We start from the raw sequence: 71,728 nt of genomic DNA on the forward strand, positions 1-71,728 counted from the left end.
TTGGAATGAGCTGGTGACCTTTAGCTACAGCTGTAGTCAGCAGATTGTAGTTCCATGCTGTGGCCTACTGCATAAACGACGGGGATAGGTGGCATTTCCCCCTTGTTGTTGTGCGGTAGGCACCAGGACAGAGATGTAACTTATTGAGTCCTGTGTTTAGATTTTAACGGTATCATTTGTGATCATACTTTTAATTTTTTTGTACATCATGTACACCGGGACAAAGAATTCAAACATAGGAAGGACCAAACTAGATATAATATCCCACTTCCCTCCCACAAGACCACCAACATCACATAATGAATCTGAGGTTTTAAAACATGGTTATAACAATGTTATAACTGTCTTATGTGCTCAGCACATTGAGAATTTATACAAACCTGAAAATGTACAATTTATAGCCTACATTACACTGTTACAACAGGCCATTAGCATTCAGGTAGAACATACAATGCAAAGAAGGAACAGAAACACGCTTGACTTGACTTCCCTTGTGATACTTCCTCCTTTCATCCCACACAACAGAGAAGGTATGAAATCAAGCAGGGTTAAAAGCCTTTTGTTCCAGCCTAATTTGCCTGCTAGTAATTACCAGGTGGAGAGAAGCATTGTTTGTAAATGGAGATGTGTGGAGTCTTTCCTGATGAGGTCCGCTGGGAGGTAGAATTCTTTCAGATGAAGCACTCACAACTCAATTATCAAGGAAATTGCCTTGACTGGAAGGCCCTGTTTGTGTATCTGAGGTCCAAACATATTGTTTTGTTCATGTGAAATGGATAAATGCATAGACCTAGTTGTTCCTGACAATTAAGTTCATTTGCCAGTCTAGTATTTTGGCAGCACCCAGATGTTGATGCTCATTGCTCACAGATAAACAGATGTTGATGCTCATTGCTCACAGATAAACAGATGTTGATGCTCATTGCTCACAGATAAACAGATGTTGATGCTCATTGCTCACAGATAAACAGATGTTGACAATGACATCATCAGATTGGAAAATGTTATAATAAACCCAAAAGTCTCTCATCACCTGAACTTTATTCTGGAAAGTTAGCATTATGGTTTATTTGTTTACAGCAAACCTCTGTCCTCTCTAAGTAGTTATCCAGGAGGTGAAGCTTTGAACAAGTTTATAGAGGTGTGTGAGTTATACTAACGTGCCTCCTGGTTGTTATGCAGGTATTCTGTAGTGAAGTCTGTAGCAGCAGGGGGCTGCATGGGGAAGTGTTGACTAAATACAGACATTGGCCCACAATCACACGCAGTCACACACACCTCCCTGTGTCTCAAAGCCCTGGCTATCAGACAAGCCTGATGTGTTACACATCTAAAACAGTCCCAAGAATTAGAAATGGTCTCCAAGAGTGCCAAGGAACAAAAAGTAGCATTTAGATCATTGACAAGCTATGGAATGGGTGTGTAAGTTTGCTAGAGAGGAGGAAAATATTGTGTCATGATACAGGATATAGTTAGAATAATAGTAGAGAGAATGATTTATTTCAGCTTTTATTTATTTCATCACATTCCCAGTGGGTCAGAATTTTACGTACACTCAATTAGTATTTGGTAGCATTGCCTTTAAATTGTTTAACTTGGGTCAAACGTTTTGGGTAGCCTTCCACAAGCTTCCCACAATAAGTTGGGTGAATTTTGGCCCATTCCTCTTGACAGAGCTGGTGTAACTGAGTCAGGTTTGTAGCTTCCTTGTTCGCACACGCTTTTTCAGGTCTGCCCACAAATTTTCTATAGGATTGAGGTCAGGGCTTTGTGATGGCCACTCCAATACCTTGACTTTGTTGTCCTTAAGCCATTTTGCCACAACTTTGGAAGTATGCTTGGGGTCATTGTCCATTTGGAAGACCCATTTGCAACCAAGCTTTAACTTCCTGACTGATGTCTTGAGATGTTGCTCCAATATATCCACATCATTTTCCTTCCTCATTATGCCACAATATGATGCTGCCACCCCCGTACTTCACGATTTGGATGGTGTTCTTCAGCTTGCAAGCATCCCATATTGATGGTCATTATGGCCAAACAGTTCTATTTTTGTTCTATTTTTGATCAGACCAGAGGACCAAAAAGTACGATCTTTGTCCCCACGTGCAGTTGCAAACCATAGTCTGTCTTTTTTTATGGCGGTTTTGGAGCAGTGGCTTCTTCCTTGCTGAGAGGCCTTTTAAGTTATGTCGATATAGGACTCGTTTTACTGTGGATATAGATACTTTTGTACCTGTTTCCTCCAGCATCTTCATAAGGTCCTTTGCTGTTGTTCTGGGATTGATTTGCACTTTTCGCACCAAAGTACGTTCATCTCTAGGAGACAGAACGCGTCTCCTTCCTGAGCGGTATGACGGCTGCGTGGTCCCATGGTGTTTATACTTGCGTACTATTGTTTGTACAGATGAACGTGGTACCTTCAGGCGTTTGGAAATTGCTCCCAAGGATGAACCAGACTTGTGGAGGTCTACAAGATTTTTGGTGAGGTCTTGGCTGATTTCTTTTGATTTTCCCATGATGTCAAGCAAAGAGGCAGTGAGTTTGAAGGTAGGCCTTGAAATACATCCACATTGACTCAAATGATGTCAATTAGCCTATCAGAAGCTTCTAAAGCCATGACATTATTTTCTGGAATTTTCCAAGCTGTTTAAAGGCACAGTCAACTTAGTGTATGTAAACTTCTGACCCACTGGAATTATGATACAGTGAATTATAAGTGAAATAATCTGTCTGTAAACAATTGTTGGAAAAATTACAATTGTTGAAACAATTGTTGGAAAAATTAACCGACTTGCCAAACTATAGTTTGTTAACAAGAAATTTGTGGAGTGGTTTAAAAAATGAGTTTTAATGACTCCAACCCTAAACATATGTAAACTTCCGACTTCAACTGTATCTAAACTAATGAAAGGGTTTATCTTCAAAACAAACCAGCTAAAGTTAAAAAAACACCATTGATGGGAAGTTTTCCACTCAGATCTCTGTCCGGTACTATAACATGATCTGTATGATCTCATGATCTCTCCTATAACATGATCTCTGTACTTAACATGATCTGTATGATCTCATGATCTCTCCTATAACATGATCTCTGTACTATAACATGAGCTGTATCAGGGTTGTTCATATATCATTAGTCTTCCATTCATTTGTGATTCTGGTCATTGGGAAGCAAACTGGACCACTATAATGAATGAGGAAACATGACACATTAGTTTGGTTTAGTAATGATTAATTATATACATTAGGATGCCGTGTCCATAGCCATGGCATAACAGCTGTGGTCAACATTACATACATTTACAGTAGGCCAAAGTGTGTCTCGACATCACAGGTGGCTGGTGGCACCTTAATTAGGGAGGATGTTCTTATAGTAATGGCTGGAACTGAATAAATGGAATATAGAATACATCAAACAGATGCTTTCTGTGTTTGATAACATTCCATTCACTCCATTTAAGCCATTATTATGAGCCGTCCTCCCCTCAGGAGCCTCCTGTGCTTTACATACTGAACACCGAATGGCAAATCACTAAATTGCTATTACTAAGCCTCAGTGCTGGCATCTAAGGACAAAGTTCCAATCCTTGCCAGCATACTCACATCAAGGGCAGTATACTATGTCCTTAAACCTTTAAGGGATGCTCATCATATTGGTCCATACTCATTCTCTCCCTCCCCTCCCCTCTTTAGTGATGTACAGTATGTTCTTGTTTCAGAGCCATAATGGGGTATTTGTTAGTCTCAGCAGGACTGGACCGATCTGTCCAATTACTAAATTCATCTCCATCCATCTCTCTAATCCAATAGATAAAAAATGGTTGTGCCAAGGCCACTGTTCCTCTCTCTGCTATTTCTCCAGCCTTAGTTCCTCTCTCCTCTAACCTCTCTTTCTCCATCCTCTGTTCTTCTCTCCTCTAACCTCTCTTTCTCCATCCTCTGTTCCTCTCTCCGCTCGGTCCCGATCCTCTGTTCCTCTCTCCGCTCCGTCCCGAGCCTCTGTTCCTCTCTCCGCTCCGTCCCGAGCCTCTGTTCCTCTCTCCGCTCCGTCCCGATCCTCTGTTCCTCTCTCCGCTCCGCTCCGTCCCGAGCCTCTGTTCCTCTCCGTCCCGATCCTCTGTACCTTTCTCCGCTCAGTCCCGAGCCTCTGTTCCTCTCTCCGCTCCGTCCCGAGCCTCTGTTCCTCTCTCCGCTCCGTCCCGAGCCTCTGTTCCTCTCTCCGCTCCGCTCCGTCCCGAGCCTCTGGTCCTCTCTCCGCTCCATCCCGATCCTCTGTTCCTCTCTCCGCTCCGTCCCGAGCCTCTGTTCCTCTCTCCGCTCCGTCCCGATCCTCTGTTCCTCTCTCCGACTCCGTCCCGAGCCTCTGTTCCTCGCTCCGCTCCGTCCCGAGCCTCTGTTCCTCTCTCCGCTCCGTCCCGAGCCTCTGTTCCTCTCTCCGCTCCGTCCCGATCCTCTGTTCCTCTCTCCGCTCCGTCCCGAGCCTCTGTTCCTCTCTCCGCTCCGTCCCGAGCCTCTGTTCCTCTCTCCGCTCCGTCCCGAGCCTCTGTTCCTCTCTCCGCTCCGTCCCGAGCCTCTGTTCCTCTCTCCGCTCCGTCCCGAGCCTCTGTTCCTCTCTCCCCTCTGTCCCGAGCCTCTGTTCCTCTCTCCACTCCGTCCCGAGCCTCTGTTCCTCTCTCCGCTCCGTCCCGAGCCTCTGTTCCTCTCTCCGCTCCGTCCCGATCCTCTGTTCCTCTCTCCGCTCCGTCCCGAGCCTCTGTTCCTCTCTCCGCTCCGTCCCGATCCTCTGTTCCTCTCTCCGCTCCGCTCCGCTCCGTCCCGAGCCTCTGTTCCTCTCTCCGCTCCGTCCCGAGCCTCTGTTCCTCTCTCCGCTCCGTCCCGAGCCTCTGTTCCTCTCTCCGCTCCGTCCCGATCCTCTGTTCCTCTCTCCGCTCCGTCCCGATCCTCTGTTCCTCTCTCCGCTCCGTCCCGAGCCTCTGTTCTCGTCTCCGCTCTGTCCCGAGCCTCTGTTCCTCTCTCCGCTCCGTCCCTAGCCTCTGTTCCTCTCTCCGCTCCGTCCCGATCCTCTGTTCCTCTCTCCGCTCCGTCCCGAGCCTCTGTTCCTCTCTCCGCTCCGTCCCGAGCCTCTGTTCCTCTCTCCGCTCCGTCCCGAGCCTCTGTTCCTCTCTCCGCTCTGTCCCGAGCCTCTGTTCCTCTCTCCGCTCCGTCCCGAGCCTCTGTTCCTCTCTCCGCTCCGTCCCGATCCTCTGTTCCTCTCTCCGCTCCATCCCGATCCTCTGTTCCTCTCTCCGCTCCGTCCCGAGCCTCTGTTCTTGTCTCCGCTCTGTCCCGAGCCTCTGTTTCTCACACCGCTCCGTCCCGAGCCTCTGTTCCTCTCTCCGCTCCGTCCCGATCCTCTGTTCCTCTCTCCGCTCCGTACCGAGCCTCTGTTCCTCTCTCCGCTCCGTCCCGAGCCTCTGTTCCTCTCTCCGCTCCGTCCCGAGCCTCTGTTCCTCTCTCCGCTCCGTCCCGAGCCTCTGTTCCTCTCTCCGCTCCGTCCGAGCCTCTGTTCCTCTCTCCGCTCCGTCCCGAGCCTCTGTGCCTCTCTCCGCTCCGTCCCGAGCCTCTGTTCCTCTCTCCGCTCTGCCCGAGTCTCTGTTCCTCTCTCCGCTCCGTCCCGAGCCTCTGTTCCTCTCTCCGCTCCGTCCCGAGCCTCTGTTCCTCTCTCCGCTCCGTCCCGAGCCTCTGTTCCTCTCTCCGCTCCGTCCCGAGCCTCTGGAAGTCACAAGGTGCTGGCAAACTGCTCGCTTCATGAGAGACTTAGAGCGAGAAAAAATTATTTCATTTTACATTTCTCTCATAAAAATCTATACTGGTGAATTGTCCTTAATCGCTGACGAGGGGGTTGAGTGTTGCTGAGTTGACATACAGTGGCAAGAAAAAGTATGTGAACCATTTGTAATTACCTGGATTTCTGCATAAATTGGTCAATAAATTTGATCTGATCTTTAAGTCACAACAATAGATTAACACAGTTTGCTTAAACTAATAACACACAATCAATCATACGTTTTCATGTCTTTATAGAACACACCGTGTAAACATTCACAGTGCAGGGTGGAAAAAGTATGTGAACCCTTGGATTGATTAACTGGTTGACCCTCCTTTGGCAGCAATAAACTCAACCAAACGTTTTCTGTAGTTGCGGATCAGACCTGTACAACGGTCAGGTGGAATTTTGGACCGTTCATCTTTACAAAACTGTTTCAGTTCAGCAATATTCTTAGGATGTCTGGTGTGAACCGCTCTCGAGGTCATGCCAGAGCATTATAAATCGGGTTGAGGTCAGGACTCTGACTGGGCCACTCCAGAAGGCGTATTTTCTTCTGTTGAAGCCGTTCTGTTGTTGATTTTACTTTTACTTACTGTGTTTTGCGTCGTTGCCCTGTTGCATCACCTAACTTCTGTTGAGCGTAAATTGGCGGACAGATAGCCTTACATTCTCCTGCAAAATGAATTTCATTCATTTTTCCGTCGATGATAGCAAGCTGTCCAGGCCCTGAGGCAGCAAAGCAGCCCCAAACCATGATGCTCACTCCACCATACTTTACAGTTGGGATGAGGTTTTGATGGCAGTGTGCTGTGCCATTTTATCCCAACACATAGTGATGTGTGCTCCTTCCAAACAACTCAAGTTGTTTCATCTGTCCACAGAATATTTTTGCCAGAAGCGCTGTGGAACATCCAGGTGCTCTTTTGCAAAATTCAGACGTGCAGCAATGTTTTTTTTGGACAGCAGTGGCTTCTTCCGTGGCGTCCTCCCATGAACACCATTCTTGTTTAGTGTTTTAGGTATCGTAGTCTCGTCAACAGAGATGCTAGCATGTTTTATAGATTTCTGTAAGTCTTTAGGATTCTTCTTAACCTCATTGAGCATTATGCGCTATGCTCTTGCAGTCATCTTTGCAGGACGGTCACTCCTAGGGAGAGTAGCAACAGTGGACAGATGAACATCCAGGCTTTTAGAGATACTTTTGTAACCCTTTCCAGCTTTATGCAAGCCAACAATTCTTCTTAATCTTAGGTCTTCTGAGATCTCTTTTGTTCGAGGCATGGTTCACATCAGGCAATGCTTCTTGTGAATAGCAAACTCACATTTTGTAAGTGTTTTGTATAGGGCAGGACAGCTCTAACCAACGTCTCCAATCTCGCCTCATTGATTGGACTCCAGATCAGCTGACTCCTGACTCCAATTAGCTTTTGGAGAAGTCATTAGCCTAGAGGTTCACATACTTTTTCTAACCTACACTGTGAATGTTTAAATGATGTATTCAATATAGACACGAAAAATCCAATAATATGTGTGTTATTAGTTTAACACACTGTGTTTGTCTATTTTGGGGACTAAGATGAAGATCAGATCAAATTTTATGACCAATTTATTCAGAAATCCAGGTAATTCCAAAGGGTTCACATACTTTTTCTTGACACTGTATTCTGTGTTGGGTCAGGGACAGACAGGAAGGGTGGAGTTCGTATATGATCATGTTGTTGTCGAAAGCGTTATGTCTTCAGCAGGCCTAACTAACTGACATAATTGGACCCACCAGGCTTTGGGGCAGGAGAGGAGAGGCAGTTTGGCAGTGAGTTACTTTCTGATGTAAGGCCTCTCTTCACTCTCTCTTTTCTCTCTCTCCTTTATCTCATCTCTCTCTGTGGTGTCAGGGGCTCTGGTCCTGAGCCATCTGAGTCTTAGGCCATTGATTGATTCCTCAGGGACCCCTGGCATTGGTTCAGGGCCTAGGAGTCCCACTCTTCAGCCTTGTTATTATACCAACCCTCCTTGAGCTGTACTTTGTGTGGTCACAGGGGACTGGAAGTGGAAACCGGTGTCACCAGGGAGGTCATTAGTCCAGACGTGATGTAATGCCGTCATGCCTCATACAGATCTTAGCTTATCTAATGGGGACACCATCACCAGATGAGGGATATTTCATAACTGATGCAATCTGCTGCTATGGGTTATGCTTCTTCTAATAAAACAATGTGTACATCTTGTGGTGGGACAGCACAGTTGACCAGCGAGAGTATGCTCTGTGTGTGATGAAAGATACTCTCCCTCTGTGTGTCTATGTGATTAAGCACTCTCTCTGTAGGTGCTCTGACAGCGGGACTGCTGGTCATGTGTGATCTAACCCTGACTGATCTGTCTCTCTCTCTCTCTCTCTCTCTCTCTCTGTCTCTGTCTCTAGGTTCCCTGACGGTAGGCCTGGTGCGGCAGTGCCAGACCATCCACGGACGTGACCGGACCTGTATCCCCCCGCGGCTGCCCCCAGAGTGGGTCACCACCCTCTTCTTCATCATCCTGGGCATCATCTCCCTCACGGTGACCTGCGGCCTGCTAGTGTTATCACACTGGTACCGTGAAGCCACTCGTTACGCCCGCTGGATTGCCTTCACTGGGAGTATGTTTCATTTTGACTTATTTAACGGTTATTCAACCAGGCAGGTCAATGGAGAACCAGTTCTTGTTTACAGTGACGGCAAAGAGACAAAAACCACAATATGATAAATACAGAAACATAGCCAACACTAAGTCACCCTTTCATTCATGAGTGGGGCCAGACATAATCCCCCATTATCCCCTATGTGGGCTCTGGTTAAAGTCGTACAGACTAGGGAATAGGCCAGGGTCATTTGAGGCATAACCATTAGTTGGCCTACAGCTTCAAAGCACCTTAAGATTGTTGTTATATCACTAATGGATGTTAGCGAATTGATTTGAGATGAATGTCACTTGGGTTTCATTTTAGGAAAAGCTTTTGTGTGGAAACTGTGGCTGTGCTGAGTGGCTCCTTGAACACGTAGGCTACAGTAAATGGGTCTGGTGCTATTTTAAGAGGGAAAGAGACCATGGGGCTGCTATTAGCAGACCTAAAACCAGTAGGAGGGATTTTAGTGGTCCAAGGGATATGACGAAATAACATTCTTTGTTATTATTATACTTCGAGAGGTTATTTTAGCTGAATCATTATTGGGCAAAAATAACCTTGAGGTATAATAATTAAGTAATGACAATGTAATATGACAATGTAAATTGATTTTGTTGAGCGCTCAGGTGTAAAGATATATATATATATATATATTTAAAATCTATGGTCTATTTTGATATAAGAGTTGTGAGTTATGTCTGAATTAGTTTATTCTGGGAGTTATTGATCATAATGACTAGACATAACTGTGTGATTTTAGGTATTCAGACTAGTCACACTACATGATAAGCTGATATACAGTATGTCACTTAGATCAGGCTTCAGTGCCCATGAAAACGCAATGTAGAATTTAGCCTGACGTTGTTTACACTGATGCTGCCTATTTTTTCAATGTTGTAAGAGATATTGCTCCCTAAATTCTATGCAGTGTGAATAGTGTTTTTAAGACGACTGTGTTTGTAAAATGTTTTCTCTCTCCTCCACAGTGATCCTGTTTTGTATGGCGGCTCTGATATTTCCTATAGGATTTTACATCGATGAGGTCGGGGGTCAACCTTATAAACTACCCAACAACACTGTGGTGGGGTCCTCATATGTACTCTTTGTTCTATCTATATTTTTCACTATAGTGGGACTGCTGTTTGCAGGAAAGGTCTGCCTGCCTGGGTGACATATTGGACACTTAAGTGTCCCGCTTGCGTCGCCTCATTAGCTAGCTTTTGAGGTGGCGCGATCGGTTAAGACGCTTGAGGAGGGCGCTACATGTGTTTGTAAGGCAGACGTCCTGAGTTCACGCCAGGCACGGGCCGAATCGGGAGGAAGTGGTACTGGCTAAGCAAGCAGCGTGACATCCTTTACACTAAGAGAAACGCCTTCGGAGGTATTTGCTAGACCTGACGTTTGAAAATGGATGCCTGGAAGGGAAAAAGAGGAACTGTGAGAAACACTTTCTCTGTGTTTGTGGAACTCTCTAATGCACCTTTGGATGACAGGTGTTCTCTACAGCCCCTAGCCCTGGTCCTATAGGACAGGTAGTAGGCACTAGTCTGTCTGTGGTCATAGAAATGGACACAGATCAGTGAACACAGAAGTTTTGTTCCACGAATAGAGTGCCTTTTCGGGTAGTGTTAACTTTTTATTTCACCTAATTTTAACATTTTGTCATAAAAAGCACGTTTTAACATCATAACAAACATGTTTTTCCAACTCCTTTTGAAAAAAAAATATTTTAAAAAGGAATCATTTCACCATATTTAAACGAGAGTTCAGTTGACGTAACAGGGTTGACCTTAAACCTGAGGGACATGAATCACTAATCAAATGAAATAAATAATACATCTTCAGAAATCACTTTGTCAAAGCAACAAATGTTATTAGGGCTTTACATTGGTTGTGAACACTTGGGGAAAGTTGGGGATGTTAAGTGGGTTAAAATCTTTAAGTCGGACCAACATGACATTGGACATGCCACAATTATCACAACTCAGGATAAGACCCAGATGCACAGTTCGAATCACAGATGTTTATTAACAAAACCTGGCAGGCAGACGACAGGTCAAGGGCAGGCAGAGGTCAGTAATCCAGGGCAGAGCCGGTAAGGTACAGAACGGCAGGCAGGGTCAGGGCAGGCAGAGAGGTCAAAACTGGAAAAACAAGAAAAACGGGGTAGAGAGAGAGAAACAGGAGTATGGGAAAAACACGTTGGTAGGCTTGACGAGACAAGACGCACTGGCAACAGACAAACAGAAAACACAGGTATAAATGCACAGGGGATAATGGGGAAGATGGGCGACACCTGGAGGGGCTGGATACAAGCACAAGACAGGTGAAACAGATCAGGATGTGACAAAAATTGGGATTTTCTGAGAAAACCAATGTATTTTAATTTAAAACACACTACAAATATTTTTTTTTAAATGTTTAGTTAGAGCGTAGATGTATGCCTTCAGAAAGTATTCATACCCCTTGATTTATTCCATATTTTGTTGTTGCATACAGCCTGAATTCAAAATGTATACACACAATAGCCCATAATGACGAAGTGAAAACATGTTTTTAGATTTTTTTTCAAATTCATAGAAAATGTCATACAGAAATACATATTTTACAGAAGTATTCACACACCTGAGTCAATACTTTCTGGAAGCACCTTTGGCAGCTGTGACTCTTTCTGGGTAAGTCTCTAAGAGCTTGCCACACCTGGATCGTGCAACATTTTCCCATTATTCTTTCGAAAATTCTTTAAGCTCAGTCAAATTGGTTCTTGACACATCATACTAAAATGAGTGTCTCGGATTTACGTAAAGAACAATACAAAATGTTCTGAGACCAGGTTGGTTATAGAGCAGCAAAGCACAGCTCAGAGCCAGCGACTGGCAAGCATGGACACGGTTGGGCTGCTGAGAAGGTTACCTCTCTCTCCCACTGGCCCATTGTTGATAAAGGTCAAGCAGCAGTCATTCAAAAGCCTTTCTGCTCTGACCTTCCCTCCACGCACAGCGCACCACAACCACTGCTATTATCAGCCCTGCGGAACACTTAAATCTTGGATTATTATTTTTGTTGTGTTCTGTATGTAGGCTGCTGTGTCCTTGCCTGGGATTAATTCCATTTGCGTTTTGCCAGCTATGCACCTTTTAAAAGCTTATTTATTTCAGCGTCCACAGAGATCACATTCACAGTAAGCACGGCATAGGTCTGCTCAATCAGAAATGACCTTTAAAATATAAAGCGTGCTATAACGCAGATAAACTGCTGATTGGATTGAATCCAGGCCCTTGTCTTTTTCTTTGCTTGTGGCAGGGCCACTTCTGATTTGAGCCCCACTTGTTTAACAACCATTTTTGCTGTTGCCTGTTTTGCATGTTATTTTGGCATTAATACGTGTCACATATCAGTTTGCAATGTAAAAAAAAAAAAAAAAATGGAGTTAATAACGCCACATACACACATGGTCTCTTTATTGTTTTCTTGAGTAAGGTAGCTCCAAATGCAGGTGTTTCAGCCTAGCTCAGTGTTTCCTGTGGTGGTAGTGCAGCCAGCGGAAAATAAAGAGAGTAGGGGTTTGTAATGTTTGCTAGTTGCGCCGTGATTGGCTCAGTGTTCTGTCACTCATGGGAACACTACGTCGCCGCAAAATCTGAATAGGAGAGCTCGAAAATTCAAGTCCCTTGGGTGCTGGGAATCCGTGGCTAACTGCAAGTGTTGCAAAGCAATCACTAGCCTGCTATTCAGTGGAGAGGGTATGTGGTCCATGTCTGGGTTTAAGGGTCTCTTTTACAAGCTTAAAATGATAAACATGCAACACCATGGGCCAGAAAAGGTTGAATACATTGGCCATGCTGTTAATCCAGCATGACTTCTGCCACATTCAAAACAACTGGGAAGATGCGTTTTGAACGGTCATCCAACTCGGAATTCCAAGTCAGGAACTCTGGCTTCTTTCTAGAGCTCCAACCTGAAGATCACTGATGTTATGATTCAACCTTGTTTTTTTTCTCCGAGTTCCCAGTTGTCTTGAAAACCCCATAAATCCAGAGAATGACAGGTTTTGATGACAAAATTTGCCCACAAGAAAGACCGCCAAGGCCACCTTCCTGTTCAAGTAAGCACAGCACAACAAAGTGAGTCCAAAAATGTATTGTATGCTGCTGAATAAATTATGTAAGATGCCAGGAAGATATATATGTACACTGTAGCAAAGAAAGTAATACTAAGTGTATGTTGTGTAGTAAACTGTTAGTAGCCCATGTGCCTCACCCTAATAATTTGGTCCCTTTCCCCCTCATAACTTAGCCTACTGTTCTGACTTGGTGGTGCACATGTAGCCTATAGCCTGTTCTAGAGAAATTCCATCATCGAATATTGTAAGAGTTTTCAGTTTCTGCTTATATGCCCCCTTTATTCCATTTATTTATCCTACAGTTCTGACTTGGTGTACAGGGAGAATACTGTAAGAACGGCCCATGTTCTGAATTCTGTCACTGTACATTTCAAAAGTGCTGAACAAATTGTTATATTGACTACGTCCGTTTTAGCATGCTCATTTGGTATTTTATTATGATCCCCATTAGCTGTTGCAAAAGCAACTGCTACTCTTCCTGGGGTCCACACAAAACATGACATAATACAGAACATTAATAGACAAGAACAGCTCAAAGACAGAACTACAGTTGAAGTCGGAAGTTTACATACGCCTTAGCCAACTACATTTAAACTTAGTTTTTCACAATTCCTGACATTTAATCCTAGTAAAAATTCTGTCTTAGGTCAGTTAGGATCACCACTTTATTTTAAGAATGTGAAATGTCAGAATAGTAGAGAGAATTATTTATTTCAGCTTTTATTTCTTTCATCACATTCAAAGTGGGTCAGAAGTTTACATACACTCAATTAGTACATTTACATTTACGTCATTAGTATTTGGTAGCATTGCCTTTAAATTGTTTAACTTGGGTCAAACGTTGCCGGTAGCCTTCCACAAGCTTCCCACAATAAGTTGGGTGAATTTTGGCCCATTCCTCCTGACAGAGCTGGTGTAACTGAGTCAGGTTTGTAGGCCTCCTTGCTCGCGCATGCTTTTTCAGTTCTGCCCACAAATTTTCTATAGGATTGAGGTCAGGGCTATGTGATGGCCACTCCAATACCTTGACTTTGTTGTCCTTAAGCCATTTTGCCACAACTTTGGAAGTATGCTTGGGGTCATTCTCCATTTGGAAGACCCATTTGCGACCAAGCTTTAACTGACTGATGTCTTGAGATATTGCTTCAATATATCCACATAATTTTCCTTGCTCATGATGCCATCTATTTTGTTTAGTGCACCAGTCCCTCCTGCAACAAAGCACACCCACAACATGATGCTGCCACCCCTGTGCTTCACGGTTGGGATGGTATTCTTCGGTTTGCAAGCCTCCTCCTTTTTCCTCCAAATATAACAATGGTCATTATGGCCAAACAGTTCTATTTTTGTTTTATCAGACCAGAGGACATTTCTCCAAAAAGTACAATCTTTGTCCCCATGTGCAGTTGCAAACCATAGTATGGCTTTTTTATGCCGGTTTCGGAGCAGTGGCTTCTTCCTTGCTGAGCGGCCTTTTAGGTTATGTCGATATAGGACTCGTTTTACTGTGGATATAGATACTTTTGTACCTGTTTCCTCCAGCATCTTCACAAGATCCTTTGCTGTTGTTCTGGGATTGATTTGCACTTTTCACACCAAAGTACGTTCATCTCTAGGAGACAGAACGCGTCTCCTTCCTGAGCGGTATGACGGCTGCGTGGTCCCATGGTGTTTATACTTGCATACTATTGTTTGTACAGGTGAACGTGGTACCTTCAGGCATTTGGAAATTGCTCCCAAGGATGAACCAGACTTGTGGTCTACAATTATTTTCTGAGGTCTTGGCTAATTTCTTTTGATTTTCCCATGATGTCAAGCAAAGAGGCACTGAGTTTGAAGGTAGGCCTTGAAATACATCCACAGGGACACCTCCAATTGACTCAAATTATGTCAATTAGCCTATCAGAAGCTTCTAAAGCCATGACATCATTTTCTGGAATTTTCCAAGCTGTTTAAAGGCACAGTCAACTTAGTGTATGTAAACTTCTGACCCACTGGAATTGTGATACAGTGAATTTTGAGTGGAATAATCTCTCTGTCTGTAAACAATTGTTGGTAAAAATGACTTGTGTCATGCACAAAGTAGATGTCCTAACCGACTTGCCAAAACTATAGTTTGTTAACAAGAAATTTGTGTAGTGGTTGAAAAACAAGTTTTAATGACTCCAACCTAAGTGTACGTAAACTTGACTTCAACTGTACATACATTTCTTAAAAAGGTACACGTAGCCTACATATCAATGCATACACACAAACTATCTAGGTCAAATAGGGGAGAGGCGTTGTGTTGTGAGGTGTTGCTTTATCTGTTTTAAAAAAAAAAAAACAGGTTTGCTGTTTATTTAAGCAATATGAGATGGAACGGAGTTCCATGCAATAATGGCTCTATATAATACTGTACGCTTTCTTGAATTTGTTCTGGATTTGGGGACTGTGAAAAGACCCCTGGTGGCATGTCTGGTGGGGTAAGTGTGTGTCAGAGCTGTGTGTATGTTGACTATGCAAACAATTGGGGATTTTCAACACATTAATGTTTCTTATTAAAAGAAGTGATGCAGTCAGTCTCTCCTCAACTCTTAGCTAAGAGAGACTGACATGCATAGTATTTATATCAGGCCTCTGATTACAAGGAAGAGGAGGTCTTTCCTTGCAGCACTGGACCACACGACTGGACAATAATCAAGATTAGACTAAACTAGAGCCTGCAGAACTTGCTTTTTGGAGTGTGGTGTCAAAAAAGCAGAGCATCTCTTTATTACAGACAGACCTCTCCCCATCTTTACAACCATTGAATCTATATGTTTTGACCATGACAGCTTACAATCTAAGGTAACGCCAAGTAATTTAGTCTCCTAATTTCTTAATCAAAATTACAGATGGCCTCTTATCCACTCATCACTTTTTAATGCCATAGTTTGTACATCTCAATTGACAGTAGAAATCACATTTGTTGAGGCAAGTCAGCCATATCAGCTATGTTTTTTAAAACAGGCAGTAAATGAGGCTGAATTAACTGTTTTGCTGCCAGACAAGGCTCCGCTGATAGCCAGGTGTAGCAGTGGTAAGGATTCACTTGAGATGCACCCTGAGTCTGCTCTGAGTATTTCTACTATGGCTTTTGCTTTGAGTACATCCACTCATGATACATACTTCTTTCCTATTACCCTTCACTTGTCAATGTTCTAAAATGACACCCCTTGACCGCTAACAGCCATTCAGAGTGACTTGTGGTTGAGGCCCGTAGTTCTAGTACATTTCATTTCTCATCCTATAGGACCACAATAATACAATTTGGTATTTGGGGGCATTTGTCAATTGAAATGTAGTGACTTATCACACCAAAAGATGGCACTAAATCTCAACTGTTTTGCCCATAGACTAAACCACATATGGCATTTTGGATGAAAAAAAAAAAATACTTAAAGAACAATTTTTCCAGAGGGAACTTAATTTGTGGTGCCAGATAGGCACATATACAAATAATTAGAAAATTCAAGGTACAGTTCTGGGCCAGTTGGTTATCCAGTTCTTGTGACATCTGCCTCTTGGGTTAGGTTACAACATGGAGAGGCCAGCCGTGGCCTTGTGGTCCGTGCTGCAGGGTGGCTAGGCGTGCAGCTAGCAGCAGCAGCAGGCCAGTGATGACCTCCAGGCAGAAGGAGAGCCAGGCCAGGGCGAGGGACCAGCCGAAAGAGGTGCTGACCACCTGGGCCAAACGCTCAGCCCCCACCAGCCTCTCAGTCTCAGCCAGCGCCTGTTGGGAGTAACTGATGTACAGGCTGACACCAGAGAGGGTCAGAACACCTGAGAAAACACACACACACACGCGTAATTGATGTAGCTGGGGCTCACTTTGAAGCGTGTCAGCAAACCTGGGGAGACAATAACAGGAAGTCATTGCTAATATACCAAATGCACACACAAGCAGTTGGAGAGGGAGAATAAACATTATTTTCACGTAAGCACAAGTATGTACAAGTGCTTACACAGTACACTTGGCTTGGAGAGAAGGATCACCTGAAAGGCGGTAGCAATGGAGGACAAAGACACCACAGTCACTTCGACAGCTTCTTACACATAAAAGCGTAGGATCAAAAGGACAGTCAGCGAAAGAGAGGAACACTTGAATGTTGTATTTTGTTTTATCTTTACAACCCACATATCACAATGAGAGAAACAAGAAGTAGACTGAAGCATGCACCATCTGATGATATCGGAGTTTAAGAGCCATCAGAGTCCTGTTATGTTGCCATGGAGGAAAATCCTGTCTTTGGTTCCGGCGGATTAGGAAAAGTCAATAAACTATAACGTCTTTGTATCCAGCTCCCTGCACCCAGCAGCCCAAATCACCACATATTGCTGGCAGGAGGGCTAGGTGGGCATAATTTTAATTTATCCCTATGTCACCCAAGGGTGTCAAGAGCTGAGAGGGAGGAAGGAGTGTGAGTGAGTGAGTTATTATTGAGTTGACCTACAATCCTCAAATGGACCATCAGAGACCCTTACTTTTCCCTCAGACTCCATCTACACTGGACTGACTGGCGACTAATACAAAGATACTCATAAAATTCCAGAAAACCATAGAGCCATCATGCCAGGAACATTAGAAAGAACATCAGAGGCAATTACAGAGGGCTTATTCACACAGGACTGAAATATTAAAAGTGATCCGAATGACTTACAATGAGAAAACCAGAGACAGCACCACAGGGAGTATAATCAACTACCTATCAGCCTGCTCAATGATTGGTGGATATGATTGCTGGCTACGACAGAGACAACGTTTGTTAGCAAAAATGAACAGGAAGTTGAAATAAACAAGTTCTGGAAATTCCCTATTGACACTGAACTCAGATGACAGAGGCTCACCTCGTAAGAGACTGCTCCTGATTACTTCCGAGCTGTGGTAGCCTTGTGGTTCGTACGAGGCTAGAGCTGTGGTAGCCTTGTGGTTCATACGAGGCTAGAGTTGTGGTAGCCTTGTGGTTCGTACGAGGGTAGAGGTGTGGTAGCCTTGTGGTTCGTACGAGGCTAGAGGTGTGGTAGTCTTGTGGTTCGTACGAGGCTAGAGGTATGGGTCTCTCAGACACTTATAGCTTCCAAGCATCACCCAGGTGGATTCTACACTTTCACTGGTGGATGTTCCAGCCTACCTACAGAGGATGAGTAGCTGTGAACTTCAGAGACAGAGATGCCTGATAAAGAGCTCCAGCCCTGCTTGTCTTACTGATGTTTCTCCCTACTTGGCTGTACCAGCGACGCCATCTCCACTCAAGCTATTCCTTTATTTAACTGCATTCTCATCTAGCCATAGTTATAACAGGTAATATCTGCTCTGCTCCATTCAGAATCACTAGAAGCAGCAGACAAGGAAATCCAATTTCACCTTTGCAATTCTTACTCATGGAACCCCTGGCCCAGGCAATTCATCAATCGAAGGAAATAACACAAATTTCACTAAAATCTACTGATCACTTAATCTCATTACACGCTCGATTATATTTTACCATATCTAGACAAAGTATCTCTATTGCTCCCAAACACTGAATTTATCTATGATATTCAATGCTTCATCTCAAGCTATAAAAGGTATCTAACCAAATCAGCCCTACTGCCTCAAGACGCCGATGGTAGACTCCATCTCTACTTATGGAATACCAATTGTTTCCCAATTTAAATAATTGGGAGTAAATATAGTTCTTTCCTTAGATTAAACCCTTGCCAGAAACTTTAACAGAACGCTCAAATCAATTCAATCCGACCTCGGTAAATGAAAACATATTTTCAGTTGTTTTAACTGGCAGAATATCTATTGTCAAAATGAATATATTGACACGGCTGAATTTCTGTAGTTCAATACTTCCCATTGCCCTGGAAGAGGTGGTCTTCACTGAGATATCCCTTAAACAATGTAAACTAGAGAAGATTAGTTCTGCAAAATGGCAACCATCTCACTCTCTCCCATTTAACCAGTGTGGGGGGGGGGGGATGTTGTCGGGTGTATGGGTACTAACGGGGGGGAATGAGTTGGGGTTATCCTTGTATGCATTTCATTGATCGTTTTTTTTTTTTTTTTTTTACACCTGTAATTATCCCCCCGCTGTCTAATTACAGGTGTAATAAATAAATAAATAAAAAACAACTTGTACATCAATCTGCCTCAAGCTACAGAAAAAAACAGACTCCTGCCCTATGAGCTGTTCTGGCTCGGACAAGCCAATGCTCGTGCAAGGCTACTTACTGCTGCAGAAGCACTTTGGCTCAGTCTGACCCTGAGTCCCTCTTCCTGAGGGGATTGAAAGGACCTTTGTGTTGTGAGGCTTTAGGGCCTCCTTAGCCCTAAAGCTCACTGATGGTTGTGTTTATTTAACAGTTTTATTAAGCCCAAGGAATTTGTTAAATTGAGCATTTGGCAGATGATACAAGACCCTCACATAAACACAGAGACACGTTTTCCAGTAAATTGGAGACGTTTACAAGAAAACATGCTTGATGGAGGAATTGAAGAAGATAAAATCAAAGACGAGAATGACAGGGAGAAGACAGAAGAGCGATTGAAGGATGGAGAGAAGGCACAAACAATAGCGCCACACGTAGAGTGACCACAACAGAGAGAGGAAGACACAAGGCACACATACACAGACCAAATTCACAAGGAGTCAGTAGAGTGTTGTTCAGTCAAATCACTGAACAAAAATATAAACGCAACATGTAAAGTGTTGGTCTCATGTTTCATGAGCTGAAATAAAAGATCCAAGAAATGTTCCATATGCACAAAAAGCTAATTTCACTAAAATTTTGTTTAACATACCTGTCAGTGAGCACTTCTCCTTTGCCAAGATAATCCATCCACCTGACAGGTGGCATATCAAGAAGCTGATTAAACATCCTGATCATTACACAGGTGCACCTTGTGCCAGGGACAATAAAAGGCCACTAAAATGTGAAGTTTTGTCACAACATAACACCACAGATGTGAAGTTTGAGGCAGCGTGCAATTGACATGCTGACTGCAGGCATGTTAATTTCTCTACTATAAGCTACCTCCAACTTCGTTTTAGAGAATTTGTCAGTACGCCCAACAGGCCTCAAAACCGCAGACCACATGTATGGCGTCGTGCAGGCAAGCGGTTTTCTGATGTCACCCATGGTGGCGGTGGGGTTAAGGTATGGACAGGCATAAGCTATGGACAATGAACACAAATGCATTTTATTGATGGCAGTTTGAATGCACAGAGACACCGTGAAGAGATCCTGAGGCCCATTGTCGTGCTATTCATCCCCACCATCACCTCATGTTTCAGCATGATAATGCATGCCCCCATGTCGCAAGGATCTTTACACAATTCCTGGAAGCTGAAAATGTCCCAGTTCTGACATGTCTCACCAGACATGTCACCCATAGAGCGTGTTTGGGATGCTCTGGATCAACAGCGTGTTCCAGTTCTCACCAATATCCAGCAACTTCACACAGCCTTTGAAGAGGAGTGGGACCACATTCCACAATCAACAGCCGGATCACCTCTATATCATCATTCATTGAATCAGATGGTTCATTCATCACAAAACCCACTGATATTGCCAACTCCTTTAATCATTTTTCTAATTGGCAGATTAGCAAATTTAGGCATGACATGCCAGCAACAAATGCTGACACTACACATCCAAGTATATCTGACCAAATTATGAAAAGACAAGCATTGTAATTTTGAATTCCGTAAAGTAAAATATATTGTTTATCATCAATGACAAGCCACCGGGGTCTGACAACTTGGATGGAATATTACTGAGGATAATAGCAGATGAAATTGCCACTCTTATTTGCCATATATTAAATGTAAGCCTACTAGAAAGTGTGTGCCCTCCTACCTGGAGGGAACACAAGTTATTCCCCTACCTAAGAATAGTAAAACCCCCTTAACTTTTTCAGGATAGGGGGCAGCATTTGGAATTTTGCATGTAAAGCGTGCCCAAAGTAAACTGCCTGCTACTCAGGCCCAGAAGCTAGGATATGCACACTCTAAAGTTTCAAAAACTGTTAAAATAATGTCTGTGAGTATAACAGAACTGATATGGCAGGCGAAAACCTGAGGAAAATCCATCCAGGAAGTGCCATTATTTTGAAATGGGTGTTTTTCCATTGAAAGCCTATCGACCATATAAATGGTTATGACCCAGATTGCGTTCCCTATGGCTTCCACTAGTTGTGAACAGTTTTTAGACATTGTTTCAGGCTTTTATTCTGAAAAATTAGGGAGAATGACCACATTGGGGACATCCCAGGGTCCACTCACTCAGAGCTGGTTGCTGTGTGCGACCGAGAGCGCACCTTTCTTGTTTTTCTTTTATATTGATGAAGCTATTGTCTGGTTGAAATATTGTCCGGTTGAAATATTATCGATTATTTAGGCTAAAAACAACCTGAGGATTGATTATAAACATCGTTTGACATGTTTCTACGAACTTTACGGATACTATTTGGAATTTTCGTCTGCTCGTTGTGACCGCATTTGAGCTATTGGATTACTAAACAAAACGCGCCAACAAAATTGAGGTTTTTGGATATAAAGAGGGACTTTATCAAACAAAACGAACATTTATTGTGTAACCGGGAGTCTTGTGAGTGTAACCATACAGAGATCAAAGGTAAGTGATTAATTTTATTGCCATTTCTGACTTTCGTGACTAATCTACTTGGCCGCTAACTGTTTGTAATGTTTTGTGTGCTGAGCGCTGTCCTCAGATAATCGTATTGTTTGCTTTCGCCGTAAAGCCTTCTTGAAATCTGACACGGCGGCAGGATTAACAACAAGTTAACGTTTATTTTGATGTATTGCACTTGTGATTTTATGAAAATATAATATTTAGAGTAATTTAATTTCAATTTGGAGCTCTGCAATTTCACCGGAAGCTGTCGAGGTGGGACGCCCACTGATCCATAAGCAGTTAACTGGCTCAAATAGCCGACCAATCAGCCTGTTACCAAGCCTTAATAAACTTTTTGGGGAAAAAAAATGTTTGACCAGATACAATGCTATTTTACAGTAAACAAATTGACAAGACTTTCAGCACGCTTATAGGGAAGGCCATTCAACAAGCACAGCACTTACACAAATGACTGACGACTGGCTGAGAGAAATTGATGGGGGGAGCTGTTTTGTTAGACTTCAGTGCGGCTTTTGACATTATCAATCAAAGTCTGTTGCTGTAAAAACGTATGTGTTATGGCTTTACACCCAATGATGTATGGTGGATAAAGAGTGACCTGTCTAACAGACTACAGAGGGTGTTCTTTAATGGAAGCCTCTCCAACAAAATCCAGGTAGAATCAGGAATTCCCCAGGGCAGCTGTCTAGGCCCCTTACTTTTTAAAATCTTTACTAACAGCATGCCACTGGCTTTCAGTGAAGCCAGTGTGTTTATGTATGCTGATGACGCAACACTATACACGTCAGCAAGTTGAGGAGACCAAACTGCTTGGAGTAACCCTGGATTGTAAACTGCTATGGTCAAAACAAATGTATACAACAGTAGCTAGGATGGGGAGAAGTTGGTCTATAATAAAGCGCTGCCCTGCTTTCTTAACAGCACTATCCACAAGGCAAGTCCTACAGGCCCTAGTTTTCTTGCACCTGGACTACTGTTCAGTCGTGTGTTCAGGTGCCACAAAGAGGGACTTGCAATTGTCTCAGAACAGGGCAGCACGGCTAACAATAATATGCATGTCAATCTCGCCTGGCTCAAAGTGGAGGAGAGATTGACTTCATCACTACTTGTATTTGTGAGAGGTATTGACATGTTGAATGCACCGAGTGGTCTGTTTGAACTACTGGCACACAGCTCGGACACCCATGCATACCCCACAAGACATGCCACCAGAGGTCTCTTTACAGTCCCCAAGTCCAGAACTGTGACGATCGTCGTAGAGAGGAGACCAAGGTGCAGCGTGGTAAGTGCTCATGATCAAGATTTATTATAACTCAGAACACTAAATCAAAACAACAAACAAAGGAAAACGAATGTCACATTCTGCAGGCTTTACTGAGCTGTACAAAAACATGATCCCACAACTGAAGGAGGGAAAAAGGGCTGCCTAAGTATGATTCCCAATCAGAGACAACAATAGACAGCTGCCTCTGATTAGGAACCATACTCGGCTAAACACAAAAGAAATAGAAAACATAGAATGCCCACCTCATGTCACACCCTGACCTAACCAAACAGAGAATAAAGGCTCTCTCAGGTCAGGGCGTGACAAACAGACTATGGGAGGCTCACAGTACTACATAGAGCCATGACTACATGGAATTCTATTCCACACCAAGTAACTCATTGCTAGCAGTAAAATTAGATTTACAAAACAGATAAAAATACACCTTACAGAACAGCAGGGACTGTGAAGCAACACAAACGTTGACAGATGCACACAAACTATACACACACATGTATGTACACATGGATTTTGTGTTATAGATGTGGTAGTAGAGGCCTGAGGGCACACATTTAAAATGCTGTATAATCTGTTATGACTGTATTGTAATGTATTACTGCCTTAATTTTGCTGGACCCCAGGAAGAGTAGCTTCTGCCAAGGCAGTAGCTAATGGGGATCCATAATAAATACGAAGGAGATGTGTCATACTGCATGAGGCAAATGGTGGTCACACCAGATACTCACCAGTTTTCTGATCCACACCCCTACTTAAAAAAAGGTATATGACCAATAGATGAAAATCAGTATTCCCAGTCAAGTGAAATCCATAGATTAGTGTCTAATGAAGGTATTTCAATCGACTGATTTCCTTATGTGAACTGTAATCAGTTGAAATTGTTGCATACTGCGTTTATATTTTTGTTCAGTGTAATTCCAGCCTTGATTCCATTTCACACATTACCATGTGCTGTTGATTAGGTCTGGAGGCATGAAGAGTCTTGTTCGTTAACTCAGTTCTCCTGCATCACAAGGCTTTCTTTATCAGGGTTATTCTAGGCCTAACTGGCAGTGTCACGGGGAGAGAAAGGGCACCAGTTGAGTTAGAATTAGTAGAATCTAGAATGTCCGTTCCACTCATTCAAATTGTGTGGGGACGCCCATCGGTCAAGAGCTGAGCGTTGGCTGAAGCTGCTGCATTGGTCACTCTTGATTAAGTAAAACAGTAAACAACGCTCTACCCTCAAGTTCCTATTCTATTAGGCCCCTTTTCCGACCAGAGTTAAGCGCATGTAAAACTTACGTAATTCCCATTTTATGCACTTCTCGCTATGCGTGTTCTGACCTTGAACTTAAGCAGGATAGCAGCATGCTATTCTATTTGTTCGGGGTGGAGATCTAAGAAATGAAGGTGTAGCAGAGTTGTGTCTACAGATAAACCTTATTCTGACCTTGGTTTAGTCGCCTCATAATTCCACTTTTACGCCGAGGACTCCATGAATAAGGTCGAGCGAACCTGCCTGTTCCAAGAGGAAAAAGCATATACTTTATTTTTTGCTTGGAGACGAATGTGAAACCAGCTATATGGAAGCAAACTGAAAATCAACATGACATGAATTGCGGCCCCTTTTCCACAGTGAAAGAGGCTACAAATAGCTGTGCCGTTGTTACAAATTTTAATTGTGTGCCCTCAAGTTGCGTGGATGAAATTTGGACCCCCTAACTATAGGCTTCTGTAGGGCTGAACCTGCCGAGTTAATGCATGCGCATTAGAATGTCTTAATTATAGCCTATGCCCGGGCTTTTCTCAGGTTTTATTTTACAATTTGTGTAATGTTAAATATTAGCACTATCGGGAGCCACCATCAGTAATACCCACATACATTTATAGCTTATATTTTGCGTCATTCCATTTCCCTTTCTTTCCTCTGTCACGTTCGTGTAAATTGTGCCTGATGGTCGCTAGCATTTGTGGCTCATATTAGGCTAACGTTGTGCAATAATTTGGGTCATGTAGCCTTTTTGAATCATTGAGGAAATCAGACCACACGTAGCAGGTTAAACCTGGAACCTTGCGCACGGTTCACGACAAGTGGACCGTTATCATACAGTTTCATGATTAGTGAGAATTAGGGTAAATTCATAGGACTATTGTTCAAATCCTATTGTACACTTTTTTCCACCTTAGAATATTTCATAGATTATACTTGAATATGACAACTTTCAGGATGAATCAAATCACTTTTTTATTCATCAAGATATGTAGTGCGTAAAGGCTCTCTAAACCTGTTTTTTTTAATGATTCATAGATACTTTCCTAACCCTAAAATATACCTTATTAATCTACAAGATCAGAGTAGTTTTGTATCTACCAGTTGGTGCTGAAACGGAGACGCATAGATGGCATTTTTTCATTGATCCCTCTTTTCTGAACCCGTTCTCTCGATGTATTCTAGTCTTTCGATAAAATCATAATAAAAAATGTATACAATATTTAAGGGGATGGCTTAAGATACATGTAGTGAAAAGTTGTTTTACATTTATTCAGCGCGCGCAAGGGAACCACGCCTGCAAATCTTGTTATGCACCTTCATAAGGGAAGTCTGAATACCAACTACTGAGAAGTGCGTAGGAAAGGCGTGTGCAAGAGTAATTTCCTAAGTCAGAATCGGGCCCCTAAAGAATAAGGTGCTAAATCCTGGTAATGTTGTCCATCAATGAAAAGGAAAACACTTTCCAGTGTGCTGTCCAATTAATTTATGTTCTTCTCAGAGGACATACAGTACTGTGTACTTGCACTTTCCATAGAGAAGGTCGTTACAACTCTAGCACCAAGTGACTCTCCATAAAGATAATAAAGGATATACTGTACAGTTGAGAAGGTAATCCTCATAACTGGATTGGTAATCAACAGGCTAGGCAGGGGTGCCATCAAGCCATCTGTGGTCTGTTCCTTCCCAGTGATATGGCCTTGTAATGGGGGATCTGTGTACAGTGTAAGTCCATCATCATCCATCTCTCTCAACCTAGTTCTCTCTCTACAAACCTTTATATTTACAATCTCTCCATACCCTAATTTCTCTTGTTTAAATCCCAAACACTAATCTCTTCATCTCCCTCAAATGTAAAGCCCATAACCCCACCTCTCTCCATCCTTAAGTCCAATAACCTCCACCTCTTTCTCCTCCTCTAAAGCTGGCTTAAGTCATTCCCATCCATATTTTGCTCTCCAGTACCTCCCCTCTTCTATTCTCTCCACCCCCCCCCCCCCCCCCCCTCACTCTATTACACAAATGACTTATTTCAGTGGATATAACCAAATCATTGCTCTCCTCAGCAGTCCCCTTTCATCAAAATGAAATTAGGCAGTGAAAGTGTTTGAAACCAGAGGGATATTGCAGTGTTGGCCATCCCCAAAGATCAGTAACAGATATACTAATACCGGTAATCCATCTACTATCTGGGAGGCAAGCAAACCAACATTTCCACTAAGTACAGGAGAGAGATGGACTGGCGGGCAGTGGAGAGAACATCAATCTTAAAATATTCTCCCTTCCTCGGTGGTCAAATCAAACCCATTATTATCAGCCTAGCTCCAACCACATGGAGATAGTTTAGTGTGTGTGGAGACTGACATTGTGGTAAATAACATTACCGACAATAAGACCTTTCCAAGTCGTTCTGTGATGCAGAGCCAGATGGTGTGAGAGCGTCTGTATCTGTGCTCCAATTAACCACACCACCACCCTCTCACTTCAACTGTGAAACTAGAGGGGTGAATCTCAATTATCTAAAATGACCTTGATGCCTCTTGTACGATTGAGATGCACACAACTCTAAGTGAATGGGCTGGCTCTAAAGCAATGTTTCCCAACTCCAGTACCAAGTAACCCCAACAGCACATATTTCTGTTGTAGCCTGAGACAAACTCACCTAAATCAACTCATTGAGGGCTTGATGATTAATTGACAAGTTGAATCAGGTGTGCTTGTTCAGGGCTCCATCAAACATGTGTGCTGTTGGGGTTACTTGGTACTGGAGTTGGGAAACATTGCTCTAAAGCAGGGGTGGGCAACTCCAGTCCTCGGGGGCCTGATTGGTGTCACTTTTTCTCCATCTCTAGCAAACACAGCTGATTAATCAAATTGCATTCTAAACTGAAGATCATGATTAGGTGATTAGGTGTGTTAGCTGGGGCAAAACTGTGACACCGATCAGGCCCTCAAGGAATTGCCCACCCCTGTTCTAAAGACTTTATGGATGGGAGTATGTTGCATAGGAGTGCATTTGGACATGTAGGTGTCAGGTAGCCTTGCCCTTGTCCCAGATCTCCTTGTGCTATCATGTCAACTTCGTGTCATGCCAAACATGACAATGAGTAACAAGGCGTTGGCATGGTAGCACAAACAGACTAGCACTAAGACTAGGAGTTAGGGCCCTAAGGATGAGTGATGATGGAGGACACTTACTGCAGAGGATGAGATAGGAGGCGGTGCCAGTGAGGAGTGTGGGGCTCCGGGCCAGGGAACTGATCAATCCACAGATGCCTCCGAACACCAGCAGGACCAGGCTTAGAGGCAATAGGACCACAATCGCACTGTGCATGTCTGGGGAAACACACAATATTCCAACCATAGGAGCACTTCTATCACCAACACTTGAGACACAGATAGAGGCTTCATCAATAAGGGAATCTATTAAAAATAGCAATAGCTGTAAATGTTTTATTCTATAATGTCTTGTTTAATAAGGTGATAATGGACAGGTAACTCACTCAACATGTGCATCTCAGGTTCAGAGTAGTTGGGGGAGTTAAATGTGTAAGAATACACCTTCTGACCTGAAAAGATGGATAAACACATTCAGAGGACCATATGGATTATCCACGGATTTTATTCCGTTTTCATTGTGACAATTAAACAGTGTTTTGCTACTGGAAAAATGACAACAAATAATCCTACCTGATACTATAAAAGCCATCCATCTAAGAAATGCATTGGTTTCAAATTACTTAATCCAAATGCATACCTTCATAAGTTAGCCACAGTCCGGAATGGGAATCCGAAACGTCTGTATCGGTCCGGTTGGTTCTGTTCACCGCAATAATGTACCAGTAGTCGCTCCCGATCGCCGTAGCCAGAAACGCGAAACTGAGGATACCGAAGATGCCAGCGGTGATCACCAGAGAACTAAAGGACAGCTTCATCTCGTCTGATTGATGTAAATTACAGTATTTGCTCAGATAAAAAAAAAACGTGTGCTTCGATTCAACTCCCAACCGGTATAGGGACTGGTAACATGCCCTATTTGTACGCACTATTTATGTGGTTGACTAGAGGGGTAAATGCCAGTAAAAGGCGAAAGTACTTCAGATTATAGTGAAGTAAATTATCACAGCTAATCAAAATCATCTCCACTGGTAATCTTTATTTCCATATCTTCAGGATGGCGCTCTTTCACGGTATTTCCTGCAAATTCACCGCCCAATAGAGATTAAACAACGAGGTTACGAGGTTGAGGCGTGAAGCATTACTGATAAGGTTTGACCACTACGCTGAGGGATACAATATTTTTTTCTAAGCAGCAGCAGAGTACAAGCAGGCGGGTCCTTATATTTTATGTGAGCCAGGCGCACAAGTCTCTCGCTCTCCCTTTTACGCATGGCTATTACGCACATCAACTAGTGCAAAACACCAAAATATTGTAGCGATCCACAATGCGTAGGGTGTTTGCCTTTCACTCCAGCGACCCGGGTTAGCTTCTCTACCCCACCATTCACTACAATTTGTCAGCAGGTTTAACAGTAGATCCTCACATTCCCAGTTTATATAATCAGTTCCAACAAATCAACACAATATGAGAAATAGAACACGAGATAGTCAAATTGGGGAAAATTATATGTATTGATAAAACATACCAACATAATGACAGACAATATTTACAATAGGCTACCAGTGATTACGTCAAAGAGAGCCGAAAAACATTTGTGAAGTATTCAAACAGGTCCAGTCTCTCCCCTCTCATCCATGGCAGTCTTGATAATCTCCCCCCTTCTGCTTTTTGCCTCCACCTCAAATTTAGTGATGGCATTGTGTTTTTTCTGTGAGTGGAAAATAAAAAACATTTCAAATCTGGTGGTCTCATTATAATTGTCCACACAAACGTATCTTCAGATAATACATTTAACTCAAAAATATGCCTGTATTTACAGTGCATTCGTAAAGTATTCACACCCCTTGACTTTTTCCACATTTTGTTACCTTACAGCTTTATTCTAAAATGTATTAAATAAATTGTTTTCCTCATCAATCTACACACAATACCCCATAATGACAAGGTTTTTCATAAATTTTTTCATCAATTTTCTCATAATTACATAAATATTCAGACCCTTTGCTATGACACTCGAAATTGAGCTTCCATTGATCAACCTTGAGATGTTTATTCAACTTGATTGAAGTCCACCTGTGGCAAATTAAATTGAATGTACATGATTTGAAAAGGGACACACACCTGTTTATATAAAGGTCCCACAGTTGGCTGTGCATGCCAGAGCAAAAACCAAGACATGAGGTCGAAGGAATTGTCTGTAGAGCTTCGAGACAGGATTGTGTTGAGGCACAGATCTGGGGAAGGGTACCAAACAATTCTGCAGTGTGGAAGAAGTTTGGAACCACCAAGACTCTTCCTAGAGCTGGCGACCCGTCCAAACTGAGCAATCAGAGAGGTGACCAAGAACCCGATGATCACTCTGACAGAGCTCCAGAGTTTCTCTGTGGAGATGGGGGAACCTTCCAGAAGGACAACCATTTCTGCAGCACTCCACCAATCAGGCCTTTATGGTAGTGGTCAGATGGAAGCCACTCCTCAGTAAAAGGCACATGACAGCCCACTTGGAGTTTTCCAAAAGGCACCTAAAGACTCTCAGACACTGAGAAACAAGATTATCTGGTCTGAGGAAACCCAGATTTAATTATTTGGCCTAAATGCCAAGTATCATATCTGGAGGAAACCTGGCACCATCCCTACGGTGAAGCATGGTGGTGGCAGCATCATGTTGTGGGGATGTTTTTCAGAGGCAGGGACTGGGAGACTGGTCAGGATCGAGGGAAAAAGTAATGGAGCAAAGTACAGATCCTTAATTAAAAACCTGCTCCAGAGTGCTCAGGACCTCAGACTGGGGCGAAGGTTCACCTTCCAACAGGACAACGACCCTAAGCACACAGCCAAGACAACGCAGGAGTGGTTTCGGGACAAGTCGATGAATGTACTTGAGTGGCCCAGCCAGAGCCCGGACTTGAACCCGATCAAACATCTCTGGAGAGACCTGGAAATAGATGTGCAGCGACGTTCCCCATCCAACCTGACAGAGCTTGAGGTGATCTGCAGAGAAGAATGGTGTGTCAAACTTGTAGCGTCATTCCCAAGAAGACTCGAGGCTGTAATTGCTGCCAAAGGTGCTTCAACAAAGTACTGAGTAAAGGGTCTGAATACTTATGTAAATGTAAGTTTTGTTTTATTATTTGCAAAAAATTCTAAACCTGTTTTTGCTTTGCCGTTATGGGGTATTGTGTGTACATTGATGAGGGAAAAAAACGATTTAGTACATTTTACAATAAGGCTGTAACGTAACAAAATGTGGAGCAAGTCAAGGGCTCTGAATACTTTCCAAATGGACATTATATGAGACGTTTGACCTCAACGTCACCTGATGCATGTTCTTCTGCATTGTGATTTTTCTAGCACAAGTTACAAGCTGTTGAGAAACAACATTCTCTGCACTAGTAGAGACCTATTTTTGAACCAGTGACCTTTCGGTTACTGGCCCAATGCTCTAACATTTGTTATTTTTATTGTAATGTAAAAGTATTTGTGTTTTTAATGACTGTTTTTAAGACCTTGTAATAATACTGAAACACCAATAAACTAAACTACAATACGGTTCAAAATATATACTAATATGCAGAAATCGCTAGGCTATCTCCTGGTTGCTAAAACTTGAATAGTTCACCTAATTTCAGTTTATGTGACAAAACAAGCAAATGTAAAGTGTAGAGAATCATTGTACCAGCAAAACCCAAGTGGCGCAGCGTTTTAAGGCACTGCATCGCAGTATCACTACAGACCCGGGTTTGATCCCAGGCTATGTCACAGCCGGCCATGACCAGGAGACCCACGAGGCGCCGCATAATTGTGCCAGCGTCGTCTGGGTTAAGGGAGGGGTTCGCCGGCTGGGATTTCCTTGTCTCATCGCGCTCTAGTGACTCCTTGTGGCGGGCCGGGCGCCTGCAAGCTGACTGTTTCCTCTGACACATTGGTGGGGCTGGCTTCTGTTCAGCAACCCAAAATATAGTATTTTCAGCTAGAGTACAAAACAAAGTAAAACCAAAACTTATGAACGGGAAGCATGAAAATAGCACACATAGAACAGATCTACCCCTTCTTAGATTTGCTTTCAATGAGAATTACATTTATAACTCACGTTTCTATGGCAATTTGGTCAGGTCACCCAAAAAGTTACATATTGTAGCTACACCGTTTTAACTGGCTTCATCACAGTTGCAGCTGACAGTATTTTTCAGTTACAAGCTCTAGTGATGGGGAAACAAAGCTTCCTGAAGCATTGAGGCCTTCGAGCCAAATGTGTCGAAAATAGGTTAATTAGACACTGATCAACACAGTGTACACAATAGTGGCTCCTGCTGGTCAAAAGAATTTAGAGCAGTCAAACTATTATAGATTCAGAGTTTCTAAACCCAATGTTGCAACATCACGAGACTTCCGGGAACGCTTGCGAAACAGACCAAACATACCAGGCCGCTCCACGCTCCAGCCAAACGCGATCCACTCCAGCTCCACTCCGATTCGAGACACTGTGTTAAGTAGTTGAACATGTTATTACTCCAACCTTGTGAAAGCGACAAACTGACATGTTAAAAACAACTTTATATCAAAGGAGTGTCTTCGTTTTGTCCACAAAGTAGTTGACTAAAGTGACTTATTAGGAATTTTCAAATGTGACTTCTCTATGTGGCCGTCATGGGAATTGTCTTTCTCAGTCATGATTCAGTTAAACTGCAGTACCTAAGTACTACTGTAAGTGCAGGCAAAAGCCTGCTTCCAGACCAGAACCCTGCCCCATTAGCTGGCCAACATCGGTACAACAGGCAAAACGGGTTCCAATTGTTACCACAGCCACAAAGCCAAAATCGTAAAAATTCATGAAAACATTTGCCTTTTGGTTGTGTGCTGAGTGATTAACGAAAATGTTATTTTTCGTTTTTTAATTAAACAACTAATTGACCGACATCATTCCATTTAGTAGATTTTTTTTCTATGAGCTCAATGTGCATATCGCAGTTTCTTTAGAGCAAACATTGCTAACCCTGTTCTTGGAAAGCCTGGGTTTGGCGGATGCCCAGAGAACGCTACCTGCCCCAATGCATAGTGCCAACTGTACAGTTTGGTGGAAGCGAAATAGTGTTCTGGGGCTGTTTTTCATGGTTCAGACTAGGCTCCTTACCAGTGAAGGAAATTCTCAATGCTACAGTATACAATGACATTCTAGACAATTATGTGCTTTCAACTTTGTGGCAACAGTTTGGGGAAGGCCCTCTCCTGTTTCAGCATGACAATGCCCCCAGTGCACAAAGCGAGGTCCATACAGAAATGGTTTGTCGAGATCTGTGTGGAAGAACTTGACTGGCCTGCACAGAGCCCTGACCGCAACCCCATTGAACAACTTTGGGTTGAATTGGAATGCCGACTGCGAACCAGGCCTAATCGCCCAACATCAGTGCCCGACCTCACTAATGCTCATGGCTGAATGGAGGCAAGTCCCCGCAGAAATGTTCCAACATCTAGTAGAAAACCTTCCCAGAAGAGTGGAAGCTGTTATTGCAGCAAAGGGGGGACCAAAACCATATTAATGGATATGATTTTGGAATGAGATGTTCAACAAGCAGGTGTCAACATACACTACATGACCAAAAGTATCTCTACCTGCAAATACATGATCTAAAGCCTTGTTCACATTGGCAGTTTGAAGTGACTACATTTTTTAATTTTGCTTATCTGATTTGAAGCTCTTCTTTTTCCTTCAGTCTAAACAGCCAAAAAGCCCATGGAATCAGATATTTCAAGCCACATTTCAACCCGCCTTGGTAGGTGGTTTGATGTCATATACAAATCTGATTCCTGGCCATGCGACTTGTGTCTGAATGGTCAAATCTGATTTATTTGCCCTGAAATGGTTTTTAGATTTATTTGGCATATCTTGTTGCTTGCTAGCTAATTTGTTGACAGTTTGACAAGAACATGTGGAAGCTAACTAGCTTATTAATAACTTACAAATGAATGAATTTGCTAGAAAGCTAAACAGCTACCCAGCTGACTGCTGTGGTTAGCAAAGTTGGATCATCTTATCCTTTTAGGCTTTAAAAAAGTGTTCTTACACTATGATTTCAAACATTCAAAGTATCCAGGAAACATCCATTAAGTCAGAAGTCTGAGATTTCCCAGTTCCAAGTTGTTTGAACATGGCAAAAGATGGCAGAGTTTCCGACTTGGATGACCATTCAAAACGATTTTCCCAGTCTGACCTCGCTTTCCCCCTCCCCAGAGTTCCCAGTTGTCTTCAACAAACCAAAGTCAGAGATTTCCAAGTTCCCAGTTCTTTTGGCACAACATCAGTGTTGCCAACTCCTCAGTAAGGAAAGTAGCTATTGGCTGTTCTAAAAGACGCTAGATGACGTCATCACCTAATTTGCATAATTGGCCATGTGCATGTAATTGTGATGGCGCTGTAGGAGAGAGGAATAACGTCGTGGGAGAGACAAAAAGTTAGTAAAAAACACCCTAAATATGTTTAGAACTACAAATTAACTTTCTTCTGTTGATTCTTGTTTTTTTTTATGTCACAATTCCAAACCTCCTTTATCCGGGCTTGGGACCAGCAGAAGTGACCCAAAAGTTAGTTTGAGTCACTTAGTTTTTAATTACATTTTTTTGTTTAGTTTTCTTAATTTGGTTTGGTTTGGCAGCTGATGTGCCAAAAAGCTGCAAAACATTATCAGGCAGCTGGTGCTCATAGCAAGCCTCACCAGACAGCTTCAGTCCATATCGAATGTACAGGATGGAGTTAAGGGTCTGCAAGGACATGCGATTTCTAAGTTTGCTTTTTACCACGCTCATCTGGCTGAATACTCTCGACTTCAGCATTCGAGTGTGGCAAGGACAACACCGGAAACAGCAGCCATGGCAAGTTCTTGAAACGGGTTGATATCAGCTGCATCCCTGAACTTCCAAATCTCACTCCAGAAGCCCAGTGTGTTTGTCTCATTCCATTTACTAAGATGGATGGCACGCCATTGCTGGACAATCTTGTCTATCTCTGCAGGGAAGTAGCCAAGGACCTTGGCTATTTTTCTATTTCTCCAGGGCTCTTATTGTGCTTTAGAGTTTCCTCCACATTGAAAACTGACATGTACTGTAATGCTTCGATGTTGTCCGGCAGTCTCACCCTCAACTCATTAGTGAGGGAGATGGTGAAGGCTACACACCCCTTTCGGTCATTGTTTTCATCCTCAGGCGCCAGGTGGAGCTCAGCTGCCTTTGACTCAAAAGGGTAACCAAGGTACGGTTTGGGACTGATGTATCCAGCTATTGGCCCTTTGATGACATCAACATTTGCCAGTGGATTCAGCACCCTGCTGCTCACAGACTTGATCAGGCTAGCCAAGCTGTCAAGTAGCTTAAGAGGATCTACTTGCTCTCCCTCAAAAGCCTTGATGGCCAACTGTACCTCACCCAGCACTGACTTCAAAAAAGTAAGATACAATATGTTTTAAGGATCACTGTACATGGAGTATAAAACCTCAGCCATGTAGCAGTGTTCACTGCTGGTTCGATTCCCACGGGGGGCCAGCAAAAAAATGTATGAAATTGTATGAAATGTATGCATTCACTACTGTAAGTCGCTCTGGATAAGAGCGTCTGCTAAATGACTAAAATGTAAAATGTAAAATGTTCACTGGACTTAGTGACTGCGAAATGCAGCCTAAGCTCCTCCCACTGGTCCAAAATGCATGAAACCGCGGGTTCAATGGAGAGCCAACGTGTGGCACACACCTTGGTTATCTGTAAAGGTTTCTCCCCACAGTTGATCGTCTCATATATAGCCTTGTAGGCCTCCCTGCGCTTTGGAGACACTGAAAACCAGTTATAAGTCTCTCTACCAAGTACTCCACACAACAGGGGATGGTGTCATTGGAAGCATGACTTACAGCAAGCTGCAGAGAGTGGCACACACAGCGAATAAGAACCAGTTCTGAGGCCATACTCCTCCTTCAGCACTTTATGGACCCCATTGTTAATCCCCGTCATAACAGAGGCATTGTCACTCCCTATACCCAGGAGTTTCTCTTTTTTAAGACAACACTTCGAGGAAAGCCACAACAGCACAGGCTATAGATTTGGCATCTCCTCCCTCCAACTCAACAAGCCCCAGAATTGTTAATACAATTGTCTGCTTGGTGTCACTAAAGTACCTTATCACAACCCCCAGGTACTTAAAAACACATCCGTGGACTCATCGAGGAGGAGGCTGAAACGCTGGTCACCCACATCTGTGACCAACTTTTTCAGGAAGTATGGTGCTAGAACACCATTAATCATTTCTGTGCACTTTGTCCTGTGCATTTAAGTGGGTAGCAGCAGCGGAGTCTGAGAAAGCAGCCCTACATGCTTTCCAATGTGATCACATGCCAGCATGGAACAGTGTTCAGCGATAGCTAATGCCATGGTGGCCTCGGCCTTTTTTGCAGAGTAATTTTTTTAACCATAAATGGCAGCCTGTTTTGGGTGGAACTGTTATAAGGCTTTGCCTTTTGAGCATGTTTTTGAGTTGTCATGTGTTGTTTTTGAGTTGTCATGTGTTTTTTTACATCACTAAGTTTGGTGTAGAAATCAGCCTTACAATACAGGTAGTATGCCCATGTATCATCTCCAATAAACAGCTTCAACCAGCCTTTGAATTCAGGGTTTGATTCCCACTCCTTTCTGTAACTTTGAGTATACAGTTTAGACTGAGACATGATGAGCTAGCCAGCTAGATGTTTAGCTTATGTCACAGAGAGGCACACACACAGTGGACAAGGTGAGTAAGTGACTGAGGCTGTGTGAGTCAAATGCAGTGATTTATTTTAGAGAAAGAACATTTTACATTTACATCGGGCGGGATCAGCCAGCGGCGGCTTCCCGCATGCGCGATTCATTTGCAGTCTGGATGCGGAGGGGTGAACATCTCCTGCTCTGACTGCAGCTGGGAGGGACTGCTGTGCGAGGACTGGGCCGCCTGTGAGTGCTTTGGGACGGGGTTGGGGCCCACGGTAGCACCTGCTGCTCATTGAGAAGAGTAAGAACATACGTGCTTTCACGTCAGAGTCTCCAATAACACCAGAAAAAGTCGCTATAATTGTCACTAGTCGATTTTTTGAAAATGTGTCGCTAGAGGGGTCTGAATACTCGCTAAATATAGCGACAAAGTCGCTAAGTTGGCAACACTGCACAACATTACTAGTTACATGTTTCTGGCAGCATTCTTCCGTTCACGTTACACACATAGAAATAAAGGACACAAAGAACCAATTTAGGGTTCTTTAGCAATGAAAATTGTCCAACAACAACTCACTCTGGGTCATCCTCTGGCTCCCAGCCCTCCAATGCAAAATCAAGGTGACTTACAAAGATGAGGACCGAGAGCAAGAAAGGGAGTGCGGTGATGTAGGGTCCACAACTAAATAATCATTGTGGAATCTGAAAAGACATATCCCGAAAGCGTGATATGGAAGGCTATTTACTAAGTGCACATGATAAAAGAAAGGAACAAGGTGGGTAGCTAATTAAGTGTCATTGTAGCAAAGTATTTATAAACTAAAAATAAGATTGCTTAAAAGTTTCATTCATTTTTGTTCTACTATCTATACAAATAGGCCATATTTGATTTTGGCCTAATAGGCCTGGCATATTCCAACATTCAAGGAGCATTCCGTTATGACTGGGTTATTTTGCCTAAAAACGTTTTGGCCTACCCACAGAAGAAACTCTGCATCCATCCCCAGCCTGGCAAGCCTAGCGATAATATTATCAGCTGCTGGTATGCTCTCCAGGCGCCATCGCATGAGCCTGAGGCCACAGACTCTGTCCAAACTCATGTTTCAAAAAATGAATTCAAAGGCAGTGTAGATTGAGCCTAATAAGGCATTTTTTGTTTCATTTGTATTTAATTCTAAGTAAGTCAAAGCCTGCGCAATTTATGGCCTATAATGATTTAATACAATGAAATGCTGTTTAAATGCTGAGCGCTTAATGTCCCTGACTCCATACCAGCCTAGTGTGTCACACACGCAAATGCTTCACAATATATTTCTTTGTAGGCTAATAATAATTCATTTTCGTTCCTTCTTAGGCTCCCTGTCTGGCTCCTAACCTATTTAGAGTGTTTATATGCTGTTTAATGCTAGTTAAGGATCATATCACCTCCACCTTACCTGACACCCAAGACCAGGGATTATCAACTAGATTCAGGATGTTTTTTTCTGGAGTGGATGGTCAAATCATTTGTAGACTGCAAATTGACCACAAGAAGCCCAAATATATATAATGTTTGACTAAAATAGAATCATTTTAAGCCTTGCTTACATTTGTATACGATCATGTGTCTCTCTATTATGCGTGGGAATACTTGGAAACAGATTTCTTAAATTAAAAATCACTGAGCTGATTTCCTGGTGTTTTTCTAGTCTTATGTCCAACAATGAAAGTTCAACAAAGTATTTTTTTTGTTGTTGCTCAGAATACTTGGGGGGGGTCAAATAAAACCACCAACAGCCAAATTCAGCCCGGGTGCCGCTAGTTGGAGAACCTGGCCCTAGACCCACTTCAATTTCCATACCATCCCAATAGATCCACAGACGATGCAATCGCCATCGCACTGAACGCTGCCCTATCCCATATGGACAAGAGGAATAGCTATGTAAGAATGCTGTTCATTGACTACAGCTCAGCCTTCAACACCATAGTACCCTCCAAGCTCATTATTAAGCTTGGGGCCAGGGTCTGAACCTCGCCCTGTGCAACTGGGTCCTGGACTTCCTGACGGGCCACCCCTAGGTGGTGAAGGCATGAAACAACACCTCCACTAGGCTGATCCTCAAACAAAGGGGCTCCACAAGGGTGCATGCTCAGCCCAATCATCAAGTTTGCAGACAATACAACTGTACTAGGCCTGATTACCAACAAGAGACAGCCTACAGGGAGGAGAAAGTGAGGGCCCTGGCTGAAAATAACCTCTTCCTCAAAGTCAACAAAATGAAGGCGCTGATCGTGGACTTCAGGCAGCAGAAGGAGCACACTCCCATCTACATCGATGGGACCGCAGAGGAGATGGTGACAAGCTTAAAGTTCCTCGGTGTACACATCACTGACAATCTTAAAATGGTCCACCCACACAGTGTGGTGAAGGCGCAACAGCGCCTCTAACTTCAGGAGGCTGAAGAAATTCGGCTTTGCCCATAAGACCCTCACAAACTTTTACAGATTCACCATTGAGAGCATCCTGTCGGGCTGTATTACCACCTGGTACAGCAACTGCACTGCCCTCAACCGCAGGGCTCTCCAAAGGGTGATGCGGTCTGCCCAACGCATCACAGGTGGCACACTGCCTGTCCACCAGCACACCTATAACCGATGTCACAGGAAGGCCAAAAAGATCATCAAGAACATCAACCACCCGAGCCACGGCCTGGTCACCCCTCTATCATCCAGAAGGTGAGGTCAGTAAAGGTGAATCAAAGCTGGGACCGAGAGACTGAAAAACATCTATCTCAAGGTCATCAGACTGTTAAATAGCCATCACTATATGGTCATTAAATACCACACAGCAGCATTTAAAATTAAGTTAGAGGCCTGTGAGCTAGGGTCTCTTTAAGGGGAGGCCTGTAATAAAAAAAAACACAAATAGAGTTCTAAAATATTTACGTTGTGTGATAGGCCTTCAACTTGTAGGCACTGCAATTTAGGCATTTTTTTTTATTTGGATAGGCCTAAATGAAACATTGAATTATTAAAGTGCTAGGCTAAAGACCTTTGGATAATTAGGATAATTTTGAATACACACATGGATTTCAATAAACAAATGAATAAGACTGTTCCATTCTCTTTGATTTAGGTCCCATTGCCACTCAGACAAATGACAGAATGGATGTCAGACTGACTGAACTGAATGAAGGATGAATTAAATGTTCAAAGAATGATGAGTTGCCCACATCAAGCATGCTCTGCACTTTATTTGGCTAGTAGGCAATTGGGCCTACATTAGAGTATAATGACTATAGCTGCATGCCTTCAGAAGGGCATCTTCTGAGGCTGAGGGGGGCTTTTCTGAAGGCTCGTAGTGCTGCATGGAGATCACAAGCTCTTCAACTGGGCAGCAGTGTCACAATTGAGGGATTAGCCTATACAGAGACTACCTAAAACCACTGAACAGTTATTGTAAAGTGTGGGAATAAGTTTATGCCAGATTTAGCCTAAATGTAACCTCTCCCTTGTTCATTTCAAAGTCCATATGTTCATGACCTGGTTCATATAAATCATGTCAAATTATTTTAAAGGTAAATTACCCCTCCTACAGAATATGCTTTGGCAAGATTATGAGTGATTATATAAATATCCAAATATTCTATAAACAAATATTGAGTGGCAAAGACTCCAGTGGTCATATATAATTCATAGATTCACCAAACATATATTCTGTTTCATTATTCCTAGTAATATATATATATATATATATATATATATATATATATATATATATACATACATACACACACACACACACACTACTGGTTATGATTGCAGACAGAATTGGATGGTACAATATTGAATTAGTCATATTTTGAGAAGGTGCATACATGGGGATGTCCACATCACCCAGAGATATGCCCATGCTGTAGAGATACACCTAGCAGACAAACTTTACTGTTGTAGGCATAATACAGCTAGTGCTATCTAAACAAATCCATTACATTAGCTACCTAAATGTGAAGTAAACTCAACTGACGAGTAATAGAGAATGGAGACTTAACTTGAAAACGTGCAGGATACCTATTTTTCCGGTTTCCCTGACTTCCGTTTTTATTTATACTGGGTTAGGCTTGTTCGTGTAGCACTCCTCACAAGTGGTTTGGTGTACGGTTTTTTTGGGGGGGTGAGATGAAACTGCCAAAACTCTGAAAGGTATTATTGTATGTCAGAATTGCAACAAGATTTGTTCAAGCTTAAAATGTTAGTCCGTAATCGTAACCTGATGTTTGTATGTTCACAGCTGAAATTTCACGTTTACGTGTCATGTTTCACGCATGGCATCTGGCTCCGTACATAACGCTTTCAACCAAGAGTTTACAATAGCTAAAAGCTTACGATGGCACCGCACTAAAACGTTTCAGAGATTTTGGCGGATGTTTGCCTGCGATGTTGTGATTGGTGGGAGGTTCATTACGTTTTATGTCAGTCTTGGTGTTTGGGTAAAAAAAGTGGTTTGGAACGCTGATTGGTCAGAAACAACACCCACGGAGTTCTGCATCCGTCAACAACCAGTTAATGCATTTTCAATCAAGCTACAGCACTGAAACGACCTACAAATAGGTATTATGGACATAACTAGTTAGTAAATAAGTTGCTGCGATCAGAACTTTGACTGCACAATACATTTCCCAATTGGGACAATAAAGATAACTTGAATCATCTTTGGTTGAATAATCTTTCTGACCTGTTATTTTTCCAGTTCTCTCGGCTATGGAGACGAGATGTGCTGTTGAGACTTGGGCTGAGTTCGGATGTCCTTCACCGGGTACAGCTGCTAAAGTGATCTGGTCTGGGGAAGATGTGTTGATTTGTACTGGGAGCGACGAGGTGTCGGTCTTCAACACAAAAGAGCTGAAACTGACGGTAAGGCGGAATCTCAAACCATACACTTCGCCCGCTTCAATTAAATAACAACAGGTGACACATTCACTCAGGTGAATAACAGGGGAACTGATTATTGATGAACACTCAGGTGAGTAGCAGGTAATACAATGACAAGGAACTGATTATTGATAAACACTGAGATGAATAGCAACAGGTGATACAATTACAAGAAACAGATTATTTGTGAACAGAGGTAAATAGCAGGTGAACTGATGACTGATTAACACGGAAGTTGCAGTAACAGGGGGTCTATTTGAACCTGGCTGTCAACTATATGTGATATTCTTCATGGACAGGAAACACTCATCTTGTCTGTTATTCCAGGCTGTCCTTCAGTTCCTGAGTCCAGTGTGTCACATGGTGCTGAGTGAGGACAAGCAGTCTGTATATGCTGTCTGTGAGAGTGATGGGGTGTACTGTGTCAGTCTACCAACTCTGCACCCTAGGTATGACCCTCTTCATTTGAACTACAGAGATTGACCATGCAAAAATTGACATGTATATTTGATTACCCTCTCCCCCTTGTCCCATCTCACCAGGTCTCCCACTCCCCCAGCTGACCAATCCCCTGGCCCTGCTCTGTTCAAGGTGTCGTCTAATTCACTGGCAGCCAGAGACGAGGGGGTGTGTTCTCTGATTGAGGTGGGAGGGTCCGGAGGGACCTTGGTGACCGTCTCCCTGAGAGACGCAGCCTGGTGGTTTACTCTCTATAAAGCAGCTGACCACCAGAAACTGACTCAGTTTAGTCTACCTGTCATTTCAGTTGGTCACCATGTCGAATCTGAGGAAAATGCTGCCGCAGGACTAGTGATGCGACCTGTGTTAGCTTGCGTTTACAGCAGTGATGCACCACCCTTGTCATCATCTTCATCATCCTCAACAACAACAAAACTACCACCTTTGTCATCATCATCATCCTCACTAGGCGTCAAACATTTTCTCCTGGAGCCTCTCCTCTTCAAGCTCCTCTTCGGCGTCGACGCTGCCCTCATCAACTCCCCCATGATCCTTTGCGGCCTGCCTGATGGGCGTCTCTGCTCCCTCCCCTTACTTCTCCCAGGACGACCAGGCCCCTGCGTTAGAGTTCTACACAGCATGGAGCAGCCAATCACGTTTATCGGAACCACGACCGGGACAAATGATGGTCCACAGTGTTTGGTGGCAGTAGGCCAATGGGGGAGGGTGGTGCTGGTCAGAACCTGTGAAGGGGGGCCGGAGGAGGGGGGCAAGGTAGCAGCATTAACAGAGGGGTGTGTGTCTGGACCTGTGGTGTGTGTGTGTGCAGGCAGGGAGGGCCTGTACTACAGCACAGGGTCAGATCTTCTAGCCCTGGATTTCCCAGGGGTGCGAGCGGCAGCTCCAAATCCAGAAGAGAGCCTGGTGGTCAGCCACAGGGAGAGGCAAGGCCAGGGACAGGCCATGGTGAGACCCAGGGAGTCTGCTACCCTACAGAGTCCTGTCAGCCTTAATGTCTGCAGGGTCATCGCCCTGGCTGGGCCCTCACACAATGCCTCAGGTAAGGTGTGTGTTCAGCTCAACCAATATTTTCTGCAACCGATCTTTGTTATCAAGTTTGTTGTCTTACGGATCGTGTTTGTGTGCGTGTTACAGGCATAGTGCAGTTGGTGGCATTGTCTCTCCGGGGGAGGCTCCAGCGTTTGACCCTGCCTAAGGGGACAGAGGCAGGGGGCATACCCAGGCTCCCCTTATCACAGGTGGGACAGAGAGTCAGGGACCTCCTTGCAGCCATCGGAGATGTGTGTGAGAGGTGAGGAGGCATGCAGTACATTTAATGTTAGATCTAACATATGTTTTATTCAGATGAATAGTGCATGTTAATTTACTTGTATGTGCTCTTGCTTGTCCCACAGAGCATCTGTGTTGAAAAGCACCATCCAGTCCAAAAACCACTCCCTCAGACACCTGAATCAGGTGCTCAATGTCTGCTGCCTACTGCTAGCAAATCAGAACAGTGGAGAGCAGCTCCCAGTCAGCAAGAAGCCAATCAGATGTCACGTTGTTGCCAAGTGGAGCCGCCTGCTACAGAGAGACTCCCTGAATCTGACCTGTGTTCTGGACAATTCTAGTCCTTACGTTCTAGAACGGAACTGGACGTTCTGTGTGCGAGTTCTACCATTATCCTACCCTCTTCCTGCAGGGGGGGAGAACACCTCTCAAACATTCTCATTCCCATTCCAGAAACTAGAGCCGGGTGGGAGAATGGAAGTGTCGTTGCCCCTAACAGCAGCGGGGGACACATCTTTCCCTGTGACGGTTAGCTGCTCCCTCACCTACTCCCTGCAAAGCCTGCTGGGGTCTGAGGAGCTGTCCCGCCTCCTGGCCAATGGGGATCCGGCATCTCATCTGGGATTGGAGGGTGGATGGATCAGTCTGCCCCTTGACACGCTGACAGTGGATTGGCTGGACGCTCTGCAGGTGACCGGGACCACGCCCCCTCACAGGGACCCGAACAGACCCTCCATTTCCCCGGATACCGTCTCGATGGATGTCGTTGAGGCCTTCCTGAGCACCCGTAAGATCAGGGGTTCTGGGAGGGGGGATGGAGAAGGAGAAGGAGAGAGGATGGTGGCGTCTGATAGGGGGCTGTTTTCAGCAAGCATCAAGGTCTCAACAGAGCTACTGAGAGGGACACTAGGACTGGAGCCACCAGGTTCTGCTGGCCCTTCTCAGGGTGTGTGTGGCTCTGTGCTGGGCTGGCTGCTGTCACAGGGGACAGGAGGAGAGGACTGGAGGGGCAGAGGGGACAAGGGAGGACAGGAAAGCTCTGTGGTCTACGCCCGGTGTCTAGGGCGACACACCGTCAAACTCACAGCCAAAGAGGTGTGCGTTTTTTAAATATTTAATATTTTTACATATCATGAAAACATGATTGTATTGATACTGGGTCTATCAGTTGTGGTCCTTTAGCTCAGTTGGTAGAGAATGGCGCTTGTAACGCAAGGGTAGTGGGTTCAATTCCCAGGACCACCCATACATAAAATGTATGCATGCATGACTAAGTCTCATTGGATAATAAAAAAAAATCGAACCCACAACCCTGGCGTTGCAAACACCATGCTCTACCAACTGAGCCATACGGGACCACGTGTATCATGTTGTATCGGTTGTATCCTTTTAGACTCACTTTAAGTTCATGTTTAACTTTCCTGGGAGACTATAGTATGAGGTATATGTGTTGAGAATGACTGTACCTGTATGTTGTTGGCCAGGTAACTGTAGGGGACACCAGTGTGAAGGAGGCTGTGGAGGTGCAGGTGCAGTGCTCTTCCATGGCAGCCGTGTGTGGACTACACCATGCTGTGTTAAGCCGTGTACAGGTAGGGAATCCCAACATGTGTGATAAACATTTGTGCCTGTTTGCTACATCATCCTCTCCTCCCTAACACCCTGTGTGTTGTGTGTGTTGAAAGGCTCTGCTCCAGGGTACTGCTGGCACACAAGAGTCCTCTATGGGAGTCCATGGACTGGGCTTGAGACAGGCCCTACAGCGGGCACAGGTGAGACCAGACCAACAAAAAACTACCTGGTAACATAAAGGTTGAAAGAAGTCCTCAAACACACAAATCCTCAAACACACAAGAAACAGACAATCTGTAGTATTTTTCTCAACTTTTCTCTGTGTCTATAGCCTTACCTCTTTTTCCTCTTATCTTCTTCCTCTTCCTCCTCCCCCCTGCCAGGTCCTATCTGAGCATCTCCAGGAGGCTCGTATCCCAGAAGCCATTGGACTGGGGATGACCACGGAACAGACCACCAAGAAACTGTTCAGCGTTTACAGGCAACTCAGAGAGAACCCCCTCCTCATCCTCTGACCCCGTTACCATCCCACATACGCTCCTCATCCACAACATCCTCATCCACACATTTACAATCCTCTCCTCATCTTCATTCTCAGCCCCACACTCCACTATCCAATACTTGTCCTGCAAAGGAGAAATGAATGACTGTTTGTCTCCCTCTGCTGTTTTAGTACACAAACAGCATTTCTTTCTTTCTGTGAATGTTTATAAAGTAGTACATTGCAGGTAGGGTGTGTGTGTGTGTGTGTGTGTGTGTGTGTGTGTGTGTGTGTGTGTGTGTGTGTGTGTGTGGATTAAAATGTACCTGTAAAATTAAAACAACGGATTTGAAGAGTCACTTCACTGACAACATTATCCACACACGAAACATAACTTTTACACATCTCAGAGATGATTTTTATTATAGTTTTTCAAAACTTTTCAGAAGAATGGATTATTTGAAAAGAATAAAAAGACAAATGAAGTATCATAGTCAAGTGACAGGCTGTAAATCACTAGCACTATACTCTTTCTAGGATGATCGTGTACTTTTGTTACACCTGACGTGTTACTGTTTTGATTGTAGGGAAAAGCCTGTACAAATCTCAAACGACACCCATTACACTCGTATATCCCATATAGAGGGCCCCTACTTATCACCTGAAACCATTACTCTATGTGTCTGTGTTTAGAAGTGGGCCTACTGCCCTACATGGGGATGAGGGTAACATTTGAGATGCAGCTGCCTCTCATGCTTGTTAATGTTACGATGCTAAGGAAGCTGTCCACTAATGATGACTCAGCTACGATGAGTTGGTGACTTTCTGAGTTTATTATTACACACCTCTCAACACTGTCACTCGCTTACAATGTCAGAATTGGCAAAACGACAGGGAAGAATGGAAAGGAACAATTGGGGAAACCAGAGAATCGAGTGAGAGAGAGGGGTGGAAGAGAGTGTAATAGACAATTGGTTTAAGGCACATTGGTTTTACACCAGAGTGTCTCTATAGGTATTTGTAGCATTGTGTGTATTGTAGTTGTGGAGTATTTGTAGCTGCTGTAGTAATAATGTATACCATTTAGCAGACATATTTATCCAAAGGGACTTACAGTCATGCATATATTTTACATATGGGTGGTACCAGGAATCAAACCCACTATCCTGGCATAGCAAACACTAAATTGCCATGCTCTACCAACTGAGCTACAGATGACCAGTAGACACTTCAGAACTGAAAACCCAGGCCATGTCAACTCCTCTAGCCTCATTTATACCTGGTGCTAACATGCGTCCTCTTTCCTGATCTTTTCCACATTCTGATTGTGCCCACATTTTCAGAAATATGTCTACACGTGGTATTAAAATGTGTCTCTTATCCATCTACTGTGACTACATTTCCTGGTCCCTCCCTGTATGCTAATTATTTGACAGCTATTCTTTCAAAATAATATTTATTTATTTATCTTAAAGGGGCAATCAGCAGTTGCTACATCTATTTTTGGACTTATAAATTAAGGATATGTACCCATTGATTCTTGAAGAACTCCTGAGTGGTGCAGTGGTCAAAGGCACTGCGTCTCAGCGCTAGAGGCGTCACTACAGACCCTGGTTAGATTCCAAGCTGTATCATAACCGGCTGTGATTGGGAGTCCCATAGGGCGGCGCCCAGTGTCATTAGGGTTTAGCTCGGGTAGGCCGTCATTGTAAATAAGAATTTGTTCTTAACTGACTTGGCTAATTAAATAAAGATAAAATCAAAATAAATAACTTATAAATGTCTCATGAGCTTAGTTTAACTATCAGAACCCAAAATATAAGCTTATTTTACTCCAAAGTAAATTGTTTGTTTGTAAACAAAGTAAATGTAAACAAACACTATATAGCCTGAAAACATGGTTAAACTATAGTTTTGATATCATGGCTGGTCAGTCCTTTCAGCTATAGCTCTGTTAATGAATTTGAGAGTGGTTACATTTCTCCAGCCCCATCCCTCAGCCTTTAACCAAAACGGGCGGGGAGTGTGCTTTGATATTGTTTCTACTGTTGATTGCCGCTTTAAGACACATGTTGATGCCATAAGTCAATGGTGCCACCTGTCAGTGATTTTAGATGATGGGATAATGATGATTTAAATGGTTTCACTGTCCAGAGCCCGGTTTCCCAAAAGCACCTTAAGGCCTAAGTTCATTGTTAAAACCATAGGATCCTATGATTCTAAGTTGAACTTAGCCTTAAGATGCTTTTGGGAGACCAGGCCCAAATCCGTGTACACTTGTAAGATATCAGACCCACAATGCATCTTTTAATGCATCCAGTCTATACGATTAAAATACTAATTTTAAAACCATGTATAGACATATTTCTGAAAATGTGGGCACAATCAGAATGTGAGAATGTGAACCACAACAGGACATAGGACACATGTTAGTTAGTAGTTGTATTACTGTTGTATCATGAATAGTGTTGTAGCTAAAACAATGTTACAAAATGAAAACCCAAGCCATGACTAGTCCTCTATGTGTGAGTATGATACTTACTCTGAACCTTGACTTTTACTGGTAACATGCTAATTTTAAAAAACATACAAAAATTCTCATAAGCCTATTAAGCATAGTGTTGTTTGGAATCTGCCGTTGACTCCAGCAAACATGATTCATTTCTTCTGACCAGGCTCTTCTGAGCTGAAAACATGGGACCTCTGCCTTATTTTAAATGAAGATTTTAGTCATTAAGCAGATACTCTTATCCAGAGCGACTTACAATTAGTGCATCCATTTAAACATATGTCTTCCCTCGACCTCCCCTGTAAAAAGAGTCTGTTTTCTCTTTGTGCCTTCTTCATTGGCTGGCGTGCCAGGAGTAGGTTGAGGGGAGTGACAGGGGCAGAAAGGGACCTATGGGAGAGGGCAGAAGTTGCCACTAACTACTAGTCTAGGGTCAGATATTCTTTACCAATCTGTTCATTCATTTTTAGGACATGGGGGTTAGGGTAATCTGCCCCAATCTGATCCTAGATCTGTGGTTAGGGGTAAACTCAAGCAGGGTAGGAGAGTGGCCCTCATATAGGTCAGTACTCCCAGAGGGCAGAGCTGTCGGGGGTAACCCCGTCGCCCTTCAGCATGCCCCCCTGGCCTCGCAGGTATCTGCCGTTCTTGCCTCGGATGGCGATGCGTCCGTGCTCCAGGAACTCAAAGGAGAAGTCATCTGGTGTCTCTCCATCTGAACACACCAGACCACTGCTGTTCACATACCAGAACCTCCCCCCCTCACCTACAAGGGGTTAGTTAGAGAGAGACAACATGGACTGGCAGCCCTATATGAAAGGCCTTTACACGTCAAAACAGATTGACGCAGAAAGCAATAGATTAATAAAAGCAGTTGCACGAAACCCCTTCAATTCTTCATGAAAAATGCATTGAATTCTATGCAATAAGCTAGAGTGTGCATATCATATCCTCACCTTTGATGTGGTACGCCCCATCACTGAAATGCAGTGTGAAGATGTCATAGACTGATCTGTTGGCATCCAGCGTGTTGGAGTTCTTATGGTGGCAGATGAAGCCGTTCAATCCTCGCAGGATCAGCATGGGACGGTTTATCAGCTTCAGAATCAACTTCTCATCCTCACCTGATCAGGGAAGAGAGGGAGGGGAAAGAGAGGGAAGGGGGGGGAAGAGAGGTAGACGTAGAAATTAAGGAGAGAAGAAGGGATTTTTGGTTTAAAAAGCATAAGAACCATGGAAGCCACTCACCCACTTAATGACACAAACACTTACCTACAGAGTCGCTGACGGCTGCTAGCTGGCCGTTCTTCTTGGTGCAGATGTATTTCCCGTTACTGGCTCTTAGTGCCACCCTGCGGCCCATCCACTCCACTGCAAACATGGTGTTGGCAGACCTGGATGATAAATAGTTAGGGTTGTGACTGGAGCTAGGGTTAGTGGTAGGGGTTAGTCTTAGGTTTAGAGCACGTGTCAAACTCATTCCACGGAGGGACGAGTGTCTGAGGGTTTCCGCTCCTCCCTTGTACTTGATTAATGAATTAAGGTCACTGATTAGTAAAGAACTCTCCATACCTGGTTGTCTAGGTCGTAATTGAAAGAAAAAAAGAAAAACCTGCAGACACTAGAGTTTGACATCCATGGTTTAGAGTTAGGGTTACCTTTCTGTGTCCGTAGTCTGGATGCCTCCGTGGGCCACCAGGGCCCAGTATTTCCCCTCGTTGGTCCGGAACAGACACTTCCTGCTCTCCTTGTCAATCTCCATCTGGAACGTCTCCAGGTCCGTCTCGTCCTCCTGGTTGGCCGAGATACTCACACCTGGGAGGGGCCAGAGGTGTGAGGTCAGTCAAACTCAGTTCATGGTATGTTCAATCCAAGTTTTATTGATACTCATAACTGTCAATACAGGCTGTCTGAAATCCATGGGCACACACGCTTACACACTCACACATGCATGCCCTTATACACGCATGTGGATGGCCCATAACCCACCATACTGTCAAAGACCTCTCTCCATTATGCAGAATACTAATAGCATTAACATTAATTAAAGACACAGGCATGCACGCAGACAGGCAGGCAGATTCTACCAACCCCTTTACTTTACTAACAGTCTTCTGCACTAGGGTCCTCCTTATTTACATTCAACCCAGCTTTCTAAAGCAACTATTGGCTTAGTCTAAAAACTATTCTCTATCTTATCACCAGGGCTTGTGTTTCTGTTTGATCAGATTCCCCTCTCATCTCAGCACTGCTTCACGGTTTATTGTCCAATTTCATGTGTGTGTGTGTGTGTGTGTGTGTGTGTGTGTGTGTGTCCATTTCACACCACACCATCACCATAACAGTCTGCTGAGCTCAGCTGTGATCAGACTACAGCCCATCTAAGAGAGAAAGAGGAGAGAAAGGAGGAGAGAATGAGAGAGAGGAAGAAGACAGGAAATCAGGGGGTATCAATAGAAGCTTTTATACATTGGGGTATCAATAGCAGATTTTATACCTCAGGTGGTATCAACAGAAGGTTTTATACCTCAGGGGGTATCAATAGAAGGTTTAATACCTCAAGGGGTATCAATAGAATATTTTATAACTCAGGGGGTACCAATAAAAGGCTTTATAACTCGGGGGGTACCAATAGAAGGCTTTATAACTCAGGGTGTATCAATAGAAGGCTTTATATCTCAGGGGGTACCAATAGAAGGTTTTATACCTCAGGGGGTATCAATAGAATGTTTTATACCTCAGGGGGTACCAATAGAAGGGTTTATACCTCAGGGGGTACCAATAGAAGGCTTTATAACTCAGGGGGTACCAATACAAAGTGTTATACATCAGGGGGTACCAATAGAAGGTTTTATACCTCAGGGGGTACCAATAAAAGGTTTTATAACTCAGGGGGTACCAATAGAACGTTTTATACCTCAGGGGGTATCAATAGAAGGGTTTATACCTCAAGGGGTACCAATAGAAGGGTTTATACCTCAGGGGGTACCAATAGAAGGGTTTATACCTCAGGGGGTATCAATAGAAGGTTTTATAACTCAGGGGGTACCAATAGAAGGTTTTATACCTCAGGGGGTACCAATAGAAGGTTTTATACCTCAGGGGGTACCAATAAAAGGTTTTATAACTCAGGGGGTACCAATAGAAGGGTTTATACCTCAGGGGGTACCAATAGAAGGGTTTATACCTCAGGGGGTACCAATAGAAGGTTTTATAACTCAGGGGGTACCAATAGAAGGTTTTATAACTCAGGGGGTACCAATAGAAGGTTTTATAACTCAGGGGGTACCAATAGAAGAGTTTATACCTCAAGGGGTACCAATAGAACGTTTTATAACTCAAGGGGTACCAATAGAAGGGTTTATACCCCAGGGGGTACCAATAGAACGTTTTATAACTCAGGGGGTACCAATAGAAGGTTTTATACCTCAGGGGGTATCAATAGAAGGTTTTATACCTCAGGGGGTACCAATAGAAGGTTTTATACCTCAGGGGGTACCAATAGAAGGGTTTATACCTCAGGGGGTATCAATAGAAGGTTTTATACCTCAGGGGGTACCAATAGAAGGGTTTATACCTCAGGGGGTACCAATAGAAGGCTTTATAACTCAGGGGGTACCAATACAAAGTGTTATACATCAGGGGGTACCAATAGAAGGTTTTATACCTCAGGGGGTACCAATAGAACGTTTTATAACTCAGGGGGTACCAATAGAAGGGTTTATACCTCAGGGGGTACCAATAGAAGGTTTTATACCTCAGGGGGTACCAATAGAAGGTTTTATAACTCAGGGGGTACCAATAGAAGAGTTTATACCTCAAGGGGTACCAATAGAACGTTTTATAACTCAGGGGGTACCAATAGAAGGGTTTATACCTCAGGGGGTACCAATAGAAGGTTTTATACCTCAGGGGTACCAATAGAAGGTTTTATACCTCAGGGGGTACCAATAGAAGGTTTTATACCTCAGGGGGTACCAATAGAAGGTTTTATACCTCAGGGGGTACCAATAGAAGGTTTTATAACTCAGGGGGTATCAATAGAAGGTTTTATACCTCAGGGGGTACCAATAGAAGGTTTTATAACTCAGGGGGTACCAATAGAAGGGTTTATACCTCAGGGGGTACCAATAGAACGTTTTATAACTCAGGGGGTACCAATAGAATGTTTTATAACTCAGGGGGTACCAATAGAAGGCTTTATAAGTCAGGGGGTATCAATAGAAGGGTTTATACCTCAGGGGGTACCAATAGAAGGTTTTATAACTCAGGGGGTACCAATAGAAGGTTTTATAACTCAGGGGGTACCAATCGAAGGTTTTATAACTCAGGGGGTACCAATAGAAGAGTTTATACCTCAAGGGGTACCAATAGAACGTTTTATAACTCAAGGGGTACCAATAGAAGGGTTTATACCTCAGGGGGTACCAATAGAACGTTTTATAACTCAGGGGGTACCAATAGAAGGTTTTATACCTCAGGGGGTATCAATAGAAGGTTTTATACCTCAGGGGGTACCAATAGAAGGTTTTATACCTCAGGGGGTACCAATAGAAGGGTTTATACCTCAGGGGGTATCAATAGAAGGTTTTATACCTCAGGGGGTACCAATAGAAGGGTTTATACCTCAGGGGGTACCAATAGAAGGCTTTATAACTCAGGGGGTACCAATACAAAGTGTTATACATCAGGGGGTACCAATAGAAGGTTTTATACCTCAGGGGGTACCAATAGAAGGGTTTATACCTCAGGGGGTACCAATAGAAGGCTTTATAACTCAGGGGGTACCAATACAAAGTGTTATACATCAGGGGGTACCAATAGAAGGTTTTATACCTCAGGGGGTACCAATAGAACGTTTTATAACTCAGGGGGTACCAATAGAAGGGTTTATACCTCAGGGGGTACCAATAGAAGGTTTTATACCTCAGGGGGTACCAATAGAAGGTTTTATAACTCAGGGGGTACCAATAGAAGAGTTTATACCTCAAGGGGTACCAATAGAACGTTTTATAACTCAGGGGGTACCAATAGAAGGGTTTATACCTCAGGGGGTACCAATAGAAGGTTTTATACCTCAGGGGGTACCAATAGAAGGTTTTATAACTCAGGGGGTACCAATAGAAGGTTTTATACCTCAGGGGGTACCAATAGAAGGTTTTATACCTCAGGGGGTACCAATAGAAGGTTTTATAACTCAGGGGGTATCAATAGAAGGTTTTATACCTCAGGGGGTACCAATAGAAGGTTTTATAACTCAGGGGGTACCAATAGAAGGGTTTATACCTCAGGGGGTACCAATAGAACGTTTTATAACTCAGGGGGTACCAATAGAATGTTTTATAACTCAGGGGGTACCAATAGAAGGCTTTATAAGTCAGGGGGTATCAATAGAAGGGTTTATACCTCAGGGGGTACCAATAGAAGGTTTTATAACTCAGGGGGTACCAATAGAAGGTTTTATAACTCAGGGGGTACCAATCGAAGGTTTTATAACTCAGGGGGTACCAATAGAAGAGTTTATACCTCAAGGGGTACCAATAGAACGTTTTATAACTCAAGGGGTACCAATAGAAGGGTTTATACCTCAGGGGGTACCAATAGAACGTTTTATAACTCAGGGGGTACCAATAGAAGGTTTTATACCTCAGGGGGTATCAATAGAAGGTTTTATACCTCAGGGGGTACCAATAGAAGGTTTTATACCTCAGGGGGTACCAATAGAAGGGTTTATACCTCAGGGGGTATCAATAGAAGGTTTTATACCTCAGGGGGTACCAATAGAAGGGTTTATACCTCAGGGGGTACCAATAGAAGGCTTTATACCTCAGGGGGTACCAATACAAAGTGTTATACATCAGGGGGTACCAATAGAAGGGTTTATACCTCAGGGGGTACCAATAGAAGGTTTTATAACTCAGGGGGTACCAATAGAAGGTTTTATAACTCAGGGGGTACCAATAGAAGAGTTTATACCTCAAGGGGTACCAATAGAACGTTTTATAACTCAGGGGGTACCAATAGAAGGGTTTATACCTCAGGGGGTACCAATAGAACGTTTTATACCTCAGAGGGTATCAATAGAAGGTTTTATACCTCAGGGGGTACCAATAGAAGGTTTTATACCTCAGGGGGTACCAATAGAAGGGTTTATACCTCAGGGGGTACCAATAGAAGGTTTTATAACTCAGGGGGTACCAATAGAAGGTTTTATAACTCAGGGGGTACCAATAGAAGGGTTTATACCTCAGGGGGTACCAATAGAACGTTTTATAACTCAGGGGGTACCAATAGAAGGGTTTATACCTCAGGGGGTACCAATAGAACGTTTTATACCTCAGGGGGTACCAATAGAACGTTTTATACCTCAGGGGGTACCAATAGAAGGTTTTATACCTCAGGGGGTACCAATAGAATGTTTTATAACTCAGGGGGTACCAATAGAAGGTTTTATACCTCAGGGGGTATCAATAGAAGGGTTTATACCTCAGGGGGTACCAATAGAAGGTTTTATACCTCAAGGGGTATTAATAGAAGGTTTTATACCTCAGGGGGTACCAATAGAAGGTTTTATAACTCAGGGGGTATTAATAGAACGTTTTATACCTCAGGGGGTACCAATAGAAGGTTTTATAACTCAGGGGGTACCAGTAGAAGGTTTTATAACTCAGGGGGTATCAATAGAAGGCTTTATAAGTCAGGGGGTATCAATGGAAGGTTTTATAACTATCTGATACTGCATCTATCTGATATCTTGAAAGGCATTGCTGACACTACAGTTGGTCAATCATACCAAATGATGCACACTGACTGCTACATAGCCTAGGGCAGTGGTTTTCTAAGCTCTCCTCGGGGATCCCCAGACGGTTAGCAGTTTAGTTGTAACACTGAACTAGCTGAACTGATTCACTTAAGGGCTAGCTGTGGATAGTTGAAATACATGAAACGTTTGGGGGTCCCCAACGAGAGGTTCAAAAATCACTTGTCTAGGCTAGTCTACACTCTTAGAAAAAAAGGTTATATCTAGAACCTAAAAGGGTTCTTCGGCTGTACCCATAGGAGAACCCTTTGAATAACTATTTTTGGTTCCAGGTAGAACCTTTTTGTTCCAGGAAGAACCGAAAAGGGTTCTACCTGGAACCGAAAAGAGTTCTCCTATGGGGACAGCCGAAGAACCCTTTTGGAACCCTTTCTTCTAAGAGTGTAGTGTAAGGTTTAAAACAGACCACAGACCCATCTCCAATTCCTGGTGTTGGCCTACCTGGAAGCCCGCCCACCCGCCTGCCCACCCAAAACTGGATCAGGCACGACTAATACATCAGAGAGTCGCTCTGCCATCCATTATTAATGATGCCACAGCCCACTGTCCCTCTCTTCCTCTCTCTATCCCTCTCTCTCTCCCCTTTGTATCTTTCTCACTTGCTCTCCTCCATTGCTATTCTCGTTTTCTTCTCTTTCTCTTTGTTTATTTCACTGCATCCTTTATCTGTCTATCAGACTGTAGCGGGCTGATGTGTGTGTCGTGTGTGTGTGTGTGTGTGTGTGTGTGTGTGTGTGTGTGTGTGTGTGTGTGTGTGTGTGTGTGTGTGTGTGTGTGTGTGTGTGTGTGTGTGTGTGTGTGTGTGTGTGTGTGTGTATTTGAGCCTTCGTCTCTCTTTCAATTTCTTCCCAGACCAGATCGATGTACCCGAGGGAGTAGAGAGAGGTGACGACAGACATGATAACAGATCTGACCCACACACACACACACACACACACAGCGCATGCACACACACATGCGCATGGACACTCACACACCACGTGTGGTGCTCGAATCCCCGAGCTGACAAGGTAAAAATCTGTTGTTCTGCCCCTGAACAAGGCAGTTAACCCACTGTTCCTAGGCCGTCATTGTAAATAAGAATTTGTTCTTAACTGACTTGCCTAGTTAAATAAAGGTTAAATAAATAAAACATGGGCGCTTTAATAGAAAGAGAGTGGGAAGGCAGTAGAGAGAAAGAGAGAGAAGTATCAAGTCAGTTTCTGAGCCTAGTTGTGTTTGTGAACGATCTGACGGTGACATGTCTGCTCTTCAGGGAGGACTGGCAGTCCTGTTGATTTATGTGCGAACACATAGAGAAGGTGACGTCTTCTATATCTGACTATGCTCTCCTCTCTCTCTCTCTCTCTCCTCCTCCTCCTCCTCCTCTCCTTATGTACTTTCACAACCACTCTCTGCTCACTTTCTTCTCTTTTCTCTATTTCCTCCTTTCCCATCACTCTCCCTATATACGCTTTCCCCTTCCACCCTTCTCCTCCTGTCTACCTCACTAACCCTCTCTCCCCACCCTCTCCCCTGGCTGTTCCCTACAGTCTTTCCCTTTCTAACCCTCACCCTTTCCCTTTCCTCTCCTCCATTAACTCTTTTTTCCTCACTTGCCCTTCCCTCTCCTCCTTTATTCTCTTCGCAGCGCTCTCCCTGGGTCGCCCTCTCAACCTCCTTTATCTCCATCCCTGGGCTGGGGTCTGTGGCTGACTGACTGACCCAGTTGTCTTTCTGATTTGTGGGCTGAGTTGCTATGGGCTATGCCCCTGGTGTGCTGTTGGCCAGAGAGCCATAGAGTTAGAGTAGGGCTTGGGTTTCTGAAAACAGACTCCCCGCCTTCAATGAACAACCGCCCTGGCACTATCAATTATTTAACACACTCTGCACCTCATCACTCACCAATACAGGAGTGTTTGTAAAAGAGAGAGAGAAAGAGAGAGACAAAGCTTGTGTTTGTGAAAGAGAGAGTGTGTGTATTGTATGTTTGTAGGTACAAGATGGAGAGGAAGAGAAAGTGCGTGAGTGCATATGTGTCTGTGCACTTGTCGTCTGAATGTGTGTGTGTGTGTGTGTGTGTGTGTGTGTGTGTGTGTGTGTGTGTGTGTGTGTGTGTGTGTGTGTGTGTGTGTGTGTGTGTGTGTGTGTGTGTGTGTGTGTGTGTGTGAGAGAGAGAGAGAGAATGAGAGTGGAAAAAGTAAGTGTAAGGAAATGTTTTGTGTATCCTGTTTGAGTGTCTTTCAGCACTAGCATAGAGGTGCGTCACCGCCCTTTCTTCGCTGCCCTCATGAGGTTTCCTATAGCCCTCAGGCCTCGAGGTAATCACTCTCTGCTCGTCTCACTCAGTCATTTGGTTATTGCAGATCGTAGTGCTAACCAGGAACAATGAGCCACAGCTACAGTTACAACCCTCAGGTTAGAGTAACACTACTCCTCAGACAAGAATATTCACCAAAGACCACAGCATCAAACACACGGACGATACACAGAACACTCTAGAGATTCTAGGAATAGATTCCCTCTAGATTCAAGTCTAGATGAGATTCTAATAACACTGTAGATTCTGGAATCAGTTACCGAGTCTATGACATTATCATCGACCCGGTAACTGATTCCAGAATTGTTTGTGGCTCGGGCAATGGGAAAGAGGCACAACTTACTACATTATCATATTACACAGTGATGCTGACAATATTAATCGGTAACACACTTTTCACAGTGGTCATGCATGCAGGGTATGCCAGAGATGAAGTCTACACTGTACATAAGCTGCACTGGAATAATCAGCCATTTTAATTTGCAAATCTCATTCCCCCTGACCTGGTGACATGTTTTCTGAGCCTGAAATACAAAAAGACTACTATGCTGTGGAGGGATTTACACTACTGTAAGGAGGCAGTGGAATGACACTACACCACTAGAACTTCCCTTTAACAATACAATAATGATATGTTAGAAATAGAACAATCGATCAACGCACGCACAAACATGACAACATATCAACTGCGTTCATCTCGTCTTCGAGGAAACACCCAACCTCAGACAATATGATAAGGAACCTGAAGACTACATTACCCATAATTATGGACAAGTCTTATCTGCTGTCAATCATCCATATCGAATGGCAGTGGTGAAGGTCCATGCATATTCAACACGGCTGCTAATGTATTTTCTGTACATCTGAAAGCTCAGTTACCACAGTAGGTATCAAGTGGTACGAGAATATGAGGTGGTAGTAGTAGTAGTAGTAGTAGTAGTAGTTGAGTAGTTTTAGATGTGACACATGAGGAGAGGGAGAGAAAACAAAAAAAAGAGAACGAAAGAGGTGTATACTGTATATTTATGCGTGTGTGACATCTATGTTCATAATGCGTTTTGTCTACTGTGTATACTGTGTGTGTCTTACGTTGCCGTATAGACACGTATTTCCCATTGGCTGCCATCAGCACCACCTGAGGGTGGCTCTCCTCCAGGTCAAACAGCTCATCCTTCCCCGGCTTGCTGCACCTGCCAGACCTCAGTGTCCCCGTGGGCCCCATCGGACTCAGGTACTTCCCCTCACAGTCCTTAAACGCCAGCTTCCCACACTTCAGCTCCAGCGTGTACCCCGTGCCCCGCCCGCTCTCCGCTGACAGCTTCCCGTCGTTGCCAAGGTAACGGCCGTCGCAGGTCTTGAGCCGGTACTTCCCATCCAGGTAGACGAGCGTCAGGAGCGCCGCCACGCCCCATGGAATGTTCCGGTCCACGGCGATCTCGCCGTCGTCGGGTGACAGGTGGGCGTAGCGCTTGCGGGCGACACTGAGCAGGTTGGCCTGTGGGTGGAGCGCCAGGTGTACCGCCCATAACTCTGCCTCTGTGATCACTTGGGCGAAGCAGGACAGGTAGTCCCGGGAACCTCCGAATAACCTCAGGTAGGGTTCCGACTGAAGTGCCCAGCGGCCGTCTGACTGGGCAGCGATTAGGAAGCGGCAGTCTGTGTTCCGTCCCTCGGCCTCGCAAGTGACCTTGCCATCCTTGTCGGAGGCCAGGTAGCGGCCCAGATGGCTGCGGAGGTAAACCACCTGGGGGTCCTGGGAGTCCTGCTCTAAAGTCCACACCTGCTTCCTCTTCAGACTGGGGGCCGACGCATTCACCTGATGGAGGAGAGATCACTGTCAAGAGCACTGGGAATAGACAGTTTCCACTTGTCTACCTAAAACGCCTTCCCTCTTCCGATGTCTTCACCCTTTCTAACTCTTTCCTGCTTTAGATAAACTTCTTTGGCATCTACTCTACTCTGGCATGAAAACGACAAAGGAGTTGGCTAAAGCAGGACCAGACTGGCACCAGTCTAGACAGGAACACAGTAAGACTAAGCTGTGTCAGATGAGGTATCTCACCTTGAAGCCAAAGGCCTCTGCGGTGAGGTAGCGACTCTCGTGGTTGATCAGACCAAACTGCAGCTTCAGAGGACAGTTTGTACCGTTAGTGGGCATCCTGACCTGGGGGGATAGGAGGAAGAAGAATGTGGGGAGGGGAGGGCATGGGGGTATGAATGACAAGTATGAGGTGAGGTTAAAAGGGTGGGCAGAATTAGGCAATAAAATATGAGAAGAAATCAATGAGGAAGTTAGCTATAATGCAGGGACTAAAGAAAGGTAGCTATAATCCAGGGACTTTGTCTTAAAAAAAAAAAAAAAATTTTTTTTTACACAGATTTATAATCTACTTACTGTGGTTATGTGGTTCCTTTCTGTAGTTTCTGTGATTCCTGTGCTCCTAATTCCCAGATTAAAACATTTCCTTTCAAATTACTCCTCTTCTTATTCTGTTTCTCCTCCCTTCTCCGTCTCCTCTCCACCTCCGTCTCTCTCTGGTGGTAGTGAAGGACTCTTTCTCGTCTTTTCTCTTTCTGTCATTCAGGGCTCCTGGTTTTTTTCCCTTCGGTTTCCTAATCAGGATTATAGTAATCAGCAGGGCTCAATACTGCAATCCAACAAGTGACGTCACCCTCTCCACCTCTCCTCTCACAATTTCTTTCAGACTACCTCTCCCCTTCTCCCTCAATTGATATTTCCCCCCTTCTCTCTCTCCCTCTCTTAAAGTCTTCCTCTCACTCAATTGTTACCTTTGGCTCTGTCTCACTCTAACGCTCTTCCACTATGCTTCCCCAACGTTTCTTTCTCTCCCTCTCTCTCTTTCTTTCCCTCAGCCATTCTCTCTCTTTTTCCAATTCCCTGTTCTTTCTCTCCCAGTTCTTTCTCTGAGATTACTGAGCCAATGATCTCCTGACCAGTCTCCAACCTTGGCCTTAGTGACCAGTCAGTAACCCAGTCACCCAACCAGTCAGTAAGCCAGTCAGTCAGTCAGTCAGCCAGTAGCCCAGTCACCCAACCAGTCAGTAAGCCAGTCAGTCAGTCAGTCACCCAGTCACCCAACCAGCCAGTCACCCAGTCAGTCAGTTACCAATTTTTTTTTGCTTTGTCATTTTTATTGTTGGGGGGGGGGTTACAGGTACAATATTCATATCAATTCACACACTCAGTTTATACCACACATACCCGTAGGCTGACGCTCAAAAGAAAAATGAAGAAATACATACAGAAAAATTATCATATTGATCACACAGGATTTTGTAATAATGATGGGGTGACAGGTAGCCTCGAGGTTAGAGCTTTGGGCCAATAACTTCAAGGTCGCTGGGTTGAATCCCAGAGCCGAAAAGGTGAACAAATCTGTCGCTGTGCCCTTGAGCAAGGCACTTGTGTCTCAGGGGGAGTTCCGATATGCAAGAAACGCATTTACATTCCACATTTGGGTGTAACAGGAAAAATATAAGCACCCCTCAAATTATCATACCCCCGGCGACCAGAGAAAACCCTCCCCATACCACTTCTTCCCCGTGGGCCTGAAAGCAAAGAATAAAAAATACAAAAATGTTTCCTTGGTGTTAAATACAGTCGCTGAACAAACTTAAAATGTGTAAATTGATGGTTTGGATTACAGGAAGCAAAGGCCATGTTTTTCCAGTTATATCTATGGACCATACTTTTTTAATGGCCAGCTTAGAGTATGAGCTTTCCAAATGTTTATATATTATAGAGATCAGTCCTTTCAGGGGAGCCCAGGTCATTTATTTATAAATCCCATCATTGGATGGTTTGGTAGTTGGGTTTCCCCAGCATACCTGACCTAAGTTAGAAATATAGAAAAAAAAGTGTGTCTTTCAAATCCTGGAGTATTCTCAAACCATTACAGTCCATGATATCGACAAGGGTACGGAATCCACATTTGGACCATTGGGGGGGGGCAAAAGGACGGCCTCCAGATTTCTTGGCATTATTGTGAATTATTGGAGTATGGTCATACCATTTTAATTCCCAGTTACAATGACTTTCAATTTTGAGACAAATATTAATAGTGTGAGCAATAAAAGGACCAAAGCATAGTGTACATTGTTTTAAGGTCCAGTGCAGTCAAAATGAAAATTTTCCTGTGTTTTATATCGTATTGTACGACAGCTGACGAAACTAACACTGTAAAGTGTACACATTATTTTTGGTGTTATTTCTTGATAGTTGCTGGTTGAAAATACTTCTAATTTGCCAGGAGATTTCGGCTTTCTATGGTGACATCACCATGGGGTAAACTGATTAATAGACCAATAACAAAGAGTTCCAAATCTCTCTGCCAATTACAGCTAGTTTATAGTTGCCCCTTCCCGACTCAGACCACTCCCAGACATTCCTAGCAATATTATTGCTTGAGAAATAGTTTTTGCTAAAAATCTAATTTTGCCAATTTTAATGGAAATCTATTACAGTAAGGCACTTAATTGTTACCCAGAAATGATTTGATATTGACATAAAAAACTGTGGTGTGTATTCATGGATGCCAAGGGAAGCCAGGCTTCCCTCCCCAAATTGTCCGATAATGATTTTTTAAATTAATAATATTTTGTCTCTCTGTGTTTCATAATTTTCCTTCAATTCGCAAGTGGCTGAAAGTATCTCACCGGAGAAAGCATCTGAGCAAGTGAAACAGTGCCCCTCTGTCTCTGTGTAGCCTTCTATCTGATGCTGTCAGGTCAAAAAGTGTATGACATTGTTGCCGCCCATTGCATTGAATGCAAAGGAAGGCAGCGAGCATTTGGCCTCCCTTGATAAAAAAATATAAAATAATAGCCAATCAGCATTGAGCTAAACTGAATGAGCTCAACTGTGAATGGGCCTGGCGCACCAAAAATACATTTTAAGGGAAGCCAGTTTGGATTTGGCTTCACACCAATCACATCACATCGAGAGTGAAACATAATTGACAGAAAAACTTGAATTGTTGCATCTCGGTGGCTAGCAAGCTAGCTAAAATTGTCCCTTTCCTAAATTAGCCATGGATGGAGATAGGGATTTGGATTGTGGTTTTACTAAATTATCCGTACAGGGCAATGATTATAATGACGATTCTGATCCAACCATAAATTCATACATTGTGCCCCTGGCCTGAGAGGATGGAAGTTCAAAACGTAGCTTGACATAGCATGCTAATGTTAACTAGCTGGCTCATCTTTGCCTATGTATGGAAGTTAGGCTTGCGAGCAAGAATTTTAGCCAGGTAGCCTAGGACAGCAAAAACTAAAAGTGTGTACTGTATAACAGAGTCATAGACCATTTTGTCAACATGAAAGAGAGGAGGATGGCATTAGCGTTTCTATACAAGTAGGGAGGGTCAACATGTTTTTTCTACTAGCACGAATGTAAGCACACACACAGAGAAATCAGAACTATGGACAACCACATCATATTTAGCTTATGTTGATTGGATTAAATCGTTTTTGGTATCTTTCAGTTGTCACTGTATTAGACTAAGCAGAGGTGATTTGATAATGTTGAAGTTGAAATAGTGATGGATTAGTGGAGGCAGCTCCTGTTTTCTCTGTGACTTGTGGTAAATCTCCGTGGTTCTAAATCAATAGTTGTTTAGTAGCCGAAAATAAACATTAACCTGCAGGTCATGCTGCAGGTCATGTAACTGTTAGTTACATGCAATATGAATTTAATCCTGCCACTGTGTCAATTTATTGTCTCAGCCTTAGTTGTAATATGGCATTTTTTTCTGGCTTGGCGTCCACAGTTATTTTACCCACACACCGCTACTGATAAAAACAAGTGCATTGGGACTTTAAGGGATATATCAGTAAAGACCACCTCTTTCAGGGCCTTAGGAGACACAATATTTCTCTCTATATTCATCCAGGTGGCTGACGAATCATGTCTAAACCAATTTAGGATGTGGTGAAATGCCATTTCCTGGAAAAATAATTTAAAGTTTGGTAGGTTTAGTCCTCCTATGTCTTTCCCGCTTTGTAAAGGTGTTAATTTGATCCGGGATCGCTTACCTTGTTATATACATTTTGAAACCGCACTATGACTTTTATCCCAATAGCCAGAAGGGGAAGCATTGAACTACAGAAATTCAGCCTTGGCAGTGTATTCATTTTGACCATAGATATTCTGCTGGTTAAAGCAACGGGGATGCTAGTGCACCTACTGAGGTCAGGTTGAATCGATTTGAGCGTTCTGTAAAAGTTTCTTTGTCAGTGGTTTTATCTAAGAAAGGAAATATAACTAATCCCAAATATTTTAAATGGGAAATTATTGGGATTCCATAAGCAGAGATGGAGTCCTCCATCGGGGTGTTGAGAGACAATAGGTCTGATTTGGTTAGATTAATTAGCTGAATGTATCTATGATCTTCAATGCGTTTTGGAGCAATTGAAATACATTGTCTAGATGTAGTAAAATACCATCTGGGTATAATGACATGAAGTGATCAGTAGATTTGAGGGAAATTGATGTTATTTCGTTCGATTGAAGAATTTCTTGAGCCAGGGTTTCCATGGATAATAAAAATAGCAAAGGACAAATCGGATCGCCTTGTCTGCTGCTTCTAGTGATTATGAACGGAGCTGAGCAGAACTTGCCTGTTATAACGATGGTTGAGGGATTGGCATATAGTATTTTAATCATATGAATAAAATTGGAGCCAATTCCCATGTTCCAAGACATAACAGAGATATGACCATTTTACTCTAATAAAAGCTTTTTTTGCATCGAGAGATAAAACAGCCCAAGGATCTGTTGTTTCTGACTAAGCATTTAAGATATGTAATAGTCAATGGAGGTTATCTGAGGATAAACGTTTTTTAACAAACCCGCTTTGGTCCGTGTGGACCAATTTGGCTAAGTAAGTGTCAAGGCGGGATTACATTTTGTAAAAAGTTTAATATCTGTGTTATTTGCGTTTATGAAAGATAGAGGGTGATAGTGAGAACACTGGGTGGCATCCTTACCTTTTTTTATATTAGTTCTGTATTCACATCTCTCCCCAATGAACCTTTGTGAACGGCTGTGTTAATCATTTCGAGCAATAGTGGACCTAATTGATTCACAAATGTCAAATAGACCTCAGGAGGAATACTGTCCAATCCTGATGATTTTAATTATGTTAACCAATTGAGTTAATTGAGAGAGATTTGGGCTCCCAGTGAGGCAGCTTCATCTGTTGAGAGAAGAGTTCTTCGTTATTTTAGAAAGGACTTAGTCTGGCTTGGTGTGGATTTACAATCAGAGGTGTACAGTTCTTAATAGAAGAGGGAGAATCTTTAATTTGGGTTCTGTAATTCCACTGTTTCAGATTCAATAGTGGCTATATCAGCTAATTGATCATTACTGCTTAGCTTGTTGGCCAATAAACAACTGGGACGATTACCATGGAACTAATGGTTGAGTCTAACTCAATGGATCGCAAATTCTTCTCTCTGTCTTATCAATAAATTAAGTTCTATCTTGACTTTGGAAAGAGTATTAGCTAAAAAAAAGTGTTTATTGAGAATGCTCTAATGCAGTTAACCACATTTCTTATTCTGATATATTTTCTACTTGTGGTTTATTCAACCCAGATGCAAATGCAGTTGCATTATTTTTACTAAAACCTTTGGTAGCATCCCATAGAAGTCATCAACTGAATTTTTATTGATCATTATGAATTCATCTAGTTAAATTTCTTATTTATCACAGAATGTAGGATTGTGTAGTAATGAAACGTTGAAACGACATCTTATCGCTCTTTTAGGAGAGTCTGAGATTTGTAGTTGGCAGTAGTAAGCATGGTGATCAGACTATCTCATCTGTCTAATTTCTATTTTCTTCATTTTAAGAAAGTAGAGGTGTAGATAATAATATAAAATCAATTCGGAAGAAAGTTTTATGCCGGTTTGAATAGAAAGTGTATGCTTTTGGATTATGTGCTTGCCAGGCGTCAATGAGGTTGTGATCAGAGAGTATGTGTTGGAGAGCCTTGATTGTGTGTGAATTGTAGTTGGTCCTTACCTTCTCATTCACTTCATCTCTCTCCCTCTCTTTTTACCACTCTGTCACTTTCTGCCTCTCACGTTCTGTCTTCCGTTAGTTTTTCTTCTCCTCTTCTTTCACACCTCTGCCTTTATTCACATTCCAGTTTCCTTCTTGACCAGAAGCAGGTTTGATCCACACGTCCCTTAAATATGCACATCTTTTGATTAAAAAGGTTCCACCCTGAGATCTCAGTGAGGCCCTAGAGCGGCGCGACACCCTTTTCCTTCCCCAACTCCTAAGCACCCAAACATAAACCCTTCCTCTTTACGCTACAGCAAGGTGATGGAACGCATGCTTTAGTACTCTTTAGTCTTTCCTCTTTCTTTGTATCTCTCTCCTCCTTTCTCTCTGTCTCTCTCTGACGTGGCGGCTGTGTATGTACTCGTGTCTTTATCTGGCTTTGCGCTTTATTCTGCTCTCTACTTCTTTCCTTGACGGGAGAGGTGGAGTGACAAAGCCAAGGTAACCAGAAACAATGCGTAGACACACACACACACACACACACACACACACACACACACACACATACACATACAGTGAGCGTCGGGTAACCAGAGCCCACCCTGTGCCTCTGTGGCAGTGGCCCGAGTGCAGCTCTCCTTACCTGCCTGGGCAGAGTATGGTTACACACCATCTCTGATTCCAAGTTCTGTGGGTCAGCTTTAATGGAACACGTGTGTGAGAGAAGGAAACAGAAAGATAGAGAGAAGGAGAGAGAAAAAGGGAGGGAGAGAAAGGGAAGAAGGGATGAATTTGAAATAAATGTGCATTTCAGAGAGAGGGAGAAAAGGGGAAAAGTTGACAGAGAGAAAGAAAGAAGGGGGAGAGTGGAAAGAGAAAGCAACATAACATGACTTGTTCCTATTTTAGTGAGAGCACTAATCATCACGTCAACTTTTCTCCCCTGGTGTACCAACAAAGAGTTGTTGATCAAAGTAGGGTCCTGTGTGTGTTGAAGCGTATTTGGATGGTAAACAGACGTGTCCATTCCTTAAACCTTCTAATCCTTCTCCCAGTGATCCCAAACTGGCTAATCTACCACCAGTTACCCCTCCCCCTGACGAGTTGCACACACACACACACACACACACACACACACACACACACACACACACACACACACACACACACACACACACACACACACACACACACACACACACACACACACATATACAGTTGAAGTCGGAAGTTTACATACACTTAGGTTGGAGTCATTAAAACTAGTTTTCAAACCACTCCACAAATGTCTTGTTAACAAACTATAGTTTTGGCATGTCGGTTAGGACATCTACTTTGTGCATGACACAAGTCATTTTTCCAACAATTGTTTACAGATAGATTATTTCACTTATAATTCACTGTATCACATTTCCAGTGGGTCAGAAGTTTACATACACTAAGTTGACTGTTCCTTTAAACAGCTTGAAAAATACCAGAAAATTATGTCATGACTTTAGAAGCTTCTGATAGGCTAATTGACATCATTTGAGTCAATTGGAGGTGAACCTCTGGATGTATTTCAAGGCCTACCTTCAAACTCAGTGCCTCTTTGCTTGACATCATGGGAAAATCCATAGAAATCAGCCAAGACCTCAGAAAAACAATTCAAGACCTCCACAAGTCTGGTACATCCTTGGGAGCAATTTCCAAACACCTGAAGGTACCACGTTCATCTGTACAAACAATACTACGCAAGTATAAACACCATGGGACCACGCAGCCATCATACCGCTCAGGAAGGAGACGCGTTCTGTCTCCTAGAGATGAACGTACTTTGGTGCGAAAAGTACAAATCAATCCCAGAACAACAGCAAAGGATCTTGTGAAGATGCTGGAGGAAACAGGTACAAAAGTATCTATATCCATAGTAAAACGAGTGCTATATCGACATAACCTGAAAGGCCGCTCAGCAAGGAAGAAGCCACTGCTCCAAAACCGCCATAAAAAATCCAGACTACGGTTTGCAACTGTACATGGGGACAAAGATCGTACTTTTTGGAGAAATGTCCTCTGGTTTGATGAAACAAAAACAGAACTGTTTGGCCATAATGACCATCATTATGTTTGGAGGAAAAAGGGGAGGCTTGCAAGCTGAAGAACACCATCCCAACCATGAAGCACGGGGGTGGCAGCATCATGTTGTGGGTGTGCTTTGCTGCAGGAGGGGCTGGTGCACTTCACAAAATAGATGGCATCATGAGGATGCAAAATGATCTGGATATATTGAAGCAACATCTCAAAACATCAGTCAGGAAGTTAAAGCTTGGTTGCAAATGGCCCTTCCAAATGGACAATGACCCCAAGCATACTTCCAAAGTTGTGGCAAAATGGCTTAAGGACAACAAAGTCAAGGTATTGGAGGGGCCATCATAAAGCCCTGACCTCAATCCTATAGAAATTTTGTGGGAAGAACTGAAAAAGCGTGTGCGAGCAAGGAGCCCTACAAACCTGACTCAGTTACACCATCTCTGTCAGGAGGAATGGGCCAACGTTCACCCAACTTATTGTGGGAAGCTTGTGGAAGGCTACCTGAAATGTTTGACCCAAGTTAAACAATTTAAAGGAAATGCTACCAAATACTAATTGAGTGTATGTAAACTTCTGACCCACTGGGAATGTGATGAAATAAATAAAAGCTGAAATAAATCATTCTCTCTCTATTATTCTGACATTTCACATTCTTAAAATAAAGTGGTGATCCTAACTGACATAAGACAGGGAATTTTTACTAGGATGAAATGTCAGGAATTGTAAAAAACGGAGTTTAAATGTACTTGGCTAAGGTGTATATAAACTTCCGACATCAACTGTACATACACACACACACAGAGTCCATCTGCCCAAATGCACGCACACACACACACTCACACAGGAATGACAGACTTGGGTGAGAGGACAGTCCAAGAGTTCATGATAAACTACTCCCCCATCTATTTACTCTTTCTGCGACCCAGACTGGACCTGCTGGCCACATGCGAACACTGATGTATGGACACACACACAACCACACACTACATGACGGAGCTACAAACACAAACCATAACCTTGTCTTGGATAGATCAGGTGAATGCCTACCCATTTAACCGTGTGATCAGTCACTGAGGCTCAAGGCCTGTGGTACAGCAGATAAAACACCGGTCAGCTCCCAACAAGGCCACCAGAGGGAACTCTTCTTACACACACTGAAAGCTTGAACAAGACAACAATCCATTTTGAGGATGTCACAGACAGATGAAGGACTTGATTCAATCTGTAGCCCTGAAGATCAGTGCTGTAGCGCGATTGACATTTATAGGTCATTTCTGATTGAGCCGACATATGCAGTGTTTACAGTGAATGCGGTCTCCTCGAAAGCGGGAACATTGCCTTTCCATTTTTATCTCAGTGTAGCGCAGGTCTACAGCTATTTAGCTAAAACTGTTGTTTTCTTGAGATATAATTAGATATTTTCTGTATTTTTTATTCACTATAGCGGGCAACTGGAAGCTTAAGGAATGGCCCTACTTATGGTAGATGATATAGAATATGAAATCAACCTGGGACAAAAAATTACTTTCGTTTTTTTCAATTGTTTAAGCACAATTTTGGAAACAGGGCCCGGTTTGTCAAAACACTACACACAATTAGCACAACCCTACACCAAAGTAGCACAACACTTCAGATCATTTACAAAATGGAACACTTTTCAAAACTATACACGACTTCATAAAAACAATATTTTGTTACCATATGAAACACACACATTTCATATGACTTCAATCTTTTTGAACCAGTTACACACTGCTGTTGCTAACCTAAAACACTTTTAGCAAGTCTAATTGTCAGTGATTAGAGTACTGTAAATGAAGTACACAGAGAAAGTGCAACTATACAAACACTACACGAGACCAATGCTGCAGACTGAGGGAAATATCATTTATTTCTCTCCATATACCCAAATCAGTCAACATGGAGAATCACAACAAAACATGTCCCAGTTTTCATGCTACTACAGCAGTGTGCATAACACTGTTAGCTCAGCAAACAGACAAACGTAAAATACTGTATCCAGTACAGGTTACAATTACAGTAAATAACAACAACAAACATAAAAAATAATCTGAAAAAAACTGACTATTGTACAGAAAATACTACAGTAAAAATACTATACATTATCTCTTCGCCTAGCTGGATCTGGCCAGAGAATTTCATCAACATCACAAGCAATATCCTCATTAGCAAGACAACGCGGGAAGAACCGTCTTGAATGTCGAATCCATCCTTGCACAGCTGCGGCGTTGACTTGGTCACAGGAGTCCTCCATGGCCTGAATGAGGGGTACCTGAGCCTGGGGCTGGAGATCCGTAAACCTTCCACCGCCATGCAGAGAAAAACTCTTCGATAGGGTTTAGAAACGGAGAGTATGGTGGAAGGTGTAGTACTGTCAACTGTGGATGGTGTTGAAACCAGTTCTGGACCAAAGCAGAGCGGTGGAATGACACATTGTCCCAGATGACAGTGTATTGCATCTGGTGCATTTCATTACCTGCTGTGACGATGTGGTGCAATCGGTCCAAAAATGCGAGAATGTGAGGTGTGTTGTAAGGGCCCATTTTGGCCTGACGGAGGAGAACCCCATGCTGTGAAATAGCAGCACAAAGGGTGATGTTACCCCCACGTTGCCCTGGTACATTGATTATAGCTCTGTGGCCAATGATATTTCTGCCTCTACTTCTTGCTTTTGTGAGGTTGAACCCTGCCTCATCAATATATATGAATTCTTGCAGGATTTCCTCAGCATCCATCTGCAAAACTCCCTGAAATACAGTGAAAGACAAGATTGTGTAGTTCAGGATAGGTCTAGTATACAGTCAATGTAAAAAAGTCATGTGTGCAGTATGCAACATCACAGTGCTAAAGTGAACAATACAAACCTCCTCATACTCATGCCGCAGCCGTTTGACCCTCTCTGAATTCCGCTCAAAAGGCACTCGATAAAGTTGTTTCATTTGAACCTGATGTCTTTTCAGGATGCGTGCCAGTGTTGACTGAGAGACCTGATGGACATTATTGAAAATGGCATGGTCACCGATAATGTTGGCTTGTAGTTCTGAGCCTGATAGCATTATTGGCCAAAACCATGTTTATTATCTCTCTCTTGTTCTTGCGTGAATATGGGCCCCCTTCCTCCTTGTCGTTCCCGACCCTCAATCCTATGTAGAGAATAATACATGTAACTTACTGTACAATGTCACAGGAAGGGGTATCACAAGTGCTGATATGGTGCATACAATAAGCGGCTGATTACTGTAACAGTAGACAGATCTTTTACCTGTTTTCCTGTCGAAAAGTCCTTATGACAGATGCCACTGTATATCTGCTAAGATTTGGCTGAACTCTCAGTCCAGCCTCCCTCAGCGTCAATCCATGGTCCACAACATGGTCCACTAGTGTTGCATGAATGTCATTTGATAAGTTTGGTCCTCTTCTTCTTTGTGCACGTTCTCCTCCTGCTTCAGGTCTTCCTCGACCTCTGGCTCGGCCTCTGACTCTTCCTCTACCTCCTTCTCCTCCTCTGTGTACTCCTCCTCTCACTCTCACTCTTCTTCTGACTCTTTCCATTTTGGTTGAAGGCAGGTGAACCTACCTGCTACATTTTTATAGTGCTTAAACCTGATTGGTGTGGCTACAATTTAGCAATCATGTGTTTGTGCACCTGATGGCTGTGTTTAACAGATTGGCTCATAGGTGTGGTAATTTGACAGTCAGTGCTTTGGAATTGCAAGGAAGTGACATCATGATATACTTCTGTGTCTGATGTGTACAAGTGTGTTTAGTGTTTTGCAAATCACTGTGTGTAATGTTTCGCAAATAGTGTGAAGCTGACAATGTGCTTACAGTTGTGCAAATCCAGCCTTGTGTTTTGCTCCTTGAGTGTAAGGTTTTGCTAATTGTGGGAAAAGTTACATTTTAGTGTGTAAGCAATCGTAAAAAATTGTAATAAAAGTGGACATCCACCTGATAGCCCAGAGAGATATTCACCAGACTAGACTGTAATTAGCATTCATCTGCTGCTGCAGACTGACATGTCTTTGGAATGTCTCTTCATTCTAAGTCAATTGATACTCTTGGTAATGCAATCTGGTTGTGTGTGTGTGTGTGTGTGTGTGTGTGTGTGTGTGTGTGTGTGTGTGTGTGTGTGTGTGTGTGTGTGTGTGTGTGTGTGTGTGTGTGTGTGTGTGTGTGTGTGTGCAATACTCTTTACCTAGGAAATAACAGAGATGAATTGGAAATCAGAACCTCACATTAGCATACCTGAGCCCTCATCAAGGAGTAGAAGCACACACATCCACACACTTTAATAACAATAAATATTATTTAATAAAAAGTATTCTTCTAGTTACTATATTATTCTATTATTATTATCATCGCCATTATATTTCATCCTCGTGTGGACCTTATCCCACGCGCCATTAGCTCTTCTCTGTGGCCGGGGGGGGCGATGTCATCGTCTGTTGATGTTCCGTCGCTTTCACTGCCGTTGGCACAGCAACGGCTGTCGATGGCCAACCAGATGTTATTGTGGGATGGCGGCTGTGCCACTTTCACCGTGGCAACTGTAGAATGGTTCTTTAGAAGCCATTAGAAGCCATAACTGCGCTCCTCTGATGACACTCAAATAGCTACCATTACACCTCCTCCAAGGAGAAACGAGGGAGGGAGAGAAGGAGGGAGAGAGGGAGGATGATGGAGAGGAAGAGATGGAGAAAATGGGGGGAGGGGGTTGAAGGAGGGAGAGAGAGAGGGTATGTGAACTTACAGGGAGAAAGGGGAGAGAGAGTTCAAGTATGAGAAGACAGAATGAGAAAGGAGAGAGAATATGAGGAAGGAGAGCACAGTGCAGATAGAGACAGAGAGAGACAGAGTTTAAAAATAAAATGTTACAGTTAACAGCCCCCAGTCTTTTCTAGCCTATTAAAGTGCTATTCTGCCATTTCCCTGGTCTGCAGGGTGCTCGCCAACACCCCTACTCCTATTTCCTCCTCCCTCTCTCACCCCACCACCTCCCTCTCTCACCCCTATCATTATCATACCTCATCACTCCCTTACCTCTTTCCCATTCTCAGCCTCACCTTCTCCCCCCTCATTTATTTCTCTCTCTCTCTCTCTCTCTCTCTCTCTCTCTCTCTCTCTCTCTCTCTCTCTCTCTCTCTGTGTGTGTCATCCTCTTCCCTCATCCTAACCCTCTCACCTCTTTCCCATTCTCAGCCTGACCTTCTCCTCACTCATTTTCTCTCTCTGTCAACCTTACCCTCTACTCCCACCCGCACTCATCCTCACCCTCTCTACCGTTCCCCATCCCTCTACTAGCCTCATCCCTTCTCCCCTGTCCTTTCTCCCTCTCTCACAACCACTCTTCTGTCATTCTGTATTTTCCTCTCCTTTCTCGGCCTACTACCATCTCTCCATCATTATGTTCTTCTCCTCCTTTCCTTTCACACTCTGATATCTCCCTCCTTCCTCCCTCCTTGACTCACACACACACACACACACACACACACACCCTTCTTTCTCATCCTCACTCAATCTCTTTCTCCGTTTCCCATTTATAACTGACAGCAAACCATCTCTCTTTCATTTGCCGCGACCCCTCTTTCTCCTCTTTCACTCTACCCCCTCTCCCAAACCCTGCT

The 71,728-nt window shown here is 43.4% G+C and overlaps 4 protein-coding genes across 6 annotated transcripts in view; 2 read left to right on the plus strand and 2 right to left on the minus strand.

Annotated features, from left to right (window-relative positions):
* mosmo (modulator of smoothened) overlaps window positions 1-10,321 on the plus strand; it is an 11,888-nt gene extending 1,567 nt beyond the window's left edge. Inside the window, exons 2-3 of one of the 2 annotated variants that reach the window (XM_014178889.2) lie at window positions 8,232-8,444; window positions 9,458-10,288. In XM_014178889.2, the coding sequence (XP_014034364.1) occupies window positions 8,232-8,444; window positions 9,458-9,642 (398 nt within the window). In that variant the 3' untranslated portion in view covers window positions 9,643-10,288. 2 annotated transcript variants of the gene reach the window in all.
* Window positions 10,322-15,033: 4,712 nt separating this feature from the next.
* On the minus strand, window positions 15,034-40,439 carry tmem235b (transmembrane protein 235b). Its single transcript, XM_045710413.1, has 5 exons — window positions 40,352-40,439; window positions 27,553-27,674; window positions 27,299-27,364; window positions 26,994-27,131; window positions 15,034-16,398 (listed from the first exon to the last, which is right to left on the minus strand). Exons 3-5 carry the CDS (start codon window positions 27,309-27,311, stop codon window positions 16,145-16,147), a joined length of 405 nt encoding a protein of 134 aa, XP_045566369.1. The 5' UTR covers window positions 27,312-27,364; window positions 27,553-27,674; window positions 40,352-40,439; the 3' UTR covers window positions 15,034-16,144.
* On the plus strand, window positions 39,784-44,843 carry faap100 (FA core complex associated protein 100). 2 transcript variants are annotated; one of them, XM_014179754.2, is made up of 9 exons: window positions 39,784-40,227; window positions 40,367-40,530; window positions 40,876-40,997; window positions 41,091-42,067; window positions 42,163-42,319; window positions 42,423-43,392; window positions 43,782-43,889; window positions 43,983-44,069; window positions 44,253-44,843. In XM_014179754.2, the coding sequence occupies exons 2-9, from the start codon at window positions 40,378-40,380 to the stop codon at window positions 44,382-44,384; spliced, it is 2,706 nt and encodes a 901-aa protein (XP_014035229.1). In that variant the 5' UTR covers window positions 39,784-40,227; window positions 40,367-40,377; the 3' UTR covers window positions 44,385-44,843. The 2 variants fall into 2 exon arrangements, with proteins under 2 accessions (XP_014035229.1, XP_014035230.1); XM_014179755.2 differs by lacking the exon at window positions 39,784-40,227 and having other exon boundaries at window positions 40,336-40,530.
* Window positions 44,844-44,905: 62 nt separating this feature from the next.
* On the minus strand, window positions 44,906-58,579 carry LOC106589599 (fascin-2). The gene is made up of 7 exons (XM_014179776.2): window positions 58,374-58,579; window positions 58,041-58,142; window positions 57,068-57,794; window positions 48,518-48,674; window positions 48,132-48,253; window positions 47,816-47,983; window positions 44,906-47,625 (listed from the first exon to the last, which is right to left on the minus strand). Exons 2-7 carry the CDS (start codon window positions 58,134-58,136, stop codon window positions 47,423-47,425), a joined length of 1,473 nt encoding a protein of 490 aa, XP_014035251.1. The 5' UTR covers window positions 58,137-58,142; window positions 58,374-58,579; the 3' UTR covers window positions 44,906-47,422.
* Between the last annotated feature and the right edge of the window lie 13,149 nt (window positions 58,580-71,728).

This window comes from Salmo salar, chromosome ssa28 (genome assembly GCF_905237065.1).
Source record: "Salmo salar chromosome ssa28, Ssal_v3.1, whole genome shotgun sequence".
In the NCBI taxonomy this organism is placed as follows: domain Eukaryota; kingdom Metazoa; phylum Chordata; class Actinopteri; order Salmoniformes; family Salmonidae; genus Salmo; species Salmo salar.

Excerpts from the sequence above, each read along its gene's own strand:
- tmem235b (XM_045710413.1), bottom strand. Across the intron at positions 16,399-26,993 it reads CTCCTATCTCATCCTCTGCA|GTGTTCTGACCCTCTCTGGT; the intron begins GTAAGTGTCCTC and ends GTGTTTTCTCAG.
- faap100 (XM_014179754.2), top strand. The coding sequence starts at position 40,378 with ATGGAGACGAGATGTGCTGTTGAGACTTGGGCTGAGTTCGGATGTCCT. Across the intron at positions 40,531-40,875 it reads CAAAAGAGCTGAAACTGACG|GCTGTCCTTCAGTTCCTGAG; the intron begins GTAAGGCGGAAT and ends CTGTTATTCCAG. Across the intron at positions 40,998-41,090 it reads CTACCAACTCTGCACCCTAG|GTCTCCCACTCCCCCAGCTG; the intron begins GTATGACCCTCT and ends CCATCTCACCAG.
- LOC106589599 (XM_014179776.2), bottom strand. The coding sequence starts at position 58,136 with ATGCCCACTAACGGTACAAACTGTCCTCTGAAGCTGCAGTTTGGTCTG. Across the intron at positions 48,254-48,517 it reads CAGACTACGGACACAGAAAG|GTCTGCCAACACCATGTTTG; the intron begins GTAACCCTAACT and ends TTTATCATCCAG. Across the intron at positions 47,984-48,131 it reads AGCCGTCAGCGACTCTGTAG|GTGAGGATGAGAAGTTGATT; the intron begins GTAAGTGTTTGT and ends TTCCCTGATCAG.